Source organism: Ictalurus punctatus, chromosome 16 (assembly GCF_001660625.3).
Source record: "Ictalurus punctatus breed USDA103 chromosome 16, Coco_2.0, whole genome shotgun sequence".
Classification (NCBI taxonomy): Eukaryota; Metazoa; Chordata; class Actinopteri; order Siluriformes; family Ictaluridae; genus Ictalurus; species Ictalurus punctatus.
The window spans coordinates 24,117,947-24,187,897 of NC_030431.2; the positions used below are offsets into that span (position 1 = coordinate 24,117,947).

Consider the following 69,951-nt stretch of genomic DNA (forward strand, 5'->3'; position numbering starts at 1 on the left):
GGAATTTCAATAAGCTTCTTGTACATATATCACACACACACACACACACACACACACACACACACACACACACACACACACACACACACATGGAATTGTTTTCAGGACAGAGCTCTTTGCAAGTTTTGTTACATGAGACATTAAAGGGGAACTATTATGCAAAATTCACTTTTAAATGGTGTTTGAACATAACTCTGTGTCGGCAGAGTGTGTACACAACCACCCTACAATGGTAAAAATCCACCCACTCCTTTGATATATTCCCAATAAATCATAAACAGTGTCTCAAAATGAGTCGATTTCATTTGCTCCCTAACGTGATGTCATGTTGGAACAAGCCCCGCCCTATTACCATAGATCCTCCCCTGAGTGAGCTGCACACAATCCACCATGCTTTCCACACATGTCTCAGCTTCGTAAGCGTTGTAAGTGTTCTGTTGTTGGCTGTAAGATTGAACATAAGAGTCTTCATGTACTCCCGGCAATAGAGCCACTGAAGACGCAGTGGAGAAGTTGTATTTTTGAAGGAAATATGCCCCCAAAATACCTAAATTCATGTATGTTTGTGCACGTCGTTTTACACCAGACTGCTTTGTGAAACATCTGGTAAAAAGTCTCAAAATAGGTCTCCTTTAACAAAAATCAGTAAAAGGGGAAACACACGGTCACGTGTGGTTTGCACTGCAAGGACAATCGGCTGCCCTTCCTGTAGCATTGCCTTAGGCATCTTACATTACAAGACATTGCAGATTATTGATCTGGCCACATCTGCAGTCCTCAGGCCACCCTGCAGGATGCCTATGGCATGTTCACACAGGCGAGCAGGCACCCTAGGCATCTTTCTTCTGGTGTTTTTCAGAGTCAGTAGAAAGACCCCTTTAATGTCCCACGTTATTGTAACCGTGACCACCTATAAACAGTTAGTGTCCTAACGACTCTTCCACAAGAGCAGGTGCAATAATTGTTCATGGTTCATTGAACAAGCATGGAAGACATTGTTTACAGATCTTTTATTGGAAAGGGTTTCAAACTTATTTGGATTTTACTAAAATTCTTTAAAATACAGTCTCCTGCTAAAGGGACATTTCTTTTCACAGAGTTCACTGCAGTCATGCTAGGAGAATACAAACCTGAGAGTTTAGTCAAAGCATATTTCAAGAGCAAGAGCTATGAAAATTAACACAAAAGTTTCAAACCATTTTGGCCAGAATTGCATAAACAGTGTTGAAAACTAGCTACACTTTCTGCAAATACTTCACTGCTCAAAATCTGAGTGAGCCTTGAACAAAGACAAGGACTGACCAAAGGCAAGATACTGGCAAGTGTTCTATACGCACTGCTAATGAATTATTTATTACTTCATTATTCAAACCACTGAGGAAAGTGAGATTAGTCTGTGACCATAAAAAGGTTTTAGTGAAAATAAGCATGATCAAATGCTATAGATTGAAAAGACTCCAAATACAGACTAAATTCATTACCCATCAAGTGAGAATTTCATTTGAGGAAACACAGCCAAGTCAAAATGTGCATTCTCCTTTTATTGCAACAAAAATTCAGGCAAACAATAAAAAGCACCACAAATGAGCATATATTCAGTCAGCGATCAAAGCACTCAGTAGTTAATCTTACAGTTGAGATTGTCAGGAGGGCCTGGTGTTGTGAAATGGGGGGGGGGGGGGGGGGGAGCTGTAAGTGGCTGAGCTCACAATTTCAGGTGTATTGGAAAAGCTTTGTGGAACACAGAATGCTGATGAGGCACTGATTCCAGAAAGTGTCCCATGAATTCTTGGTTCACAGGTTGTGTGTCTGTACACTCTGGCTTCGAACAAATTTGTTGTTTGCAGCTCCTTGAGGAGAATTGCAGAAACCAAATGGAAAGTTACACACCGAGCTGTACTGGTCATGTACTGGCAATGTACCCTGGAAATCAATGCCTGCAAAATTCTGTGAGGTACCTGGAATGGGTACAGCAGCAAAAGAGCCTGTGCCTTGAGATGATGTGGCAACACGAGGAGAGGTTTGGCTGGATGCTATAGAGGCAATTGCACTCTCCACCATTGAGCATTGTGTCTGTCGGCAAGGCTTGGGTAGAGAGACTGGGGGAGTGGCAACAGTTTGTGGGACAGGTGAGAAGTGTGTAGATGTGTGAAATGCTGGGGTCTGTACATTATTCTGAGACATGGCAGAAGTCCCAGCACTTTGGTTCAGAAACGGCAAAATATTGTTGATTGTTCTTGTTTGGGGATCAGAGCTCAGAGATTGAGAAACCGACACGTTCCGTAGCAAATTATGGAATCTAGGAGGAGTTATCGTATGCCAATTTGGAGCCTGAAAGTTGCCGTGAGCCAAAGATGTAGAAGCAGACTGACCCACCAAAGCATTTGTTGTGGTGTCAGGCTGAAATGACTGGTCCTGCAATCCAGAGATTTTGTTTGTAGTGACCACAGAGTGGGAGGAGGATGGAATGCTCTGACCCAGTGAAGTCAGATACCTGCCAGAGCTAATCCCTTGATAGAATGTTGAGGCACCAGAGGACTGAGCCTGAGATGTAGAAGCAGACAGGCCTGTCTGAAGCAGTGTTGTGGTGCCAGGCTGGTATGATGACTGGGTCTGGGATCCAGATGTCTGGTTTGCAGTCACCACAGACTGGGTTGAGTATGGAAAGCCATGACCCAGAGAAGTCACATTCCTCCTAATTCCTTGATACAATGTTGATGCGCCAGAGGACTGAGCCTGAGATGTAGACGCAGACTGGCCTGTCTGAAGCAGTGTTGTAGTGCCAGGCTGGTATGATGACTGGATGTGGAACCCAGGTATTTCGGAAAGGGTTGCAGTCAATGGACGCTGTGCAATATTGTACACGCCAGAGGTTTGACTTGGATATGGAGCAGAAGCTCCCGAAGGCTGACTCTGAGGAAGAACAGGCTGGCCTGTCTGAAGCAGTGTTGTAGTGCTAGGCTGGTATGATGACTGGGTCTGGGATCCAGACGCTTGAGAAGATGGAATTGTCTGACCTTGTACAATGGTGTACCATTTAGCATGTCCTGAAGGTGCAGCTCCATGGCTGCCAAGAGCCTGAGATGTAGAAGCAGACTGGCCTGTCTGAAGCAGTGTTGTGGTGCCAGGCTGGTATGATGACTGGGTCTGGGATCCAGATGTCTGGTTTGCAGTCACCACAGACTGGGTTGAGTATGGAAAGCCATGACCCAGAGAAGTCACATTTCTCCTAATTCCTTGATACAATGTTGATGCACCAGAGGACTGAGCCTGAGATGTAGACGCAGACTGGCCTGTCTGAAGCAGTGTTGTAGTGCCAGGCTGGTATGATGACTGGGTCTGGGATCCAGATGTCTGGTTTGCAGTCACCACAGACTGGGTTGAGTATGGAAAGCCATGACCCAGAGAAGTCACATTCCTCCTAATTCCTTGATACAATGTTGATGCACCAGAGGACTGAGCCTGAGATGTAGACGCAGACTGGCCTGTCTGAAGCAGTGTTGTAGTGCCAGGCTGGTATGATGACTGGATGTGGAACCCAGGTATTTCGGAAAGGGTTGCAGTCAATGGACGCTGTGCAATATTGTACACGCCAGAGGTTTGACTTGGATATGGAGCAGAAGCTCCCGAAGGCTGACTCTGAGGAAGAACAGGCTGGCCTGTCTGAAGCAGTGTTGTAGTGCTAGGCTGGTATGATGACTGGGTCTGGGATCCAGACGCTTGAGAAGATGGAATTGTCTGACCTTGTACAATGGTGTACCATTTAGCATGTCCTGAAGGTGCAGCTCCATGGCTGCCAAGAGCCTGGGATGTAGAAGCAGACTGGCCTGTCTGAAGCAGTGTTGTGGTGCCAGGCTGGTATGATGACTGGGTCTGGGATCCAGATGTCTGGTTTGCAGTCACCACAGACTGGGTTGAGTATGGAAAGCCATGACCCAGAGAAGTCACATTCCTCCTAATTCCTTGATACAATGTTGATGCACCAGAGGACTGAGCCTGAGATGTAGACGCAGACTGGCCTGTCTGAAGCAGTGTTGTAGTGCCCGGCTGGTATGATGACTGGATGTGGAACCCAGGTATTTCGGAAAGGGTTGCTGTCAATGGACGCTGTGCAATATTGTACACGCCAGAGGTTTGACTTGGATATGAAGCAGAAGCTCCCGAAGGCTGACTCTGAGGAAGAACAGGCCTGCCTGTCTGAAGGAGTGTTGTAGTGCTAGGCTGGTATGATGACTGGGTCTGGGATCCAGATGTCTGGTTTGCGGTCACCACAGACTGGGTTGAGTATGGAAAGCCATGACCCAGAGAAGTCACATTCCTCCTAATTCCTTGATACAATGTTGATGCACCAGAGGACTGAGCCTGAGATGTAGGAGCAGACTGGCCTGTCTGAAGCAGTGTTGTGGTGCCAGGCTGGTATGATGACTGGGTCTGGGATCCAGATGTCTGGTTTGTAGTGACCACAGACTGGGAGGAGGATGGAATTATATGACCCAGTGAAGTCAGATACCTGCCAGAGCTAATCCCTTGATACAACGTTGACGCACCAGAGGACTGAGCCTGAGATGTAGACGCAGACTGGCCTGTCTGAACCTGTGTTGTGGTGCCAGGCTGGTATGATGACTGGATGTGGAACCCAGGTATTTCGGAAAGGGTTGCAGTCAATGGACGCTGTGCAATATTGTACACGCCAGAGGTTTGACTTGGATATGAAGCAGAAGCTCCCGAAGGCTGACTCTGAGGAAGAACAGGCCTGCCTGTCTGAAGGAGTGTTGTAGTGCTAGGCTGGTATGATGACTGGGTCTGGGATCCAGATGTCTGGTTTGCGGTCACCACAGACTGGGTTGAGTATGGAAAGCCATGACCCAGAGAAGTCACATTCCTCCTAATCCCTGGATACAATGTTGATGCACCAGAGGACTGAGCCTGAGATGTAGAAGCAGACTGGCCTGTCTGAACCTGTGTTGTGGTGCCAGGCTGGTATGATGACTGGGTCTGGGATCCAGAGGCTTGAGAAGATGGAATTGTCTGTCCTTGTACAATGGTGTACCATTTAGCATGTCCTGAAGGTGCAGCTCCATGGCTGCCAAGAGCCTGAGATGTAGAAGCAGACTGGCCTGTCTGAAGCAGTGTTGTGGTGCCAGGCTGGTATGATGACTGGGTCTGGGATCCAGATGTCTGGTTTGTAGTGACCACAGACTGGGAGGAGGATGGAATTATATGACCCAGTGAAGTCAGATACCTGCCAGAGCTAATCCCTTGATACAACGTTGACGCACCAGAGGACTGAGCCTGAGATGTAGACGCAGACTGGCCTGTCTGAACCTGTGTTGTGGTGCCAGGCTGGTATGATGACTGGATGTGGAACCCAGGTATTTCGGAAAGGGTTACAGTCAATGGACGCTGTGCAATATTGTACACGCCAGAGGTTTGACTTGGATATGGAGCAGAAGCTCCCGCAGGCTGACTCTGAGGAAGAACAGGCTGGCCTGTCTGAAGCAGTGTTGTAGTGCTAGGCTGGTATGATGACTGGGTCTGGGATCCAGACGCTTGAGAAGATGGAATTGTCTGACCTTGTACAATGGTGTACCATTTAGCATGTCCTGAAGGTGCAGCTCCATGGCTGCCAAGAGCCTGAGATGTAGAAGCAGACTGGCCTGTCTGAAGCAGTGTTGTGGTGCCAGGCTGGTATGATGACTGGGTCTGGGATCCAGATGTCTGGTTTGCAGTCACCACAGACTGGGTTGAGTATGGAAAGCCATGACCCAGAGAAGTCACATTCCTCCTAATTCCTTGATACAATGTTGATGCACCAGAGGACTGAGCCTGAGATGTAGGAGTAGACTGGCCTGTCTGAAGCAGTGTTGTAGTGCCAGGCTGGTATGATGACTGGGTCTGGGATCCAGATGTCTGGTTTGCAGTCACCACAGACTGGGTTGAGTATGGAAAGCCATGACCCAGAGAAGTCACATTCCTCCTAATTCCTTGATACAATGTTGATGCACCAGAGGACTGAGCCTGAGATGTAGACGCAGACTGGCCTGTCTGAAGCAGTGTTGTAGTGCCAGGCTGGTATGATGACTGGATGTGGAACCCAGGTATTTCGGAAAGGGTTGCAGTCAATGGACGCTGTGCAATATTGTACACGCCAGAGGTTTGACTTGGATATGAAGCAGAAGCTCCCGAAGGCTGACTCTGAGGAAGAACAGGCTGGCCTGTCTGAAGGAGCGTTGTAGTGCTAGGCTGGTATGATGACTGGGTCTGGGATCCAGACGCTTGAGAAGATGGAATTGTCTGACCTTGTACAATGGTGTACCATTTAGCATGTCCTGAAGGTGCAGCTCCATGGCTGCCAAGAGCCTGAGATGTAGAAGCAGACTGGCCTGTCTGAAGCAGTGTTGTGGTGCCAGGCTGGTATGATGACTGGGTCTGGGATCCAGATGTCTGGTTTGTAGTGACCACAGACTGGGAGGAGGATGGAATTATATGACCCAGTGAAGTCAGATACCTGCCAGAGCTAATCCCTTGATACAACGTTGACGCACCAGAGGACTGAGCCTGAGATGTAGACGCAGACTGGCCTGTCTGAACCTGTGTTGTGGTGCCAGGCTGGTATGATGACTGGATGTGGAACCCAGGCATTTGGGAAGAGGATGCAATCAGAGGACCCTGTACAACAGAGTACATGCCAGAGGTTTGACTTGGATATGAAGCTGAAGCTCCGAAAGACTCAGGCTGGGCAATAGACTCGCCTGTCTGAACCTGTGTTGTGGTGCTAGGCTGGTATGACGACTGGGTCTGGGATCCAGATGTCTGGTTTGCAGTGCCTCCAAACTGGAACCTGGAAGGTCTTTGGAATCCACCGTTATTCTGACCTTTTTGAGGCCAAGATTGAGAGAGCAAAGTGCCACAGTTTTCAGGCTTGAGAGATTCAAACCAATAGAGCCTTGAGGACTGAGTCATCATCAAGTTGTCCTGCGGTTGAACCATGGGAGTTGCTTGACCTTGAGCATTTAGTACAGGTTTACCTTGAGCAGCACCACCAGAAGACTGAACAAAACTAGAATCCTGTTGAGCAGTTTGGACTTCTGAAGTATAACTGAAACTACTAGAATTTCCTCCGTCAACATTTCCATTTGCACTTTTTCTGGACAGTAGCTCCAAAGCTTGAACAGGCGTAGCGAAGTGAAAATTTTGGTTCCATGTTGCATTAGAACGTCCAGCTTGCCAATCAACAACAGAGGTTGTATTCCACACTGTGAGGGATAAATCCAATTTTAGATTATAGATTTGCAACTATACATGCAAATATTTTAGATTTAAAAGTTCATTTTAAAAGCCTACCTCCGAATCCACTTGTATCTCTCCAAAGAACCAAAGCAATGAAAATTAGATGGAGCCTGTAAGAAAAAAAAAAAAAGTTACATACCTAAAATCATGGGGGAAAAAAACATGTAAAAAAAAAAAGAAAAAGAAAAAAGAAAAAAGAAAAAAAAAAGAAAAAAAAGGAGAACAAACACAGGATACATACCCCTTCATTGCCCATGACATATCTCAAAAGAAGATTACCAAAAGGAGGCCCCACTACTAACATAAAATCTACACTTTGCCCAAATACTATAGCCACCACCACCCTAAACATGCTACTTATATAATTAGTTTCACCTGGTCACATGTCACCTAACAGATTAAAAGTTAAGTCTCTCCAGGGTCCTAAACAAGCTTGGTTATCTTCAGTCTTGTCTTTTAGCCTCATGCGTTATCATTAGGTCCCCTATAGGTTATGGAGAGATCTTGACACCTTGCCTACAAGCAACACTGATTTGCGCAGCATGCACCGCTTGGTTTTTTACAATTCTACAGTTTGGTTCTATGCTCAGTGTTCATTTAAATTCAAGTTTGCCTATTTTATGCAACCAATATGATGAGCCATCATATGTGATGTAGCAAAGACATGACTCTATAGTTACAATGAAGAAGCAGCTAATTATTTGCAACTATTTTTGAATCTGAGCCTTCATCAATGAAGAGAGACATGAACATGTACAATTTTAAGATGTCTTTAATGCAAAGCAATACTGGGTATAAACCACAGAATTCATAAAACATGAGAAAATCAACAGCAGCAAAATAAAGGTGCACCTCTAAAGCATCAGTATACATATATACCAAGCATGACACAGATTCTGCTTAGGTGGAATTTCAATAAGCTTCTTGTACATATATCACACACACACACACACACACACACACACACACACACACACACACACACACACACATGGAATTGTTTTCAGGACAGAGCTCTTTGCAAGTTTTGTTACATGAGACATTAAAGGGGAACTATTATGCAAAATTCACTTTTAAATGGTGTTTGAACATAACTCTGTGTCGGCAGAGTGTGTACACAACCACCCTACAATGGTAAAAATCCACCCACTCCTTTGATATATTCCCAATAAATCATAAACAGTGTCTCAAAATGAGTCGATTTCATTTGCTCCCTAACGTGATGTCATGTTGGAACAAGCCCCGCCCTATTACCATAGATCCTCCCCTGAGTGAGCTGCACACAATCCACCATGCTTTCCACACATGTCTCAGCTTCGTAAGCGTTGTAAGTGTTCTGTTGTTGGCTGTAAGATTGAACATAAGAGTCTTCATGTACTCCCGGCAATAGAGCCACTGAAGACGCAGTGGAGAAGTTGTATTTTTGAAGGAAATATGCCCCCAAAATACCTAAATTCGTGTATGTTTGTGCACGTCGTTTTACACCAGACTGCTTTGTGAAACATCTGGTAAAAAGTCTCAAAATAGGTCTCCTTTAACAAAAATCAGTAAAAGGGGAAACACACGGTCACGTGTGGTTTGCACTGCAAGGACAATCGGCTGCCCTTCCTGTAGCATTGCCTTAGGCATCTTACATTACAAGACATTGCAGATTATTGATCTGGCCACATCTGCAGTCCTCAGGCCACCCTGCAGGATGCCTATGGCATGTTCACACAGGCGAGCAGGCACCCTAGGCATCTTTCTTCTGGTGTTTTTCAGAGTCAGTAGAAAGACCCCTTTAATGTCCCACGTTATTGTAACCGTGACCACCTATAAACAGTTAGTGTCCTAACGACTCTTCCACAAGAGCAGGTGCAATAATTGTTCATGGTTCATTGAACAAGCATGGAAGACATTGTTTACAGATCTTTTATTGGAAAGGGTTTCAAACTTATTTGGATTTTACTAAAATTCTTTAAAATACAGTCTCCTGCTAAAGGGACATTTCTTTTCACAGAGTTCACTGCAGTCATGCTAGGAGAATACAAACCTGAGAGTTTAGTCAAAGCATATTTCAAGAGCAAGAGCTATGAAAATTAACACAAAAGTTTCAAACCATTTTGGCCAGAATTGCATAAACAGTGTTGAAAACTAGCTACACTTTCTGCAAATACTTCACTGCTCAAAATCTGAGTGAGCCTTGAACAAAGACAAGGACTGACCAAAGGCAAGATACTGGCAAGTGTTCTATACGCACTGCTAATGAATTATTTATTACTTCATTATTCAAACCACTGAGGAAAGTGAGATTAGTCTGTGACCATAAAAAGGTTTTAGTGAAAATAAGCATGATCAAATGCTATAGATTGAAAAGACTCCAAATACAGACTAAATTCATTACCCATCAAGTGAGAATTTCATTTGAGGAAACACAGCCAAGTCAAAATGTGCATTCTCCTTTTATTGCAACAAAAATTCAGGCAAACAATAAAAAGCACCACAAATGAGCATATTCAGTCAGCGATCAAAGCACTCAGTAGTTAATCTTACAGTTGAGATTGTCAGGAGGGCCTGGTGTTGGGAAATGGGGGGGAGCTGTAAGTGGCTGAGCTCACAATTTCAGGTGTATTGGAAAAGCTTTGTGGAACACAGAATGCTGATGAGGCACTGATTCCAGAAAGTGTCCCATGAATTCTTGGTTCACAGGTTGTGTGTCTGTACACTCTGGCTTCGAACAAATTTGTTGTTTGCAGCTCCTTGAGGAGAATTGCAGAAACCAAATGGAAAGTTACACACCGAGCTGTACTGGTCATGTACTGGCAATGTACCCTGGAAATCAATGCCTGCAAAATTCTGTGAGGTACCTGGAATGGGTACAGCAGCAAAAGAGCCTGTGCCTTGAGATGATGTGGCAACACGAGGAGAGGTTTGGCTGGATGCTATAGAGGCAATTGCACTCTCCACCATTGAGCATTGTGTCTGTCGGCAAGGCTTGGGTAGAGAGACTGGGGGAGTGGCAACAGTTTGTGGGACAGGTGAGAAGTGTGTAGATGTGTGAAATGCTGGGGTCTGTACATTATTCTGAGACATGGCAGAAGTCCCAGCACTTTGGTTCAGAAACGGCAAAATATTGTTGATTGTTCTTGTTTGGGGATCAGAGCTCAGAGATTGAGAAACCGACACGTTCCGTAGCAAATTATGGAATCTAGGAGGAGTTATCGTATGCCAATTTGGAGCCTGAAAGTTGCCGTGAGCCAAAGATGTAGAAGCAGACTGACCCACCAAAGCATTTGTTGTGGTGTCAGGCTGAAATGACTGGTCCTGCAATCCAGAGATTTTGTTTGTAGTGACCACAGAGTGGGAGGAGGATGGAATGCTCTGACCCAGTGAAGTCAGATACCTGCCAGAGCTAATCCCTTGATAGAATGTTGAGGCACCAGAGGACTGAGCCTGAGATGTAGAAGCAGACAGGCCTGTCTGAAGCAGTGTTGTGGTGCCAGGCTGGTATGATGACTGGGTCTGGGATCCAGATGTCTGGTTTGCAGTCACCACAGACTGGGTTGAGTATGGAAAGCCATGACCCAGAGAAGTCACATTCCTCCTAATTCCTTGATACAATGTTGATGCGCCAGAGGACTGAGCCTGAGATGTAGACGCAGACTGGCCTGTCTGAAGCAGTGTTGTAGTGCCAGGCTGGTATGATGACTGGATGTGGAACCCAGGTATTTCGGAAAGGGTTGCAGTCAATGGACGCTGTGCAATATTGTACACGCCAGAGGTTTGACTTGGATATGGAGCAGAAGCTCCCGAAGGCTGACTCTGAGGAAGAACAGGCTGGCCCGTCTGAAGCAGTGTTGTAGTGCTAGGCTGGTATGATGACTGGGTCTGGGATCCAGACGCTTGAGAAGATGGAATTGTCTGACCTTGTACAATGGTGTACCATTTAGCATGTCCTGAAGGTGCAGCTCCATGGCTGCCAAGAGCCTGAGATGTAGAAGCAGACTGGCCTGTCTGAAGCAGTGTTGTGGTGCCAGGCTGGTATGATGACTGGGTCTGGGATCCAGATGTCTGGTTTGCAGTCACCACAGACTGGGTTGAGTATGGAAAGCCATGACCCAGAGAAGTCACATTCCTCCTAATTCCTTGATACAATGTTGATGCACCAGAGGACTGAGCCTGAGATGTAGGAGCAGACTGGCCTGTCTGAAGCAGTGTTGTAGTGCCAGGCTGGTATGATGACTGGGTCTGGGATCCAGATGTCTGGTTTGCAGTCACCACAGACTGGGTTGAGTATGGAAAGCCATGACCCAGAGAAGTCACATTCCTCCTAATTCCTTGATACAATGTTGATGCACCAGAGGACTGAGCCTGAGATGTAGACGCAGACTGGCCTGTCTGAAGCAGTGTTGTAGTGCCAGGCTGGTATGATGACTGGATGTGGAACCCAGGTATTTCGGAAAGGGTTGCAGTCAATGGACGCTGTGCAATATTGTACACGCCAGAGGTTTGACTTGGATATGGAGCAGAAGCTCCCGAAGGCTGACTCTGAGGAAGAACAGGCTGGCCTGTCTGAAGCAGTGTTGTAGTGCTAGGCTGGTATGATGACTGGGTCTGGGATCCAGACGCTTGAGAAGATGGAATTGTCTGACCTTGTACAATGGTGTACCATTTAGCATGTCCTGAAGGTGCAGCTCCATGGCTGCCAAGAGCCTGGGATGTAGAAGCAGACTGGCCTGTCTGAAGCAGTGTTGTGGTGCCAGGCTGGTATGATGACTGGGTCTGGGATCCAGATGTCTGGTTTGCAGTCACCACAGACTGGGTTGAGTATGGAAAGCCATGACCCAGAGAAGTCACATTCCTCCTAATTCCTTGATACAATGTTGATGCACCAGAGGACTGAGCCTGAGATGTAGACGCAGACTGGCCTGTCTGAAGCAGTGTTGTAGTGCCCGGCTGGTATGATGACTGGATGTGGAACCCAGGTATTTCGGAAAGGGTTGCTGTCAATGGACGCTGTGCAATATTGTACACGCCAGAGGTTTGACTTGGATATGAAGCAGAAGCTCCCGAAGGCTGACTCTGAGGAAGAACAGGCCTGCCTGTCTGAAGGAGTGTTGTAGTGCTAGGCTGGTATGATGACTGGGTCTGGGATCCAGATGTCTGGTTTGCGGTCACCACAGACTGGGTTGAGTATGGAAAGCCATGACCCAGAGAAGTCACATTCCTCCTAATTCCTTGATACAATGTTGATGCACCAGAGGACTGAGCCTGAGATGTAGGAGCAGACTGGCCTGTCTGAAGCAGTGTTGTGGTGCCAGGCTGGTATGATGACTGGGTCTGGGATCCAGATGTCTGGTTTGTAGTGACCACAGACTGGGAGGAGGATGGAATTATATGACCCAGTGAAGTCAGATACCTGCCAGAGCTAATCCCTTGATACAACGTTGACGCACCAGAGGACTGAGCCTGAGATGTAGACGCAGACTGGCCTGTCTGAACCTGTGTTGTGGTGCCAGGCTGGTATGATGACTGGATGTGGAACCCAGGTATTTCGGAAAGGGTTGCAGTCAATGGACGCTGTGCAATATTGTACACGCCAGAGGTTTGACTTGGATATGAAGCAGAAGCTCCCGAAGGCTGACTCTGAGGAAGAACAGGCCTGCCTGTCTGAAGGAGTGTTGTAGTGCTAGGCTGGTATGATGACTGGGTCTGGGATCCAGATGTCTGGTTTGCGGTCACCACAGACTGGGTTGAGTATGGAAAGCCATGACCCAGAGAAGTCACATTCCTCCTAATCCCTGGATACAATGTTGATGCACCAGAGGACTGAGCCTGAGATGTAGAAGCAGACTGGCCTGTCTGAACCTGTGTTGTGGTGCCAGGCTGGTATGATGACTGGGTCTGGGATCCAGAGGCTTGAGAAGATGGAATTGTCTGTCCTTGTACAATGGTGTACCATTTAGCATGTCCTGAAGGTGCAGCTCCATGGCTGCCAAGAGCCTGAGATGTAGAAGCAGACTGGCCTGTCTGAAGCAGTGTTGTGGTGCCAGGCTGGTATGATGACTGGGTCTGGGATCCAGATGTCTGGTTTGTAGTGACCACAGACTGGGAGGAGGATGGAATTATATGACCCAGTGAAGTCAGATACCTGCCAGAGCTAATCCCTTGATACAACGTTGACGCACCAGAGGACTGAGCCTGAGATGTAGACGCAGACTGGCCTGTCTGAACCTGTGTTGTGGTGCCAGGCTGGTATGATGACTGGATGTGGAACCCAGGTATTTCGGAAAGGGTTACAGTCAATGGACGCTGTGCAATATTGTACACGCCAGAGGTTTGACTTGGATATGGAGCAGAAGCTCCCGCAGGCTGACTCTGAGGAAGAACAGGCTGGCCTGTCTGAAGCAGTGTTGTAGTGCTAGGCTGGTATGATGACTGGGTCTGGGATCCAGACGCTTGAGAAGATGGAATTGTCTGACCTTGTACAATGGTGTACCATTTAGCATGTCCTGAAGGTGCAGCTCCATGGCTGCCAAGAGCCTGAGATGTAGAAGCAGACTGGCCTGTCTGAAGCAGTGTTGTGGTGCCAGGCTGGTATGATGACTGGGTCTGGGATCCAGATGTCTGGTTTGCAGTCACCACAGACTGGGTTGAGTATGGAAAGCCATGACCCAGAGAAGTCACATTCCTCCTAATTCCTTGATACAATGTTGATGCACCAGAGGACTGAGCCTGAGATGTAGACGCAGACTGGCCTGTCTGAAGCAGTGTTGTAGTGCCAGGCTGGTATGATGACTGGATGTGGAACCCAGGTATTTCGGAAAGGGTTGCAGTCAATGGACGCTGTGCAATATTGTACACGCCAGAGGTTTGACTTGGATATGAAGCAGAAGCTCCCGAAGGCTGACTCTGAGGAAGAACAGGCTGGCCTGTCTGAAGGAGCGTTGTAGTGCTAGGCTGGTATGATGACTGGGTCTGGGATCCAGATGTCTGGTTTGTAGTGACCACAGACTGGGAGGAGGATGGAATTATATGACCCAGTGAAGTCAGATACCTGCCAGAGCTAATCCCTTGATACAACGTTGACGCACCAGAGGACTGAGCCTGAGATGTAGACGCAGACTGGCCTGTCTGAACCTGTGTTGTGGTGCCAGGCTGGTATGATGACTGGATGTGGAACCCAGGCATTTGGGAAGAGGATGCAATCAGAGGACCCTGTACAACAGAGTACATGCCAGAGGTTTGACTTGGATATGAAGCTGAAGCTCCGAAAGACTCAGGCTGGGCAATAGACTCGCCTGTCTGAACCTGTGTTGTTGTGCTAGGCTGGTATGACGACTGGGTCTGGGATCCAGATGTCTGGTTTGCAGTGCCTCCAAACTGGAACCTGGAAGGTCTTTGGAATCCACCGTTATTCTGACCTTTTTGAGGCCAAGATTGAGAGAGCAAAGTGCCACAGTTTTCAGGCTTGAGAGATTCAAACCAATAGAGCCTTGAGGACTGAGTCATCATCAAGTTGTCCTGCGGTTGAACCATGGGAGTTGCTTGACCTTGAGCATTTAGTACAGGTTTACCTTGAGCAGCACCACCAGAAGACTGAACAAAACTAGAATCCTGTTGAGCAGTTTGGACTTCTGAAGTATAACTGAAACTACTAGAATTTCCTCCGTCAACATTTCCATTTGCACTTTTTCTGGACAGTAGCTCCAAAGCTTGAACAGGCGTAGCGAAGTGAAAATTTTGGTTCCATGTTGCATTAGAACGTCCAGCTTGCCAATCAACAACAGAGGTTGTATTCCACACTGTGAGGGATAAATCCAATTTTAGATTATAGATTTGCAACTATACATGCAAATATTTTAGATTTAAAAGTTCATTTTAAAAGCCTACCTCCGAATCCACTTGTATCTCTCCAAAGAACCAAAGCAATGAAAATTAGATGGAGCCTGTAAGAAAAAAAAAAAAAGTTACATACCTAAAATCATGGGGGAAAAAAACATGTAAAAAAAAAAAGAAAAAGAAAAAAGAAAAAAGAAAAAAAAAGAAAAAAAAGGAGAACAAACACAGGATACATACCCCTTCATTGCCCATGACATATCTCAAAAGAAGATTACCAAAAGGAGGCCCCACTACTAACATAAAATCTACACTTTGCCCAAATACTATAGCCACCACCACCCTAAACATGCTACTTATATAATTAGTTTCACCTGGTCACATGTCACCTAACAGATTAAAAGTTAAGTCTCTCCAGGGTCCTAAACAAGCTTGGTTATCTTCAGTCTTGTCTTTTAGCCTCATGCGTTATCATTAGGTCCCCTATAGGTTATGGAGAGATCTTGACACCTTGCCTACAAGCAACACTGATTTGCGCAGCATGCACCGCTTGGTTTTTTACAATTCTACAGTTTGGTTCTATGCTCAGTGTTCATTTAAATTCAAGTTTGCCTATTTTATGCAACCAATATGATGAGCCATCATATGTGATGTAGCAAAGACATGACTCTATAGTTACAATGAAGAAGCAGCTAATTATTTGCAACTATTTTTGAATCTGAGCCTTCATCAATGAAGAGAGACATGAACATGTACAATTTTAAGATGTCTTTAATGCAAAGCAATACTGGGTATAAACCACAGAATTCATAAAACATGAGAAAATCAACAGCAGCAAAATAAAGGTGCACCTCTAAAGCATCAGTATACATATATACCAAGCATGACACAGATTCTGCTTAGGTGGAATTTCAATAAGCTTCTTGTACATATATCACACACACACACACACACACACACACACACACACACACACACACACACACACATGGAATTGTTTTCAGGACAGAGCTCTTTGCAAGTTTTGTTACATGAGACATTAAAGGGGAACTATTATGCAAAATTCACTTTTAAATGGTGTTTGAACATAACTCTGTGTCGGCAGAGTGTGTACACAACCACCCTACAATGGTAAAAATCCACCCACTCCTTTGATATATTCCCAATAAATCATAAACAGTGTCTCAAAATGAGTCGATTTCATTTGCTCCCTAACGTGATGTCATGTTGGAACAAGCCCCGCCCTATTACCATAGATCCTCCCCTGAGTGAGCTGCACACAATCCACCATGCTTTCCACACATGTCTCAGCTTCGTAAGCGTTGTAAGTGTTCTGTTGTTGGCTGTAAGATTGAACATAAGAGTCTTCATGTACTCCCGGCAATAGAGCCACTGAAGACGCAGTGGAGAAGTTGTATTTTTGAAGGAAATATGCCCCCAAAATACCTAAATTCGTGTATGTTTGTGCACGTCGTTTTACACCAGACTGCTTTGTGAAACATCTGGTAAAAAGTCTCAAAATAGGTCTCCTTTAACAAAAATCAGTAAAAGGGGAAACACACGGTCACGTGTGGTTTGCACTGCAAGGACAATCGGCTGCCCTTCCTGTAGCATTGCCTTAGGCATCTTACATTACAAGACATTGCAGATTATTGATCTGGCCACATCTGCAGTCCTCAGGCCACCCTGCAGGATGCCTATGGCATGTTCACACAGGCGAGCAGGCACCCTAGGCATCTTTCTTCTGGTGTTTTTCAGAGTCAGTAGAAAGACCCCTTTAATGTCCCACGTTATTGTAACCGTGACCACCTATAAACAGTTAGTGTCCTAACGACTCTTCCACAAGAGCAGGTGCAATAATTGTTCATGGTTCATTGAACAAGCATGGAAGACATTGTTTACAGATCTTTTATTGGAAAGGGTTTCAAACTTATTTGGATTTTACTAAAATTCTTTAAAATACAGTCTCCTGCTAAAGGGACATTTCTTTTCACAGAGTTCACTGCAGTCATGCTAGGAGAATACAAACCTGAGAGTTTAGTCAAAGCATATTTCAAGAGCAAGAGCTATGAAAATTAACACAAAAGTTTCAAACCATTTTGGCCAGAATTGCATAAACAGTGTTGAAAACTAGCTACACTTTCTGCAAATACTTCACTGCTCAAAATCTGAGTGAGCCTTGAACAAAGACAAGGACTGACCAAAGGCAAGATACTGGCAAGTGTTCTATACGCACTGCTAATGAATTATTTATTACTTCATTATTCAAACCACTGAGGAAAGTGAGATTAGTCTGTGACCATAAAAAGGTTTTAGTGAAAATAAGCATGATCAAATGCTATAGATTGAAAAGACTCCAAATACAGACTAAATTCATTACCCATCAAGTGAGAATTTCATTTGAGGAAACACAGCCAAGTCAAAATGTGCATTCTCCTTTTATTGCAACAAAAATTCAGGCAAACAATAAAAAGCACCACAAATGAGCATATTCAGTCAGCGATCAAAGCACTCAGTAGTTAATCTTACAGTTGAGATTGTCAGGAGGGCCTGGTGTTGGGAAATGGGGGGGAGCTGTAAGTGGCTGAGCTCACAATTTCAGGTGTATTGGAAAAGCTTTGTGGAACACAGAATGCTGATGAGGCACTGATTCCAGAAAGTGTCCCATGAATTCTTGGTTCACAGGTTGTGTGTCTGTACACTCTGGCTTCGAACAAATTTGTTGTTTGCAGCTCCTTGAGGAGAATTGCAGAAACCAAATGGAAAGTTACACACCGAGCTGTACTGGTCATGTACTGGCAATGTACCCTGGAAATCAATGCCTGCAAAATTCTGTGAGGTACCTGGAATGGGTACAGCAGCAAAAGAGCCTGTGCCTTGAGATGATGTGGCAACACGAGGAGAGGTTTGGCTGGATGCTATAGAGGCAATTGCACTCTCCACCATTGAGCATTGTGTCTGTCGGCAAGGCTTGGGTAGAGAGACTGGGGGAGTGGCAACAGTTTGTGGGACAGGTGAGAAGTGTGTAGATGTGTGAAATGCTGGGGTCTGTACATTATTCTGAGACATGGCAGAAGTCCCAGCACTTTGGTTCAGAAACGGCAAAATATTGTTGATTGTTCTTGTTTGGGGATCAGAGCTCAGAGATTGAGAAACCAACACGTTCCGTAGCAAATTATGGAATCTAGGAGGAGTTATCGTATGCCAATTTGGAGCCTGAAAGTTGCCGTGAGCCAAAGATGTAGAAGCAGACTGACCCACCAAAGCATTTGTTGTGGTGTCAGGCTGAAATGACTGGTCCTGCAATCCAGAGATTTTGTTTGTAGTGACCACAGAGTGGGAGGAGGATGGAATGCTCTGACCCAGTGAAGTCAGATACCTGCCAGAGCTAATCCCTTGATAGAATGTTGAGGCACCAGAGGACTGAGCCTGAGATGTAGAAGCAGACAGGCCTGTCTGAAGCAGTGTTGTGGTGCCAGGCTGGTATGATGACTGGGTCTGGGATCCAGATGTCTGGTTTGCAGTCACCACAGACTGGGTTGAGTATGGAAAGCCATGACCCAGAGAAGTCACATTCCTCCTAATTCCTTGATACAATGTTGATGCGCCAGAGGACTGAGCCTGAGATGTAGACGCAGACTGGCCTGTCTGAAGCAGTGTTGTAGTGCCAGGCTGGTATGATGACTGGATGTGGAACCCAGGTATTTCGGAAAGGGTTGCAGTCAATGGACGCTGTGCAATATTGTACACGCCAGAGGTTTGACTTGGATATGGAGCAGAAGCTCCCGAAGGCTGACTCTGAGGAAGAACAGGCTGGCCCGTCTGAAGCAGTGTTGTAGTGCTAGGCTGGTATGATGACTGGGTCTGGGATCCAGACGCTTGAGAAGATGGAATTGTCTGACCTTGTACAATGGTGTACCATTTAGCATGTCCTGAAGGTGCAGCTCCATGGCTGCCAAGAGCCTGAGATGTAGAAGCAGACTGGCCTGTCTGAAGCAGTGTTGTGGTGCCAGGCTGGTATGATGACTGGGTCTGGGATCCAGATGTCTGGTTTGCAGTCACCACAGACTGGGTTGAGTATGGAAAGCCATGACCCAGAGAAGTCACATTCCTCCTAATTCCTTGATACAATGTTGATGCACCAGAGGACTGAGCCTGAGATGTAGGAGCAGACTGGCCTGTCTGAAGCAGTGTTGTAGTGCCAGGCTGGTATGATGACTGGGTCTGGGATCCAGATGTCTGGTTTGCAGTCACCACAGACTGGGTTGAGTATGGAAAGCCATGACCCAGAGAAGTCACATTCCTCCTAATTCCTTGATACAATGTTGATGCACCAGAGGACTGAGCCTGAGATGTAGGAGCAGACTGGCCTGTCTGAAGCAGTGTTGTAGTGCCAGGCTGGTATGATGACTGGGTCTGGGATCCAGATGTCTGGTTTGTAGTGACCACAGACTGGGAGGAGGATGGAATTATATGACCCAGTGAAGTCAGATACCTGCCAGAGCTAATCCCTTGATACAACGTTGACGCACCAGAGGACTGAGCCTGAGATGTAGACGCAGACTGGCCTGTCTGAACCTGTGTTGTGGTGCCAGGCTGGTATGATGACTGGATGTGGAACCCAGGTATTTCGGAAAGGGTTGCAGTCAATGGACGCTGTGCAATATTGTACACGCCAGAGGTTTGACTTGGATATGAAGCAGAAGCTCCCGAAGGCTGACTCTGAGGAAGAACAGGCCTGCCTGTCTGAAGGAGTGTTGTAGTGCTAGGCTGGTATGATGACTGGGTCTGGGATCCAGATGTCTGGTTTGCGGTCACCACAGACTGGGTTGAGTATGGAAAGCCATGACCCAGAGAAGTCACATTCCTCCTAATCCCTGGATACAATGTTGATGCACCAGAGGACTGAGCCTGAGATGTAGAAGCAGACTGGCCTGTCTGAACCTGTGTTGTGGTGCCAGGCTGGTATGATGACTGGGTCTGGGATCCAGAGGCTTGAGAAGATGGAATTGTCTGTCCTTGTACAATGGTGTACCATTTAGCATGTCCTGAAGGTGCAGCTCCATGGCTGCCAAGAGCCTGAGATGTAGAAGCAGACTGGCCTGTCTGAAGCAGTGTTGTGGTGCCAGGCTGGTATGATGACTGGGTCTGGGATCCAGATGTCTGGTTTGTAGTGACCACAGACTGGGAGGAGGATGGAATTATATGACCCAGTGAAGTCAGATACCTGCCAGAGCTAATCCCTTGATACAACGTTGACGCACCAGAGGACTGAGCCTGAGATGTAGACGCAGACTGGCCTGTCTGAACCTGTGTTGTGGTGCCAGGCTGGTATGATGACTGGATGTGGAACCCAGGTATTTCGGAAAGGGTTACAGTCAATGGACGCTGTGCAATATTGTACACGCCAGAGGTTTGACTTGGATATGGAGCAGAAGCTCCCGCAGGCTGACTCTGAGGAAGAACAGGCTGGCCTGTCTGAAGCAGTGTTGTAGTGCTAGGCTGGTATGATGACTGGGTCTGGGATCCAGACGCTTGAGAAGATGGAATTGTCTGACCTTGTACAATGGTGTACCATTTAGCATGTCCTGAAGGTGCAGCTCCATGGCTGCCAAGAGCCTGAGATGTAGAAGCAGACTGGCCTGTCTGAAGCAGTGTTGTGGTGCCAGGCTGGTATGATGACTGGGTCTGGGATCCAGATGTCTGGTTTGCAGTCACCACAGACTGGGTTGAGTATGGAAAGCCATGACCCAGAGAAGTCACATTCCTCCTAATTCCTTGATACAATGTTGATGCACCAGAGGACTGAGCCTGAGATGTAGGAGTAGACTGGCCTGTCTGAAGCAGTGTTGTAGTGCCAGGCTGGTATGATGACTGGGTCTGGGATCCAGATGTCTGGTTTGCAGTCACCACAGACTGGGTTGAGTATGGAAAGCCATGACCCAGAGAAGTCACATTCCTCCTAATTCCTTGATACAATGTTAATGCACCAGAGGACTGAGCCTGAGATGTAGACGCAGACTGGCCTGTCTGAAGCAGTGTTGTAGTGCCAGGCTGGTATGATGACTGGATGTGGAACCCAGGTATTTCGGAAAGGGTTGCAGTCAATGGACGCTGTGCAATATTGTACACGCCAGAGGTTTGACTTGGATATGAAGCAGAAGCTCCCGAAGGCTGACTCTGAGGAAGAACAGGCTGGCCTGTCTGAAGGAGCGTTGTAGTGCTAGGCTGGTATGATGACTGGGTCTGGGATCCAGACGCTTGAGAAGATGGAATTGTCTGACCTTGTACAATGGTGTACCATTTAGCATGTCCTGAAGGTGCAGCTCCATGGCTGCCAAGAGCCTGAGATGTAGAAGCAGACTGGCCTGTCTGAAGCAGTGTTGTGGTGCCAGGCTGGTATGATGACTGGGTCTGGGATCCAGATGTCTGGTTTGTAGTGACCACAGACTGGGAGGAGGATGGAATTATATGACCCAGTGAAGTCAGATACCTGCCAGAGCTAATCCCTTGATACAACGTTGACGCACCAGAGGACTGAGCCTGAGATGTAGACGCAGACTGGCCTGTCTGAACCTGTGTTGTGGTGCCAGGCTGGTATGATGACTGGATGTGGAACCCAGGCATTTGGGAAGAGGATGCAATCAGAGGACCCTGTACAACAGAGTACATGCCAGAGGTTTGACTTGGATATGAAGCTGAAGCTCCGAAAGACTCAGGCTGGGCAATAGACTCGCCTGTCTGAACCTGTGTTGTGGTGCTAGGCTGGTATGACGACTGGGTCTGGGATCCAGATGTCTGGTTTGCAGTGCCTCCAAACTGGAACCTGGAAGGTCTTTGGAATCCACCGTTATTCTGACCTTTTTGAGGCCAAGATTGAGAGAGCAAAGTGCCACAGTTTTCAGGCTTGAGAGATTCAAACCAATAGAGCCTTGAGGACTGAGTCATCATCAAGTTGTCCTGCGGTTGAACCATGGGAGTTGCTTGACCTTGAGCATTTAGTACAGGTTTACCTTGAGCAGCACCACCAGAAGACTGAACAAAACTAGAATCCTGTTGAGCAGTTTGGACTTCTGAAGTATAACTGAAACTACTAGAATTTCCTCCGTCAACATTTCCATTTGCACTTTTTCTGGACAGTAGCTCCAAAGCTTGAACAGGCGTAGCGAAGTGAAAATTTTGGTTCCATGTTGCATTAGAACGTCCAGCTTGCCAATCAACAACAGAGGTTGTATTCCACACTGTGAGGGATAAATCCAATTTTAGATTATAGATTTGCAACTATACATGCAAATATTTTAGATTTAAAAGTTCATTTTAAAAGCCTACCTCCGAATCCACTTGTATCTCTCCAAAGAACCAAAGCAATGAAAATTAGATGGAGCCTGTAATAAAAAAAAAAAAAGTTACATACCTAAAATCATGGGGGAAAAAAACATGTAAAAAAAAAAAGAAAAAGAAAAAAGAAAAAAGAAAAAAAAGGAGAACAAACACAGGATACATACCCCTTCATTGCCCATGACATATCTCAAAAGAAGATTACCAAAAGGAGGCCCCACTACTAACATAAAATCTACACTTTGCCCAAATACTATAGCCACCACCACCCTAAACATGCTACTTATATAATTAGTTTCACCTGGTCACATGTCACCTAACAGATTAAAAGTTAAGTCTCTCCAGGGTCCTAAACAAGCTTGGTTATCTTCAGTCTTGTCTTTTAGCCTCATGCGTTATCATTAGGTCCCCTATAGGTTATGGAGAGATCTTGACACCTTGCCTACAAGCAACACTGATTTGCGCAGCATGCACCGCTTGGTTTTTTACAATTCTACAGTTTGGTTCTATGCTCAGTGTTCATTTAAATTCAAGTTTGCCTATTTTATGCAACCAATATGATGAGCCATCATATGTGATGTAGCAAAGACATGACTCTATAGTTACAATGAAGAAGCAGCTAATTATTTGCAACTATTTTTGAATCTGAGCCTTCATCAATGAAGAGAGACATGAACATGTACAATTTTAAGATGTCTTTAATGCAAAGCAATACTGGGTATAAACCACAGAATTCATAAAACATGAGAAAATCAACAGCAGCAAAATAAAGGTGCACCTCTAAAGCATCAGTATACATATATACCAAGCATGACACAGATTCTGCTTAGGTGGAATTTCAATAAGCTTCTTGTACATATATCACACACACACACACACACACACACACACACACACACACACACACACACACACACATGGAATTGTTTTCAGGACAGAGCTCTTTGCAAGTTTTGTTACATGAGACATTAAAGGGGAACTATTATGCAAAATTCACTTTTAAATGGTGTTTGAACATAACTCTGTGTCGGCAGAGTGTGTACACAACCACCCTACAATGGTAAAAATCCACCCACTCCTTTGATATATTCCCAATAAATCATAAACAGTGTCTCAAAATGAGTCGATTTCATTTGCTCCCTAACGTGATGTCATGTTGGAACAAGCCCCGCCCTATTACCATAGATCCTCCCCTGAGTGAGCTGCACACAATCCACCATGCTTTCCACACATGTCTCAGCTTCGTAAGCGTTGTAAGTGTTCTGTTGTTGGCTGTAAGATTGAACATAAGAGTCTTCATGTACTCCCGGCAATAGAGCCACTGAAGACGCAGTGGAGAAGTTGTATTTTTGAAGGAAATATGCCCCCAAAATACCTAAATTCGTGTATGTTTGTGCACGTCGTTTTACACCAGACTGCTTTGTGAAACATCTGGTAAAAAGTCTCAAAATAGGTCTCCTTTAACAAAAATCAGTAAAAGGGGAAACACACGGTCACGTGTGGTTTGCACTGCAAGGACAATCGGCTGCCCTTCCTGTAGCATTGCCTTAGGCATCTTACATTACAAGACATTGCAGATTATTGATCTGGCCACATCTGCAGTCCTCAGGCCACCCTGCAGGATGCCTATGGCATGTTCACACAGGCGAGCAGGCACCCTAGGCATCTTTCTTCTGGTGTTTTTCAGAGTCAGTAGAAAGACCCCTTTAATGTCCCACGTTATTGTAACCGTGACCACCTATAAACAGTTAGTGTCCTAACGACTCTTCCACAAGAGCAGGTGCAATAATTGTTCATGGTTCATTGAACAAGCATGGAAGACATTGTTTACAGATCTTTTATTGGAAAGGGTTTCAAACTTATTTGGATTTTACTAAAATTCTTTAAAATACAGTCTCCTGCTAAAGGGACATTTCTTTTCACAGAGTTCACTGCAGTCATGCTAGGAGAATACAAACCTGAGAGTTTAGTCAAAGCATATTTCAAGAGCAAGAGCTATGAAAATTAACACAAAAGTTTCAAACCATTTTGGCCAGAATTGCATAAACAGTGTTGAAAACTAGCTACACTTTCTGCAAATACTTCACTGCTCAAAATCTGAGTGAGCCTTGAACAAAGACAAGGACTGACCAAAGGCAAGATACTGGCAAGTGTTCTATACGCACTGCTAATGAATTATTTATTACTTCATTATTCAAACCACTGAGGAAAGTGAGATTAGTCTGTGACCATAAAAAGGTTTTAGTGAAAATAAGCATGATCAAATGCTATAGATTGAAAAGACTCCAAATACAGACTAAATTCATTACCCATCAAGTGAGAATTTCATTTGAGGAAACACAGCCAAGTCAAAATGTGCATTCTCCTTTTATTGCAACAAAAATTCAGGCAAACAATAAAAAGCACCACAAATGAGCATATTCAGTCAGCGATCAAAGCACTCAGTAGTTAATCTTACAGTTGAGATTGTCAGGAGGGCCTGGTGTTGGGAAATGGGGGGGAGCTGTAAGTGGCTGAGCTCACAATTTCAGGTGTATTGGAAAAGCTTTGTGGAACACAGAATGCTGATGAGGCACTGATTCCAGAAAGTGTCCCATGAATTCTTGGTTCACAGGTTGTGTGTCTGTACACTCTGGCTTCGAACAAATTTGTTGTTTGCAGCTCCTTGAGGAGAATTGCAGAAACCAAATGGAAAGTTACACACCGAGCTGTACTGGTCATGTACTGGCAATGTACCCTGGAAATCAATGCCTGCAAAATTCTGTGAGGTACCTGGAATGGGTACAGCAGCAAAAGAGCCTGTGCCTTGAGATGATGTGGCAACACGAGGAGAGGTTTGGCTGGATGCTATAGAGGCAATTGCACTCTCCACCATTGAGCATTGTGTCTGTCGGCAAGGCTTGGGTAGAGAGACTGGGGGAGTGGCAACAGTTTGTGGGACAGGTGAGAAGTGTGTAGATGTGTGAAATGCTGGGGTCTGTACATTATTCTGAGACATGGCAGAAGTCCCAGCACTTTGGTTCAGAAACGGCAAAATATTGTTGATTGTTCTTGTTTGGGGATCAGAGCTCAGAGATTGAGAAACCGACACGTTCCGTAGCAAATTATGGAATCTAGGAGGAGTTATCGTATGCCAATTTGGAGCCTGAAAGTTGCCGTGAGCCAAAGATGTAGAAGCAGACTGACCCACCAAAGCATTTGTTGTGGTGTCAGGCTGAAATGACTGGTCCTGCAATCCAGAGATTTTGTTTGTAGTGACCACAGAGTGGGAGGAGGATGGAATGCTCTGACCCAGTGAAGTCAGATACCTGCCAGAGCTAATCCCTTGATAGAATGTTGAGGCACCAGAGGACTGAGCCTGAGATGTAGAAGCAGACAGGCCTGTCTGAAGCAGTGTTGTGGTGCCAGGCTGGTATGATGACTGGGTCTGGGATCCAGATGTCTGGTTTGCAGTCACCACAGACTGGGTTGAGTATGGAAAGCCATGACCCAGAGAAGTCACATTCCTCCTAATTCCTTGATACAATGTTGATGCGCCAGAGGACTGAGCCTGAGATGTAGACGCAGACTGGCCTGTCTGAAGCAGTGTTGTAGTGCCAGGCTGGTATGATGACTGGATGTGGAACCCAGGTATTTCGGAAAGGGTTGCAGTCAATGGACGCTGTGCAATATTGTACACGCCAGAGGTTTGACTTGGATATGGAGCAGAAGCTCCCGAAGGCTGACTCTGAGGAAGAACAGGCTGGCCTGTCTGAAGCAGTGTTGTAGTGCTAGGCTGGTATGATGACTGGGTCTGGGATCCAGACGCTTGAGAAGATGGAATTGTCTGACCTTGTACAATGGTGTACCATTTAGCATGTCCTGAAGGTGCAGCTCCATGGCTGCCAAGAGCCTGAGATGTAGAAGCAGACTGGCCTGTCTGAAGCAGTGTTGTGGTGCCAGGCTGGTATGATGACTGGGTCTGGGATCCAGATGTCTGGTTTGAAGTCACCACAGACTGGGTTGAGTATGGAAAGCCATGACCCAGAGAAGTCACATTCCTCCTAATTCCTTGATACAATGTTGATGCACCAGAGGACTGAGCCTGAGATGTAGAAGCAGACTGGCCTGTCTGAAGCAGTGTTGTAGTGCCAGGCTGGTATGATGACTGGGTCTGGGATCCAGATGTCTGGTTTGTAGTGACCACAGACTGGGAGGAGGAAGGAATTATATGACCCAGTGACGTCAGATACCTGCCAGAGCTAATCCCTTGATACAACGTTGATGCGCCAGAGGACTGAGCCTGAGATGTAGACGCAGACTGGCCTGTCTGAACCTGTGTTGTGGTGCCAGGCTGGTATGATGACTGGATGTGGAACCCAGGTATTTCGGAAAGGGTTACAGTCAATGGACGCTGTGCAATATTGTACACGCCAGAGGTTTGACTTGGATATGGAGCAGAAGCTCCCGAAGGCTGACTCTGAGGAAGAACAGGCTGGCCTGTCTGAAGCAGTGTTGTAGTGCTAGGCTGGTATGATGACTGGGTCTGGGATTCAGACGCTTGAGAAGATGGAATTGTCTGACCTTGTACAATGGTGTACCATTTAGCATGTCCTGAAGGTGCAGCTCCAGGGCTGCCAAGAGCCTGAGATGTAGAAGCAGACTGGCCTGTCTGAAGCAGTGTTGTGGTGCCAGGCTGGTATGATGACTGGGTCTGGGATCCAGATGTCTGGTTTGCAGTCACCACAGACTGGGTTGAGTATGGAAAGCCATGACCCAGAGAAGTCACATTCCTCCTAATTCCTTGATACAATGTTGATGCACCAGAGGACTGAGCCTGAGATGTAGAAGCAGACTGGCCTGTCTGAAGCAGTGTTGTAGTGCCAGGCTGGTATGATGACTGGGTCTGGGATCCAGATGTCTGGTTTGTAGTGACCACAGACTGGGAGGAGGAAGGAATTATATGACCCAGTGACGTCAGATACCTGCCAGAGCTAATCCCTTGATACAACGTTGATGCGCCAGAGGACTGAGCCTGAGATGTAGACGCAGACTGGCCTGTCTGAACCTGTGTTGTGGTGCCAGGCTGGTATGATGACTGGATGTGGAACCCAGGTATTTCGGAAAGGGTTACAGTCAATGGACGCTGTGCAATATTGTACACGCCAGAGGTTTGACTTGGATATGGAGCAGAAGCTCCCGAAGGCTGACTCTGAGGAAGAACAGGCTGGCCTGTCTGAAGCAGTGTTGTAGTGCTAGGCTGGTATGATGACTGGGTCTGGGATTCAGACGCTTGAGAAGATGGAATTGTCTGACCTTGTACAATGGTGTACCATTTAGCATGTCCTGAAGGTGCAGCTCCAGGGCTGCCAAGAGCCTGAGATGTAGAAGCAGACTGGCCTGTCTGAAGCAGTGTTGTGGTGCCAGGCTGGTATGATGACTGGGTCTGGGATCCAGATGTCTGGTTTGCAGTCACCACAGACTGGGTTGAGTATGGAAAGCCATGACCCAGAGAAGTCACATTTCTCCTAATTCCTTGATACAATGTTGATGCACCAGAGGACTGAGCCTGAGATGTAGGAGCAGACTGGCCTGTCTGAAGCAGTGTTGTAGTGCCAGGCTGGTATGATGACTGGGTCTGGGATCCAGATGTCTGGTTTGCAGTCACCACAGACTGGGTTGAGTATGGAAAGCCATGACCCAGAGAAGTCACATTCCTCCTAATTCCTTGATACAATGTTGATGCACCAGAGGACTGAGCCTGAGATGTAGACGCAGACTGGCCTGTCTGAAGCAGTGTTGTAGTGCCAGGCTGGTATGATGACTGGATGTGGAACCCAGGTATTTCGGAAAGGGTTGCAGTCAATGGACGCTGTGCAATATTGTACACGCCAGAGGTTTGACTTGGATATGAAGCAGAAGCTCCCGAAGGCTGACTCTGAGGAAGAACAGGCTGGCCTGTCTGAAGGAGCGTTGTAGTGCTAGGCTGGTATGATGACTGGGTCTGGGATCCAGATGTCTGGTTTGTAGTGACCACAGACTGGGAGGAGGATGGAATTATATGACCCAGTGAAGTCAGATACCTGCCAGAGCTAATCCCTTGATACAACGTTGACGCACCAGAGGACTGAGCCTGAGATGTAGACGCAGACTGGCCTGTCTGAACCTGTGTTGTGGTGCCAGGCTGGTATGATGACTGGATGTGGAACCCAGGCATTTGGGAAGAGGATGCAATCAGAGGACCCTGTACAACAGAGTACATGCCAGAGGTTTGACTTGGATATGAAGCTGAAGCTCCGAAAGACTCAGGCTGGGCAATAGACTCGCCTGTCTGAACCTGTGTTGTGGTGCTAGGCTGGTATGACGACTGGGTCTGGGATCCAGATGTCTGGTTTGCAGTGCCTCCAAACTGGAACCTGGATGGTCTTTGGAATCCACCGTTATTCTGACCTTTTTGAGGCCAAGATTGAGAGAGCAAAGTGCCACAGTTTTCAGGCTTGAGAGATTCAAACCAATAGAGCCTTGAGGACTGAGTCATCAAGTTGTCCTGCGGTTGAACCATGGGAGTTGCTTGACCTTGAGCATTTAGTACAGGTTTACCTTGAGCAGCACCACCAGAAGACTGAACAAAACTAGAATCCTGTTGAGCAGTTTGGACTTCTGAAGTATAACTGAAACTACTAGAATTTCCTCCGTCAACATTTCCATTTGCACTTTTTCTGGACAGTAGCTCCAAAGCTTGAACAGGCGTAGCGAAGTGAAAATTTTGGTTCCATGTTGCATTAGAGCGTCCAGCTTGCCAATCAACAACAGAGGTTGTATTCCACACTGTGAGGGATAAATCCAATTTTAGATTATAGATTTGCAACTATACATGCAAATATTTTAGATTTAAAAGTTCATTTTAAAAGCCTACCTCCGAATCCACTTGTATCTCTCCAAAGAACCAAAGCAATGAAAATTAGATGGAGCCTGTAATAAAAAAAAAAAAAAGTTACATACCTAAAATCATGGGGGAAAAAAACATGTAAAAAAAAAAGAAAAAGAAAAAAGAAAAAAAAAGAAAAAAAAGGAGAACAAACACAGGATACATACCCCTTCATTGCCCATGACATATCTCAAAAGAAGATTACCAAAAGGAGGCCCCACTACTAACATAAAATCTACACTTTGCCCAAATACTATAGCCACCACCACCCTAAACATGCTACTTATATAATTAGTTTCACCTGGTCACATGTCACCTAACAGATTAAAAGTTAAGTCTCTCCAGGGTCCTAAACAAGCTTGGTTATCTTCAGTCTTGTCTTTTAGCCTCATGCGTTATCATTAGGTCCCCTATAGGTTATGGAGAGATCTTGACACCTTGCCTACAAGCAACACTGACTTGCGCAGCATGCACCGCTTGGTTTTTTACAATTCTACAGTTTGGTTCTATGCTCAGTGTTCATTTAAATTCAAGTTTGCCTATTTTATGCAACCAATATGATGAGCCATCATATGTGATGTAGCAAAGACATGACTCTATAGTTACAATGAAGAAGCAGCTAATTATTTGCAACTATTTTTGAATCTGAGCCTTCATCAATGAAGAGAGACATGAACATGTACAATTTTAAGATGTCTTTAATGCAAAGCAATACTGGGTATAAACCACAGAATTCATAAAACATGAGAAAATCAACAGCAGCAAAATAAAGGTGCACCTCTAAAGCATCAGTATACATATATACCAAGCATGACACAGATTCTGCTTAGGTGGAATTTCAATAAGCTTCTTGTACATATATCACACACACACACACACACACACACACACACACACATGGAATTGTTTTCAGGACAGAGCTCTTTGCAAGTTTTGTTACATGAGACATTAAAGGGGAACTATTATGCAAAATTCACTTTTAAATGGTGTTTGAACATAACTCTGTGTCGGCAGAGTGTGTACACAACCACCCTACAATGGTAAAAATCCACCCACTCCTTTGATATATTCCCAATAAATCATAAACAGTGTCTCAAAATGAGTCGATTTCATTTGCTCCCTAACGTGATGTCATGTTGGAACAAGCCCCGCCCTATTACCATAGATCCTCCCCTGAGTGAGCTGCACACAATCCACCATGCTTTCCACACACGTCTCAGCTTCGTAAGCGTTGTAAGTGTTCTGTTGTTGGCTGTAAGATTGAACATAAGAGTCTTCATGTACTCCCGGCAATAGAGCCACTGAAGACGCAGTGGAGAAGTTGTATTTTTGAAGGAAATATGCCCCCAAAATACCTAAATTCGTGTATGTTTGTGCACGTCGTTTTACACCAGACTGCTTTGTGAAACATCTGGTAAAAAGTCTCAAAATAGGTCTCCTTTAACAAAAATCAGTAAAAGGGGAAACACACGGTCACGTGTGGTTTGCACTGCAAGGACAATCGGCTGCCCTTCCTGTAGCATTGCCTTAGGCATCTTACATTACAAGACATTGCAGATTATTGATCTGGCCACATCTGCAGTCCTCAGGCCACCCTGCAGGATGCCTATGGCATGTTCACACAGGCGAGCAGGCACCCTAGGCATCTTTCTTCTGGTGTTTTTCAGAGTCAGTAGAAAGACCCCTTTAATGTCCCACGTTATTGTAACCGTGACCACCTATAAACAGTTAGTGTCCTAATGACTCTTCCACAAGAGCAGGTGCAATAATTGTTCATGGTTCATTGAACAAGCATGGAAGACATTGTTTACAGATCTTTTATTGGAAAGGGTTTCAAACTTATTTGGATTTTACTAAAATTCTTTAAAATACAGTCTCCTGCTAAAGGGACATTTCTTTTCACAGAGTTCACTGCAGTCATGCTAGGAGAATACAAACCTGAGAGTTTAGTCAAAGCATATTTCAAGAGCAAGAGCTATGAAAATTAACACAAAAATTTCAAACCATTTTGGCCAGAATTGCATAAACAGTGTTGAAAACTAGCTACACTTTCTGCAAATACTTCACTGCTCAAAATCTGAGTGAGCCTTGAACAAAGACAAGGACTGACCAAAGGCAAGATACTGGCAAGTGTTCTATACGCACTGCTAATGAATTATTTATTACTTCATTATTCAAACCACTGAGGAAAGTGAGATTAGTCTGTGACCATAAAAAGGTTTTAGTGAAAATAAGCATGATCAAATGCTATAGATTGAAAAGACTCCAAATACAGACTAAATTCATTACCCATCAAGTGAGAATTTCATTTGAGGAAACACAGCCAAGTCAAAATGTGCATTCTCCTTTTATTGCAACAAAAATTCAGGCAAACAATAAAAAGCACCACAAATGAGCATATTCAGTCAGCGATCAAAGCACTCAGTAGTTAATCTTACAGTTGAGATTGTCAGGAGGGCCTGGTGTTGGGAAATGGGGGGGAGCTGTAAGTGGCTGAGCTCACAATTTCAGGTGTATTGGAAAAGCTTTGTGGAACACAGAATGCTGATGAGGCACTGATTCCAGAAAGTGTCCCATGAATTCTTGGTTCACAGGTTGTGTGTCTGTACACTCTGGCTTCGAACAAATTTGTTGTTTGCAGCTCCTTGAGGAGAATTGCAGAAACCAAATGGAAAGTTACACACCGAGCTGTACTGGTCATGTACTGGCAATGTACCCTGGAAATCAATGCCTGCAAAATTCTGTGAGGTACCTGGAATGGGTACAGCAGCAAAAGAGCCTGTGCCTTGAGATGATGTGGCAACACGAGGAGAGGTTTGGCTGGATGCTATAGAGGCAATTGCACTCTCCACCATTGAGCATTGTGTCTGTCGGCAAGGCTTGGGTAGAGAGACTGGGGGAGTGGCAACAGTTTGTGGGACAGGTGAGAAGTGTGAAGATGTGTGAAATGCTGGGGTCTGTACATTATTCTGAGACATGGCAGAAGTCCCAGCACTTTGGTTCAGAAACGGCAAAATATTGTTGATTGTTCTTGTTTGGGGATCAGAGCTCAGAGATTGAGAAACCGACACGTTCCGTAGCAAATTATGGAATCTAGGAGGAGTTATCGTATGCCAATTTGGAGCCTGAAAGTTGCCGTGAGCCAAAGATGTAGAAGCAGACTGACCCACCAAAGCATTTGTTGTGGTGTCAGGCTGAAATGACTGGTCCTGCAATCCAGAGATTTTGTTTGTAGTGACCACAGAGTGGGAGGAGGATGGAATGCTCTGACCCAGTGAAGTCAGATACCTGCCAGAGCTAATCCCTTGATAGAATGTTGAGGCACCAGAGGACTGAGCCTGAGATGTAGAAGCAGACAGGCCTGTCTGAAGCAGTGTTGTAGTGCTAGGCTGGTATGATGACGGGGTCTGGGATCCAGAGGCTTGAGAAGATGGAATTGTCTGACCTTGTACAATGGTGTACCATTTAGCATGTCCTGAAGGTGCAGCTCCATGGCTGCCAAGAGCCTGAGATGTAGAAGCAGACTGGCCTGTCTGAAGCAGTGTTGTGGTGCCAGGCTGGTATGATGACTGGGTCTGGGATCCAGATGTCTGGTTTGCAGTCACCACAGACTGGGTTGAGTATGGAAAGCCATGACCCAGAGAAGTCACATTCCTCCTAATTCCTTGATACAATGTTGATGCGCCAGAGGACTGAGCCTGAGATGTAGACGCAGACTGGCCTGTCTGAAGCAGTGTTGTAGTGCCAGGCTGGTATGATGACTGGATGTGGAACCCAGGTATTTCGGAAAGGGTTGCAGTCAATGGACGCTGTGCAATATTGTACACGCCAGAGGTTTGACTTGGATATGGAGCAGAAGCTCCCGAAGGCTGACTCTGAGGAAGAACAGGCTGGCCTGTCTGAAGCAGTGTTGTAGTGCTAGGCTGGTATGATGACTGGGTCTGGGATCCAGAGGCTTGAGAAGATGGAATTGTCTGACCTTGTACAATGGTGTACCATTTAGCATGTCCTGAAGGTGCAGCTCCATGGCTGCCAAGAGCCTGAGATGTAGAAGCAGACTGGCCTGTCTGAAGCAGTGTTGTGGTGCCAGGCTGGTATGATGACTGGGTCTGGGCTCCAGATGTCTGGTTTGCAGTCACCACAGACTGGGTTGAGTATGGAAAGCCATGACCCAGAGAAGTCACATTCCTCCTAATTCCTTGATACAATGTTGATGCACCAGAGGACTGAGCCTGAGATGTAGGAGCAGACTGGGCTGTCTGAAGCAGTGTTGTGGTGCCAGGCTGGTATGATGACTGGGTCTGGGATCCAGATGTCTGGTTTGTAGTGACCACAGACTGGGAGGAGGAAGGAATTATATGACCCAGTGACGTCAGATACCTGCCAGAGCTAATCCCTTGATACAACGTTGATGCTCCAGAGGACTGAGCCTGAGATGTAGACGCAGACTGGCCTGTCTGAAGCAGTGTTGTAGTGCCAGGCTGGTATGATGACTGGATGTGGAACCCAGGTATTTCGGAAAGGGTTGCAGTCAATGGACGCTGTGCAATATTGTACACGCCAGAGGTTTGACTTGGATATGGAGCAGAAGCTCCCGAAGGCTGACTCTGAGGAAGAACAGGCTGGCCTGTCTGAAGCAGTGTTGTAGTGCTAGGCTGGTATGATGACTGGGTCTGGGATCCAGATGTCTGGTTTGCGGTCACCACAGACTGGGTTGAGTATGGAAAGCCATGACCCAGAGAAGTCACATTCCTCCTAATCCCTGGATACAATGTTGATGCACCAGAGGACTGAGCCCGAGATGTAGAAGCAGACTGGCCTGTCTGAACCTGTGTTGTGGTGCCAGGCTGGTATGATGACTGGGTCTGGGATCCAGAGGCTTGAGAAGATGGAATTGTCTGACCTTGTACAATGGTGTACCATTTAGCATGTCCTGAAGGTGCAGCTCCATGGCTGCCAAGAGCCTGAGATGTAGAAGCAGACTGGCCTGTCTGAAGCAGTGTTGTAGTGCCAGGCTGGTATGATGACTGGGTCTGGGATCCAGATGTCTGGTTTGTAGTGACCACAGACTGGGAGGAGGATGGAATTATATGACCCAGTGAAGTCAGATACCTGCCAGAGCTAATCCCTTGATACAACGTTGATGCACCAGAGGACTGAGCCTGAGATGTAGACGCAGACTGGCCTGTCTGAAGCAGTGTTGTAGTGCCAGGCTGGTATGATGACTGGATGTGGAACCCAGGTATTTCGGAAAGGGTTGCAGTCAATGGACGCTGTGCAATATTGTACACGCCAGAGGTTTGACTTGGATATGAAGCAGAAGCTCCCGAAGGCTGACTCTGAGGAAGAACAGGCTGGCCTGTCTGAAGGAGCGTTGTAGTGCTAGGCTGGTATGATGACTGGGTCTGGGATCCAGATGTCTGGTTTGTAGTGACCACAGACTGGGAGGAGGATGGAATTATATGACCCAGTGAAGTCAGATACCTGCCAGAGCTAATCCCTTGATACAACGTTGACGCACCAGAGGACTGAGCCTGAGATGTAGACGCAGACTGGCCTGTCTGAACCTGTGTTGTGGTGCCAGGCTGGTATGATGACTGGATGTGGAACCCAGGCATTTGGGAAGAGGATGCAATCAGAGGACCCTGTACAACAGAGTACATGCCAGAGGTTTGACTTGGATATGAAGCTGAAGCTCCGAACGACTCAGGCTGGGCAATAGACTCGCCTGTCTGAACCTGTGTTGTGGTGCTAGGCTGGTATGACGACTGGGTCTGGGATCCAGATGTCTGGTTTGCAGTGCCTCCAAACTGGAACCTGGATGGTCTTTGGAATCCACCGTTATTCTGACCTTTTTGAGGCCAAGATTGAGAGAGCAAAGTGCCACAGTTTTCAGGCTTGAGAGATTCAAACCAATAGAGCCTTGAGGACTGAGTCATCAAGTTGTCCTGCGGTTGAACCATGGGAGTTGCTTGACCTTGAGCATTTAGTACAGGTTTACCTTGAGCAGCACCACCAGAAGACTGAACAAAACTAGAATCCTGTTGAGCAGTTTGGACTTCTGAAGTATAACTGAAACTACTAGAATTTCCTCCGTCAACATTTCCGTTTGCACTTTTTCTGGACAGTAGCTCCAAAGCTTGAACAGGCGTAGCGAAGTGAAAATTTTGGTTCCATGTTGCATTAGAACGTCCAGCTTGCCAATCAACAACAGAGGTTGTATTCCACACTGTGAGGGATGAATCCAATTTTAGATTATAGATTTGCAACTATACATGCAAATATTTTAGATTTAAAAGTTCATTTTAAAAGCCTACCTCCGAATCCACTTGTATCTCTCCAAAGAACCAAAGCAATGAAAATTAGATGGAGCCTGTAAGAAAAAAAAAAAAAAAAAAGTTACATACCTAAAATCATGGGGGGAAAAAAAACATGTAAAAAAAAAAAAAAAAAGAAAAAAGAAAAAAAAAAGAAAAAAAAGGAGAACAAACACAGGATACATACCCCTTCATTGCCCATGACATATCTCAAAAGAAGATTACCAAAAGGAGGCCCCACTACTAACATAAAATCTACACTTTGCCCAAATACTATAGCCACCACCACCCTAAACATGCTACTTATATAATTAGTTTCACCTGGTCACATGTCACCTAACAGATTAAAAGTTAAGTCTCTCCAGGGTCCTAAACAAGCTTGGTTATCTTCAGTCTTGTCTTTTAGCCTCATGCGTTATCATTAGGTCCCCTATAGGTTATGGAGATGGAACTGGTCTATGGAGATGGACTGGCCTGTCTGAACCTGTGTTGTGGTGCCAGGCTGGTATGATGACTGGGTCTGGAATCCAGAGGCTTGAGAAGATGATGGAACTGTCTGACCTTGTACAATGGTGTACCATTTAGCATGTCCTGAAGGTGCAGCTCCATGGCTGCCAAGAGCCTGAGATGTAGAAGCAGACTGGCCTGTCTGAAGCAGTGTTGTGGTGCCAGGCTGGTATGATGACTGGATGTGGAACCCAGGCATTTGGGAAGAGGATGCAGTCAATGGACGCTATGCAATATTGTACACGCCAGAGGTTTGACTTGGATATGAAGCTGAAGCTCCCAAAGGCTGACTCTGAGGAAGAACAGGCTGGCCTGTCTGAAGCAGTGTTGTAGTGCTAGGCTGGTATGATGACTGGGTCTGGGATCCAGATGTCTGGTTTGCGGTGACCACAGACTGGGTTGAGTATGGAATGCCATGACCCAGCGAAGTCACATTCCTCCTAATCCCTTGATACAATGTTGACGCACCAGAGGACTGAGCCTGAGATGTAGAAGCAGACTGGCCTGTCTGAACCCGTGTTGTGGTGTTGTATGCCCCCAAAATAACTAAACTCGTGTATGTTTGTGCAAATGTTTTTACGCCAGACTGCTTTGTGAATGAGGGTCAATACAAAGCATCATTTGCAGAAAAGTTTATTCTCAAGCATGGATCAGTACCAACTGTTCGTGATCCAGCTTCATCTCCAGAAAACGTAAGTATCGCACTTTATGTTTTGTGTATGTTTCCAAATCACCTTTCCGGATGAGCTTATGAACAGATTCCAGGTCTAATGTGGGTAGTTACCATTGTCTCTGATTGTATTCAAAGACCAGAGCCATGTCGTCATTTTTATTTTTAACTTGAAGATGCTTACTGTATGTATAACTCATAACTGCACCTTTATTATGCACAATACATTTGACACCAGACTGCTTTGTGAAACATCTTGTAAAAAGTATCAAAATCAAAAGTTGCTTTAACAAAGATCAGTAAAGAGATTTTGTAAGTTGGAAAATAACCCTCTACTTTTGTGCTACTCTCTTTCTTTGCCTGCTCAAAACCATGACATAGGCCTCTCACATGCAAGTATTGCACATTTCCAAATTGTCCTATCGACAAGAGCATGTTAAAAAGTGTACTAAAATGGAAGAAGCCATGTTAAAATTACTGAATAGATTTTTAACACCATGACACTAGATATACATCAAGATCAGTTTTAATGATGTGATGAATTGGTTTAGTTTTTCCATGACCTTTTTCTTTTTCTTCTTGATTTTATGTCTATAATTTTAATCTTGGTCAATTTGCTACCAGCAGGTAGCTCTCCCATATCATATGATAGCCTTCTCCCTCCTGGGTTGGTAGCAAACATGTGCTATCTATGGGACATATGATGCCACCTATCGCATCTTTTCAAACTGTTGCATAACAAACTCAGTGGAATGTACTATCAGCCCCCTTTCGCATGCATGAGCTCACAGAGACCCATGATTGGCTTGTGTGGCTGTGATTGATAGGGGGGAGTGTGTATGCCGTCCCTTCCACTCAGAAAGCATGGCCAATTTTGTTCTCTTGGACTCCCAGTATTACGGTCTGATGAGAACAAGGTCAATGTTTTTTGGGCATAATTCTAAAAGATACACCAAATGTCCAAAAGTATGTAGACACCTAACCATCACAGCCATCATGTGCCTGCTCAACATCCATGCTGTGATGTTTAGGTTCCCACATATTTTTGACCACATAGCGTATGTTTGGCTCATAAAGACAGCTTATCACCCAAATAACACCAGCACCACAGTGAAGCATGCTGGTGGCAGCATAAGGCTATAGAGATGCTTCTCTTCAACTGGGGCCAGTCAGATTGCAGTATTAAATCCCACCAAAAACATATGGAATGACTTGAAGAGGGCTGTGCACAAGCAATTCCTTTCATAATTTGTTACAACTGGAGCATTTTGCTAGGAAGAATGGAATAAAATTAAGAAATCAAGATGTGCTAAGTTGGCAAATTACACAAAAAGAATGGGTGTTGGGGCACTGTTGAGAGGGCAATGGAGTAGGTCGGTTTTAGTTTGGGCTCCCGTCGAACTTCTGTTTTTTTTAAGTTAATAAGTGTTTTTCGTAGTTAAATGCTAGCAAACCCTGTTTCTAACATATTTTCTTAAGTTAAATGTACATATATTTATGTGAAGATGGCGGCAAATTTGCGGAAATATAAATATAAATTTACTGAGTCAACCAAATCTAGGCCCACACCGCCTCGTACGTGAGTTCTGCTGCCCCTCCGGTCTTGGAGCCCCCGCCCCGGCAGAACAGCCAAGAGATGGACGCTGAAACCTTGAAGACGGATATCCTGCTTTCACTAAGGGTTGACATTGCTGTGGTGATAAAAACTGAGCTGAAAAGTGCACTTGCTGAAGGTTTCGACTTTCTTAAGAATGAGTTGCAAGCAGTGAAAGCGGAAATAAAGACCAATACGGCTGCAATTCACTCCGAAATCGACTAGATGAAAGCTAAAATTAAAGAGGTGGAAGGTGGGCATCTGTGTTGTGGCCCATCTGCGGTCATTCTAGGTTCCCTGCAGGGCTCAGATATCTGACCCTTTTTTTTCTCTCATTATGACTGACTTCAGTATTCCCATCCGAGGGTCGGATGGTAGTATGGTTAATTTCGTGAGCTGGAATGTTAAGGCACGTAATCATCCTTTAAAGCGAAAGAAGGTATTTACATATCTGAAACAGCTTAATATAAATATTGCATTTCTTCAGGAGACACATCTATGGTCATCAGACCATTCTAGACTGGGACGGGAGTGGTCAGGACAGATATTTCATTCAAATTTCCATTCGAAGGCTAGGGGGGCAGCTATATTAATTGATAGAAATACACCATTTATGATGACAAGTGTGGAAGCTGACCCCGCTGGGTTATTGTTATTGGTGTAGGGCAAATTTACACTTTTCCGGTCATTTTGGCCAATGTTTATGCACCAAACTGGGATGACTCAGTGTTCTTCACAAATGTTCTCCTCAGTTCATAACACATATTCCTGAATAGACTATTTCTTTTTGGACAAAAGAATGCTTCCCCTCATAGCCAGATGTGATTATGGACCCATAGTTATTTCAGATCACTGCCCCTTGTCCATGAGAATGCGCATCCCGGATACGCAATCCAATTACCGCCCTTGGAGACTCAATCCTCTGCTTTTGTTGGATGATGTTTTTACTAGTTTTACTGCATCTGAAATTTCATTTCTTTGCATATTAATCAAACACCTGGAATGTCCTCCTTGACAATTTGGGAGTCGCTGAAGGCATATTTACGAGGTCAGGTCATCTCATACTGTGTTAACCAGAGGAGAGTGAGCACTGCTCGACTTAAAGAACTGGTGGAAGAGATTCTTGAACTGGATAGGGCACATAGCCAACTACCTTCTGCAGATTCTATGAAGAGGCTTTTGTCACTGCAGACAGAGTTTGACCTTTTATCGACGAAACAGGCTGAGTATCTTATCTCCAAATCACGATACGGATTTTATGAGCATGGGGAGAAGGCTGGACGGGTTTTCACTCACCAGCTAAGATAGAGAACTGATAATCTGACTATCTCTGAAATATATATGAGCAGGGCAGAAAATGTACAGATAGTCATAAAATTAACTCCAGTTTTCAAGCTTTTTATGTCACTATACAGCTCCGGCCCATCTGTAGATCCTTCTGTATGGAAGACTTTTTTAAAACCCTGCATGTTCCGTCCTTAGGGGAGGCCGCGGGGTTGGAGGAGGACCTCTCAGTTGGGGAGATATCATCAGCGATTGGCTCTGTGCAAAGTGCAGTCCCCAGGACCGGATGGTTATCCAACCAATTTCTATAAAAAGTTTTCAAGGCAACTCTCCCCTTTGTTATTGATGGTTTTCAAGGAGTCGTTCTCCTTGAGAGCCCTGCCATCTACAATGCGTGAAGCAGTTATCGCCTTACTCTTTAAGAAAGACAAGAGCCCTCTTGAGTGCAGCGCTTACCGTCCAATTTCTTTACTAAATACTGATGTTAAAATCCTTGCTAAAACTTTGGCATGTCGCTTGGAGGGGGTTCTTCCATCCATTATATCGCCGGATCAAGCAGGTTTTATTAGGAATCGTTACTCTTTTTTCAACATCAGACGTCTTTTCAATATCCTCTATAGCCCCTCTCCACCTGGTACCCCGGAAGTAGTGTTTTCACTTGTCGCTGACAAGGCATTTGACCAGGTGGAGTGGGGCTATCTTTTCAGCGCACTGGAGGGTCAGACTTCTATATACGTCTCCGAGGACTGCTGTTCATACTAATAATAATTTGTCCACCTACTTCAAGCTCCAGCGGGGTACAAGACAGGGATGTCCTCTGTCGCCACTTCTATTTGCCATTGTAATGGAGCCACTTGCTGTGGCGCTAAGACAAAATACTGACATTAGGGGGATCTGGCGTGCGGGGATAGATCATAAAGTTTCTTTGTATGCGGACGACATGCTATTATTCATTTCACAGCCCCTTGAGAGTCTCCCTAAACTAATGGTCCTACTCAAGCCTTTTGGCAGAATATCATAAGGAGTGAGGCAGAGTGAATCTTTTCACCTAACACCATGATGATCCTCTGCTCTGTGCTCCTGATGGTACTTGGCATCAAGTCTGGCAAGTGCAACTAAACTTCATTTTAAATAGTTTTAACACAGCAATAATGCACATAATTTGTAAAAAAAAAAAAAAAAAAGAGAGAAAAAAAGATGTAATGGTCTCATGATAAACATTGTGCCATGCAATGGATGGGCACCCCATCCAGGGTGTCCCCCGCCTTGTGCCCTATGCTCCTTGTGATAGGCTCCAGGTTCCCTGTGACACAGCAAGGATAAGCGGTAGAGAAAATGGATGGATGGATCAAAGACATTGACAGAGGAAAAAGCAAAATTTGTGAGTGTCTGATAGTTTTGGTTTTAGGATCTGATAATTTTTTTTCTGGTTTCAAGATTCAGAACAACCAAAGACTTTAAAGACCTAATATTAAAAAAAGAAACAAACAATGAATTCATTGTTGCAGGTAATACAGCCAAGAGGAGGGCTGAACCTGAGCAGATGCAGTTGATACATGAGAATTATTGCCTTGTTCAAAGTATCATGCTTGCTAGCAAGCATGAAACATCATGCTTGCTTGGGTTAGAAAGCAGTATTTGGATTTACTTGATTCTTAAATTCATGTTTTCAATGAGCAATAGTGTCCAGAAATAGACACTAATGGACAATTATCTTGTTGGCAAACTGACACTTTTTGAAGCATTAGTGTAGTTACTAAATAGAACATTTTACGATTTTGTACTTCACTGTGATGACAATTTTATGTTGAAGGTTGATTAGTATTTGACTTGTGCTTAAGGGGGACTGAATTATCCCAGTGAGGGTGCATGCTGGTTTAGAAACGCTTTTATCAGAAGTGGTTTGTATATGATGGAACTACATGCTGTTTTTGAAAGTGCATATGCAGGAATAATTAAGACACATCTTCTGAGTTGTATTCAAAGGTAGCAGAGGTGCCAGTAATTTTGAAGTAATTTTGTAATCAGCAAATTTGATCATGTGATCAGAACTGAACTTTGCAGCACAGTCATGAGTCAGCAGGGTAAACAGTAGTGGACTGAGTGCACAGCCCTGAGGGTCACCAGAGTTCAGGGTGGTGGAGTTGGCGATCCTGTTGGACTGGGATCTCAGAGTCAGAAAGTCCAGGATCCAGTTGCAGAGGGAGGTGTTTAAACCCAGCAGGCTCATCTTCTTGTCAGTTGTCATGGGATGATTGTTTTGAATTCTGAACAGCATATTACATAATTGTCCTTTTTGTCTAGGTGGGTCAGAGACAGATGGATGATATGGTGTCCTCTTTTGAATGGTTAATGTACTAATGTGTTTTAGATAATGTATACTCTGAGGAAATTAACAGTTTTATAATATTAAATACCACATTTAATTCATAGTCACTCGTATTTTAATAACAGTATGTATATATTAGTCAAACTGAGTACCACATTTTGTTCCAATGCTTCTGGAAATGGAGGCTAGCTGATTGTTCATAATAATAATAATAATAATAATAATAATAGCAACATAATAGTAGATGTAGCTCTTCACAAATACCTTCCTAAATATGTTTGCTCACATTTTATGTAGCCTACAGATGTGGGTGATCATACATCTGGACTGCCACACTTTGCTGTAGTAAAGTGCCTGAACTGAATCACACACAAACACCTGTGTGTATTCTAGACCACTGACACACCATACTAATCTTAGGAGCTTCATTCGTATAGCCAAAAAAAGAAAGAAAAAAAAAAAAGAAAAGAAACTTCTTCACATTCAACCGCTTTTAATTTCCAACAAATTTCTTAACATGTGTAAATATCGTATTAAATATTCAACAACTGAACAAGTTTCACAGACATTTGATAAACAGAAATGGAATAATGAATCTGTGATCCAAGGGACAAGGATGGAGAGCATCGATATCAAAAGTAACAGTCAGTATCTGGTGTGGCCACCAGCTACTTTAAGAACTACAGTGCATCTCATCCTCATGGACTGCACCAGATTTGTCAGTTCTTCCTGGGAGATGTTACCCCACTCCTCCACTAAGGCTTTTGCAAGTTCTTGATCATGCCAGAAGGGGAAACATGGTTACGTGTGGTTTGCACTGCAAGGACAATCAGCTGCCCTTCCTGTAGCACGGTTTTAGGCAGCTTACATTACAGACATTGCAGATTATTGATCTGGCCACATGTGCAGTCCTCATGCCTCCCTGCAGCATGCCTATGGCATGTTCACACAAGTGAACAGGCATCTTTCTTCTGGTGTTTTTCCAGAGTCAGTAGAAAGACCTCTCTAGTGTCCCAAGTTATTATAACTGACCATAATTGCCTACCACCTGTAAACAATTAGTGTCCTAAGGACTCTTCCACAAGAGCATGTGCAATAATTGTTCATTGAACAAGCATGGAAAACATTGTTTACAGATATCTTACTAGAAAGGGTTTAAAACTTAATTTTAGTAAAATTTAAATATCTTTAAAATACATTATCCTTTAAATTTCCAGCCATGCTTTGAGAATACAAACCTAAGCTAGTTTAGTCAAAGTATATTTCAAAAGCAAGAGTTATGGCAATTATTTAAACACAAATACATTTCAAACCATATTAGCCAACAATTGAATAAACGGTGTTAAACTAGCTACACTTTCTGCAAATACTTCTGTGCAAAACCTGTATGAGCCTTGAACAAAAAGACAACGACTGACCAAAAGGCAACATGCTAACAAATGTTCTACATGCACTGCTAAGGAATTATTTGTTACTTCATTATTCAAAACACTGAGGAAAGTGAGATTAATCTGAGACCATATGAACATTTTAGTGAAAATAAGCATGATCATATGCTACAGATTGAAATGACTCCAAATGCAAACAAAACCCATTACCCATCAAGTGAGATCTTCAGTTGAATAAACAAATCCAAGTCAAAGTGTACATTCTCCATTTATTACAACAAATATTCAGACAACAAATAAAAGGACCTCAGATGAGCAAATATTCAGTCAGTCATCAGCCATAGAAGCACTCAATATTGTGTTGCAGAATAAGTTTACATTTTATGGATTTGGGGGGGGGGGGGGGGGGGGGGTGTCGTCAAGCTGTTACTAGTTGAGCTCACCATATCAGATATTGGAAAAAGCTTTGTAGAACACTGAATGCAGATGAGGCACTGATTTGCCTTCAAAAAAAGCGCTCCACGATTTCTTGGTTTATAGGTTGTGCGTCTGTACACTCTGGCTTTGAACAAATTTGTTGTTTGCAGCTCCTTGAGGAGAATTGCAGAAACCAAATGGAAAGTTACATACTGAGCTGTACTGGTCATGGTGTCCTACCTGGGGCAATGTACCCTGGAAATCAATGCCTGCAGAGTTCTGTTTGGTACCTTGAAAGGGTACAGCAGCACAAAAGTCTGCATCTTGAGATGATGTCGCAACATGATGGGAGGTTTGGCTGGTTGCTATAGAGGCAATTCCACTCCGCAGCTGTTGGGAAGGCATGGGTAGAGATACTGGGGGACTGGTAACAGTTTATGGGACAGGTGAGAATTGTGTAGATGTGAAATGCTGGGGACTGCAAATTCTGGGACATGGCACAAGTCATAGCACTTTGGTTCAGAAAAAGTAAAATATTGTTGATTCTTGTTTTGCATCAGAGCTCAGAAACTCATTCTGTAGCAAAGTATGGAAACTAGAAGGAGAAAGATGCCAATGATGTAGAAACAGACTGACCCACCAAAGCATTTGTTGTGGTGTCAGCATGAAGTGTCTGGTCCCACAATCCAGAGATTTGGTTTGTGGTGACTGCAAACTGGGAAGAGAATGGAATGTTCTGACCTTGTGAAGTCAGATAGATGCCAGAGGTTAGACCTTGATACATCATTGAATCATCCAATAAATTACTTGGAGAGGTAGGAGACTGGCCTACAACAACCTGTGTTGCAGAGCTAGGGTGGTATGATGACTGGGTCTGGATTTCAGAGGCTTGAGAAGGAGGGAATGGTCTGATCTTGTCAAATGCTTAACCATTCAGCTGGTCCTGAAGGTCCAGCCTCATAGCTGCCCTGAGCCTGAGATGTATAAGCAGACTGGCCTGTGGAAACCCATTCTGTAGTGCTAGGATGGTATAATGACTGGGTCTGGAATCCAGGCATTAGGGAAGAGGATGGATTCTTCAGACCCTGTGAAATGGTGTACTTGCCAGAGGTTTGGCTTGGATAAGCTGAAGTCTGAGCAATAATAGACTGGCCTGCAAATGCCCGTGATGGGGTGCTAGGCTGGTATGATGACTGGGTCTGGAGTCCAGCAGCTTGAGAAGAGGTGGGAATGGTCTGATCTTGTAAAATGCTGTACCATTTAGCTTGTCCTGAAGGTCCAGCTCCATAGCTGTCCTGAGCCTGTGACGTAGAATCAGGCTGGCCTGTGGAAACCTGTGTTGTGATACTAGGCTGGTATGGCAACTGGGTCTGGGTTCCAGATAGCTTGTTTGTAGGGAACACAGACTGAACAGAGGATGTAATGCTTTGGTCCTGTGAAATGTTGTACATGCTGGACACTTGCCCTTGATAAAATGTTGAAGCAGCCATGGAATGAGCTGGAGAGGTAGAAGGAGACTGGGTTGTGTAGCTAGGCTGGTATGATGACTGGGTCTGTATTCCAGAAACTTGAGAAGAGGAGGGAATATTCTGATCTTGTAAAATGCTGTACCATTTAGCTTGTCCTGAAGGTCTAGTTCCATAGCTATCCTGGGCCTGGGATGTAGAAGCAGGCTGGCCTGTCTGAACCTGTGTTGTGGTGATAGGCTGGTATGATGACTGGGTGTGGAATCCAGATATCTGGTTTAAGGGGGGTCCAGACTGGGAGGTGTATGGAATCCTCAGATAATGGGAAGTCAGATACCTGCCAGAGGTAATCCCTTGATGCAATGGTGAAGCACCAGAAGACTGAGCCTGAGATGTAAAAGCAGACTGGCTGGTCTGAACCTGTGTTGTGGTGATGGGCTGGTATGATGACTTGGTCTGTATTTCAGAAGAGGAGGGAATGGTCTGATCTTGTAAAATGCTGTACCACTTAGATTGTCCTGAAGGTCCCACTACATAGCTGTTCTGAGCCTGGGATGTAGAAGCAAACTGACCAGCATGTGGTGCAGAGCTAGGCTGGTATGATTGGGTCTGAAATCCCAAGACTTGAGGAAAGGATGGAGTTGTCTGACCCTGTACAATGCTGTACCATTTAGCTTGTGCTGAAGGTCCAGCACCATAGCTGCCCTGAGCCTGAGCTGTAGAAGCAGACTGGCCTGTCTGAACCCGTGTTGTGGTGCTAGGCTGGTATGATGACTGGGTCTGGATTCCAGAAGCTTGAGAAAAGGAGGGAGTGGTCTGACCCTGTACAATGCTGTACCATTTAGCTTGTGCTGAAGGTCCAGCACCATAGCTACCCTGAACCTGAGATGAGGAAGCAAACTGGCCTGCAAGAACCTGTGTTGTGGTGCTAGGCTGGTATGATGACTGGGTCTGGATTCCAGGAACTTGAGAAAAGGAGGGAGTGGTCTGACCCTGTACAATGCTGTACCATTTAGCTTGTGCTGAAGGTCCAGCACCATAGCTACCCTGAACCTGAGATGAGGAAGCAAACTGGCCTGCAAGAACCTGTGTTGTGGTGCTAGGCTGGTATGATGACTGGGTCTGGATTCCAGGAACTTGAGAAAAGGAGGGAGTGGTCTGACCCGGTACAATGCTGTACCATTTAGCTTGTGCTGAAGGTCCAGCACCATAGCTGCCCTGAGCCTGAGATGAGGAACCAGACTGGCCTGCAAGAACCTGTGTGGTGGTGCTAGGCTGGTATGATGACTGGGTCTGGAATCCTGATGGCTGATTTATAGCACCTTCAAGCTGGAAAGAGGATGGTCTTTGGAATCCAGGGTTGTTCCGACCTTTTTGTGGCCAAGATTGAGAGACCCAAGAGCCACAACATTTAGGCTTGAGAAATTCAAACCAATCGAGCCTTGAGGACTGGGATGTCAAATTGTCCTGGGGTTGAACCATGGGAGCTGCTTGACCTTGAGCATTTAGTACAGGTTTACCTTGAGCAGCACCACCAGAAGACTGAACAAAACTAGAATCCTGGGGAGCAGTTTGGACTGCCAAAGTATAACTGAAACTACTAGAATTTCTTCCGCCTTCATCTCCATTTGCACCTTTCCTGGACAGTAGCTCCAAAGATTGAACAGGTGTAGCCAAGTGAAAATTTTGGTTCCATGTTGCATTAAAATGTCCAGCTTGCAAGTCAACAACAGAGGTTCTATTCCACACTATGAGGGATAAATCCAATTTTAGATTTGCAACTACATATGCAAATATTTTACATTTAAAAGCTCATTTTAAAAGCTTACCTCCAAATCCATTTGTATCTCTCCAAAGAACCAAAGCAATGAAAATTAGATGGAGCCTGTAAGAAAAAACACAAGTTACATACATAAAGTCATGTGAGGGAAAAAAAAAAAAAACATGAAAAAGGAGAACAAACACTGGACACATACCTCTTCATTGCCCATAACATATCTTAAAAGAGGATTAACAAAAGGAGACCCCAATACTAACATAAAGTCTACACTGTGCTCAAATACTATAGTCACCAGCAACCTAAACATGCTACTTATATAATTAGTTTCACCTGGTCACATGTCACCTAACAGATAAAAGTTAAGTCTCTCCAGGGTCCTAAACAAGCTTGGTTATCTTCAGTCTTGTCTTTTAGCCTCATGCGTTATCATTAGGTCCCCTATAGGTTATGGAGGGCTGCATGCGCTGCTTGGATTTTTACAATTCTACAGTTTTACAATTCCACTTTACCAGCAGCACTACCACCAGCAGCAGCACAGACATGCTGCAGAACTGTCAGCCGATGGACGGTAGGCCATGTGAGTGTATTCTTCTGCTTTCTGATTCACTTTCTTTTGTAGGTATTAATTTTGTAGAACATTTTTCCTCACTCCCCTTATCACAGTGTTCTCTTGTGGCACTGCCAGGCTGTTAGACTTTATGAGGGGCCCCCCAGTAATCATCAGAACCAGGAAGGGCCAACAGTGATTTCCACTCATCCATCTTACTGGAATTTGTGTAGGTTAGGAATAAGACTAAGGATGGAGCTGTATAGTTTTGTGTATCATTTTTAGTGTGTATCATTTTTAATTATTGTTAACTTCTTTATTATAGACATTGATATAATGTTTAGGTAATAAAGGACTGTGCCTGACATGTAGAATCAAACTGGTTAGCAGAAATCTGCATTGTGGAGCTGGACTGGAATGATTACTGGGTTTGAAATCCAGTGATCTGGTTTGTGGTGATTGTAGGCTGGGAGAAGGATGAAATGCTCTCATTTTGTGGTCAGATACCTGCCTACCGGTTTAGAGGTTTTATTTATTTATAATCCCACTATTACCCACAAGAGCAAGAGTTCTCTTTTGCATCTGTTCAATTCTATTATTGTGATTCATTGTCATAAACCTATTGAGGCATTTGTGTTAAGGGCTGCATAAAGTAAGGATAAAAATGAAACAGCAAATTACTAATAGATCAAAAATTATTTGAGTGCCTGTCTGAATGCTGCATGTTGTGGGTGTAGACTTATAGTACTTGGATATGATTACGGAAATATTAAGACATATAGTAAATGGTGATTATTTTACATGCAGCAATCAGACAAAAAGCTACTGCTACAGAAGAAAAACAGTGGATGGTGCTGTAGCACAGGAGATCACATTCATCATATGGTAGATTTTTTTGCACATCACGTGCTGGAAAAGCAAATTAAATGACAAGGTAGGAGAAATGTACAAGTCTTTATATGATTATTCTATGAAATCATAATCAACCTGGTTTTACGAACAAAAAGTTTGTTTATTGAAGGGTTGCCCTATTTTAGATCAATAAATGGAAATTACAATTATGTCACTTTGTAATTACTAAATGTCTCATAAATAAATAATTTTTTTAAATGGCCTCTGCCCTGAGATGGATAGGCACCCTGTCCAGGGTGTATCCCACCTTGTGCCCAATGCTTCCTGGGATAGGCTTCAGGTCCCCCGCAACCCTGAAGGATAAGTGGTATAGAAAATGGATGGCTGGATGGATAATATGGCCTCTATCTATGTCTTTTTATGTAATATTTATTCTGCTGGATTCATTTGCTGATTTATTTGTAACTGATCCCAGTCACTAGATTCATGATAAATACATGTAAATAAAGTATTAATATCAATACTATTATCTTAATTCACAACCTGTTTACAATCTGCTTTCCTTCGGAATTGAGTAAAATCATTGCCTGGCAATGATAGGGTAGATTACCCAAATCTTATCACCCAACCCTAGTATAACTCAGTTTTCTTATCTTTTTCCACTACTGTTGGTTGCATGACTATTGTTTTTATTTTCAACAGTGTACCAGTAATTATAGAATGTAATCGACTCCTTGTATTTTACATATTTAAAGCAAAAAAAAAAAAGATTCAGGACATTGATATTCTAAGCTGTTATACTTATTAGTATAGTCAAATGCTGAGAAACAATAGTAAATAATGTGCCACCATACACGGGCTATAAATTACATTTCCAGCTTCAATGCTTTTTAGGCTACACTGTTAGAAATTAAAATAAATAATTGCCCCATTTAAGGACGTACCGATCCTTAAAATGGACTTGTGTGGATGACCTGGTACACTATATGGTCAAATGTTTATGGACACTTGACCATCACACCCATACAGTATGTGCTTCTTGAACATCCCCTTCCAGATTTATTCCCCCTTTGCTATTATAATAACCTCCACTCTTCTGGGAAAGCTTTCCATTAGATTTTGGAGCGTGGATGTGAGGTTCAGTAAGGTTGAGGTCAGGGCTTTGTGTAGGTCACTCAAGTTCCTCCACTCCAACCTTGGCAAACCATGTCTTCCTGGACCTCAGTTTGCGCACAGGGGCATTGTCTTCACATCTTCATAGCTCAATAGCCTTCCTTGAATGGAGGATGTGATGTATGCAGACAAACAATAAAATAGGAAAAAAGCTGTGCACACTTACTGTATAGGCTTCATATGCAGTGATATAGTGATATAGAAATGCCCCATTAAGCCTAAATGTAAAAAATAAAGACTTTTCCCAGCATACAAATATTTTGAGACTATCAAAAGTTCATTTTATCTGCTTTCTTTACCATCTGTATCAATGTTTTTTTTTTTTTTTTTTTTTTTTTTTTAGCACTGCCCGTTTTATTTTATATTTATTAAATAAAAACCTGGTGTTCTATGGCTATTATGGCATATGTAAAGCATTGATAACCAGCTCAATGATAATTCTCCATTTTAAATTTTCTGTCCAAATATGGTGATTGCCAAGGCCTGACAACTATGCACAATACATTAAAGAAGTATTAAAACAATCCACTGAAGCCAAGTCATCAAACCAAGCACAGACTTGCATGCAGAATATCCCTTAGATAACAGTGACTTCCTGTACCCTGTGAACTTATCAGCTGTTTAATCAGTGAGTCTCATGTTGCTGGTTTCTGCTTGGCTCATAAAGTGCTCATTACCTATCTTATATTTTCAAATAATTTTCTACAGTATATAAAAGGGGGGGGGGGGGGGGGGGGGGGAGTGTTCTTGGTACAGGCACTGGATCCACCATGACCCTGACCAGGATAAAGGGCTTATTTAAAGTGAGTGACTTACAGTGTAGTGTAAAATTACAGTTACACTACAGTGAGCAGATGATATGTTATCTGAGACAGAGTTAAAATGAACTCTTAAACACCTTACATTTTATTGTGTACATGTAATTTTATTAAGTTCCACTAAAACAAAATATCCCATTGAGTGAATTGAAGATGCCACAAAAAAGGTGAGCAGCAGCTAGATTACAGAATCCATTAAAACCTAGTATTACAGTTTACACATTTCATTATCCAAAAAAGCCTTGTTGTGCAGCAGCAAAACAAAATTGGAATGCAAAACTGGCAATCGATAAGCCAACTTCAGACTCATGAAATAATCATTAATAGATGGATTTGTTCAAGTCATTAACACTTCTGCTTTAAAAAGCTGCTTCAGTGGTTACTTCAATATAAAGCCAAACCAGTATGGACGACATTTTTAAATAAATAACTACTTAATTAAATTAATTAAATTAATAATAATGTAATTGCTCTGCTTAAAGTTTGCTTCATTGGGAAAAATATTTTTTTTTTGGCTACAATAGAAGAAAAAAGGTAGTAAAATAGTAGTAAAAAGAAAACAAACACACTTTCAAACAAAATCAGGCACCCATGGTGACACCATTTAAAAAAAAAAAAAAAAAACCTTTAATGTGTACCTTTCACCTGGGATATACATGTACATGTTGGATGCATGTGCAAGGTTTACTGAAATACTGCAGGCACAGGTGATGTGATTACAAAGAGCCTAGATGAGAGAGGTACAGAATTAAATACCAAACAGAGCAGAGAAAAATCCGGGATAATAATAATAATAATAATAATAATAATAATAATAATAATAATACACAGCAGAAGCAGGCCTTTGGATGTCATTACAAAACACTAGGAGTAAGACTTTATTTCTGGGTGTATTTCTATTTATGGGTGTGTGTGTAATGTGCCACAGGTAAGGCTGGGCACAAGTCCAGTGATTGTGAACGCCATTATGGCCCATGTGATGTGATTTGTAGCCCGCTGTAGTGCTGAGAATTATGGGAAGTGGAGTTTCTAGCTGAAGATGGGACATGATCATGCCCAAAGTTCCCAACATAAATCAAATTAAGTTAAATAAATAAGTTAAACAAAGTTGTATTCCTTCCTTATGCCCAGTGTTCCTGTGATAGTCTCTGGATCCACTGTGACTCTGAGTAGGATTAAGGAGTTCCGAAATTACGGCAATATGACTCACTGTCTGAACTGAGAGCAGAAGTCATTCACTTTGCAAACGCTCCAGGAGTAACTAATCTTATCTACATATTTTAATGTACTACAGCATCACATTTCTTACACTGTATTTGACAACATATTTAAAGTACATGAATAATGATATGTTAGTAAATATATTGCATAGTACAGTATCTCTGTTGCGTAAGTGAACTTTTCTTAAACTATGCTTCATTGCAAACAATGGTTTGCCCCATAAGGCATGGATTTTTTTTAACAAGAGAAATAAGACTAAACAAACATGCAAGAATATTTTTGGCTAAGGTTTTCATCCTGATAAAACCTGCAGAAATCAGTCTGTGAGAATGGAATGTTCTGTCTCCCTGCCTACCACAAGATTTCATCAACACATGACACTCCCGATACAAACAGTCCTGAGTCACGCTGCCAAGGTACTGTTTGTCTGTGTGTTACACCATGTGAACTTGCATGCCACGCCTCCTGTGTGTGTGACAGAAAATGCTCATAGTAGTATTCCTTTTGGGTGCAACCATCACTGTGCCATTAATAATACTTGGTTAGATTGTTGGGTTATTTTATTTAATTTTTTTTTGCTTCTGTTACACTTTGCAAAGGACACAGACAGGGATCACTGGGAAATCATTTTTTTCCCCACAGCATATTTGAGTTAGATCCCAGAGACAATCTGTGAGACAATCTGTGATCCAAACACCTTAACCCCCATTGTGTATAAGCACTGTGCTTATAAAAGCATGCCGAAATGAATTAAACATGTAAATATTCCTGTATGACTAGGTTGTAAAATTTAAATAACTGAAGGTGTATCACAGTAAGGCAGTGTTCAGGTTTAATCCAGCACCAATACATATTTCAACACATCAGTAGCCAGAACCAGTATGTTAAACTTATATCTCCTCAGAAAGGTTAACATCTAGCTGTAAGCTGTAGCATTAGCAAATTTTGACTCCTTTGCTACAGTGATATGGGAGATATCGGAAAATTAAAGGCTTTTCTACGTTCTCAGCTAAATTAGCAGTCAGACGTAGTGCAAATGAAATTCACCTGGTGGCAAAGCCACTTTACTGAAGGATGAGTTATTTCTTATAGAGTTTAAGTGGCATAGCAAACGTTCTGTAAGTACACTGACACTACATTAATGATCGGTTTCATGTTTTCTTGAAACATAATAAACAACAAAAAAAGGCCACTTATCTTAACTGGGTCAGTATGATGTAAGGAAAAAAAAAAAAAAAAAAAAAAACATCTCCATTGAATTGACCTGGAATCAATCCTGAAAGAGAAAATTGGAAAGATACTTCAAATTACATCATGTTTTAACAATTTGCAGGAATAAATGTATATAAAAAGTTAAAGGAATGGCATATGTTTTTAGGAAAGGTTCAACCTGAACTCACAGGAGGGTTGGACAGGGCTAGGCATGCCTTGTATGAGAAATGAGTCATAATACACCAGTTGTATTACTAAATTAAATAGATGAACCAACTGGATTTTTCTAAGGTTGCAGAGATAACGTCATCTAACTCTTTATAATTTTGGTGCCCAACCCTCGTTCCCTTAAAGGCTCTTTTTAGAAACCTATAACAGAGGGTATCCATGTAGAACCACTTTAGAAAGCTAACTGTCACAATTCGAGGTTGAGCCAGAAGCAAGTGCAGATAATGACATTTATTGAAGGAAACGTACTACGAAACGAATACACTATGACAACTTGGAAAACTACTGTGGCATGAAACAAACACTGAGACATAAACAACATGAATCTAAGACTACTTGGCAGAATACTGTGGCAAAACTAAACATAAACTAACAAGATCAAGAAACATGGAACACAGGGGTCTAAGACAACAAAAGACAAGCTAATGGTGCAGACAAGGACTATATATACACGAGTGCTCATTACCCAAAACATGAATCAGGTGCAGGTGGTCATGTGACAACTAGAGCAGTGCAGTGGCTGATAGGAAGTGGAGTCCAGAGTTTCCCGATACGTGACACTAACGTCCTTACCCATCAAGCCATTTAAGCATGCATTTCAAATAATTCCTTATCCGAGTATACCAAAGTCACATATGTTGTTACAGCCTTGCAAAAAACTACAAGGTCTAGAACCATTTATGGTTTCTTGATTCATATAACAGGTCTATGTAGAATTCTACAAGTGTTTCCAGATCCAAGAGTCATCCAAATAGACCTCATTGAAAAAGCTAAAACATATCGTTGTTTAAATTGGGGAGATGTTTAAACTGAGGAAACGTACCATTTAAAGGAAAAAAATAAGGTAATTTTGAATTTGATGGCCACAACATGTCTCAATAAAGTTGGGATGGGGCAACAAAAGGCTGGAAAAGTAAGTGTTACTAACAAGAAACAGCATAAGGTTAATTGGCAACAGATCAGTAACATGATTGGGTGTAAAAAGAGTGTCTTAGAGAGTCTTTCAGAAGTAAAGATGGGCAGAGGTTCACCCATCTGCAAAAAACTGCATCTACACTTTGTGGAACAATTTCAGAATAATGTTCCTCAACATAAAATTGTGAAGACTTTGAATCCAGAAGTTGAATTTTTTTCCAGGAACAGCACACTATTTCTCTTTATACCACAGAAATACGACAATGGTTACAATTTTTATTTAACAAACAATGACACATCATATTGTATCCATTTATAGTTATGTTTAATGTTTTGAAACATGACGTTAGATCCCATCACTTAGAACTTTTTCCTTGCTCTTTTCATTTTACTGAGAAACCTGAAAGTACAAAAGCCTCTGATGTTTTGACTTTAGCTCAGACTGTGTGGAATGTAGAACCAAATCCAATTAAACAGTAAATTAACCACAAATATAAATTCCAGAGACCCCTGTAGCACATATTTATTTAATGAAGATAATCCAGATATTTAACTATTAGGCTCACTATTAAAATGTGTATAATAATATTCTGATTATTTATTGGTGCCATAGAATGTAACACATTTAACATGCAATTTTGGTTTCCTGAACTTTCCACTCACAGAAGAGATTAGGTTCAAGTTAACATTATTTATAGCTCTATTTGTTTTTAAGTTATTGAGGTTTGGATTTATTTTGACTTGGCTGGACGTGTGCAATATATGTTGCAATGACCTTGTTTTCTAATTGGAAAGACATTTGAACAGTGATTATGTTCAGCCATCCTTGAGTATCATATGTGATTTAAACCCCATGCATGTAATAAACACCACATTGAGTGTGTAGATTATTATTATTATTATTATTATTATTATTATTATTATTATTATTATTATTATTAGGGACCAAGCTCCGGAGGTGCATTGGCACCTATTGTATCCGTTAGTTTACTTCTCTTCTTCTTCTTATTAAACTGCTTCTTCTTCCCCAATGGGAGTCTATGGCAGCCCTATGAAAAATTATTAAATTTTGCAGACTATTAGATATGACAATGAATTGTAACTGGACCAATTATGGGCTTTCTATGCCTAACTCAACAGCACCACCACTAGTTTAAAAATTCACTTTTCAAATTGTTATAATCGCTGAACACTTTGAACACTCTGATATTCATATTTGTTTAAAAGTTATGATCCAGTAAAATATTTCAAATGGTTAGAATTGTTGAACACTTTGTCCTAGAGAAAAGAAATTTAGCTCATCAGATTACTCTCCTCATGTTGATCACAATCCATATCTCACATTAAGACTCCACCCATTACAGTAGTCACCTTTTTGAAATGTACTGTATTCAGTTTTTTCGCTACTACTCATTCAAAATTGTCCAATTCTTACCAACATTGTCTCAGATGATCAGTGGACAAAGCCGAACAAAAATGACTGAACAGAATTTTGATATTCATATTTGTTCAGCATTGCAGTAACCTTTCTACCTCTTGGCATACAAATAAATGCCTCTGTTCCATTAATTTCCTGTTCAATCTTATTCTCAGCCGTGCTTTTATTCATTCATGTACATTCTATGTCTCCTCTTTGTGCCCTTCAGGCTCCGCATTGCGCTTGCTGTGCCTTTGGTGCTTGGCCCCTTGCAGCTATATTTATTATTTTTATTATTATTAGGGCTGCAACAACTAATCGATAAAATTGATAATAATTTATCATTAAAATAATCAAAAACTAATTTTATTATCGAATAGTTGGGTCTGTGACGTCACAGGGTCTGTGGGTTATCCACAATGTCGTCACAGACCCAACTAATTGATAATGAAATTCATCACTTCACAATGGTGAAAAACACATTTCTATGACTAAAACACATCTGTTAAACAGCGGAGGTCACAGAGTGAGCTGCTGTGGGAAAAGTGCTCAATCCAGGTTGTGCAAAACATGAGAATGTTTTATATTAAGAGCTTCAAATAAACTCATAAGTGTATTAACATGGCTTGTCATGCCAGATGCTGTGTTATGCTTTTGTTTTTGTTTTTTATAGCATTTTTAATATAGTGATTTAACTTCTGCATTAAATCTTGGACAATCAGTTGTTTTTTTGTTTTCAAAAGATAATGCTTAATATATATATATTTTTTGAAATCCTGCACAATGTATAGCATAGCCCACAGAGATATATTTAATACCTTTTTCATAGCCTTAAATTTGCACAATGTTTGAAGGACAACACTGGGCAATGTAAAATGTTTTTTTTTTTTTTCTAAAAAAAAAAAAAAAAAACAGAAAATAAAAATTGGCCATTTAATCTAACTAATCGATTAATCAAAGAAATAATTGACAAATTAATTGATTATCAAAATTATCATTAGTTTCAGCCCTAATTATTATTATTATTATTATAATTATTATTATCATCATCATCATTATTATTATTATTATTATTATTATTATTATTATTATTATTATTATTGTTGTTGTTGTTGTTGTTGTTATTATCCATTTAATGAAGCTTTATAAACTGACTTACCACCCATGGCTAATTACCATAACCTATTTTTTGAGGGTTGGCTTTTTAGGCATTAGCACAAAACATTCAGCAGCAGAGTTAAAATATTTAGCGATGTAAAGCTATAAAAACAGGATATTAAGAACCTGCATTAACAGTGATCTAAAACTATGTTAAGGTGATGTCTTTCCAATTAGCTAATGAGCGGCATACAGTGTCACTGACATGTGAGTGTGTGTGTATATGTGTGTTAGTGAAAAACTTCTTGGCTTGTATCTGACAAAATAGTAGTAAAATGTGGTAGGGTGCAGGTTATTAGGAATCCAAAAGACAAAGAACACAATCATTAAATAGCAGAAAGGCAAACCACTGAAACTTTGCACTGAGATGTAAACAACCATCAGACAGGTAGCAACACATTTCTCATCATTGTTTTAAAGCTACACCCATATACTGGAAAAGATAAGTGTTTATATTTCAGAGTGGAAAACATGCACACACTGGTCAGGACTAGTAGGAAAAAAAAAGAAAAAAAAAAGCCTGGAAAGAAAAGCGACACAGCTTATGAATGAACTGCTTTTAGATAGTTGAGGACATATGCTGTGATGTTTGACTTGTTTGCAGGTTCAAATGTCTGTGAGCTCCATTAATATAATTCAACTTTATTTGAATTTTGTCACAAATCAGCTTTTTACAGAAATCTGGATGTAGATTTAGATCTCTAATGAAAGCACCAGAGATGACAATGATAAGAGAAAACTCCCTCAGACCAAACAAGGAAGAAATCTTGAGAGGAACCAGAGTCAAAAAGGGAATTTTTAATGGGTTTTCCCCAGGAAGACAAACAAACAAATCCGTAACAGTGCTTGATTTAATCTCATTTTCTGAAAAGGAAATGACTGACTGTAATCTACAAACATGAGCAAAACGTTATACCATCCGCCATAGCTTATCAGTGTTATGGAAGTCATCATCTTGATATGTATTTACCTTAGCAGAGTTTGCTGTCATGACAAAAATTCTTGGTGATCTAGTTTAAAAAAAAAAAAGACCTGTTCTCCTCTAGAGTCAGAAAGTAAGTAGAAAAAAAAAATCATCATCAAGCCCTTGTACCCAGGCCATCACATTGGGCAGTTGTAGCTCAGTGGTTAAGGCATTGGACTAATGATCAGAAGGTTGTGCTGGCCAGTCTCATTTGTATAAATGAGATAAATATACTAAAGATAAATATAAGTCCCTCTGGATAAGGGTGTCTGTCAGATGCTATAAATGTGAACTCATTCCCTGCAGCAGGTCAATATGCATCAAAACCATACACTGGAAAAGCTTCTTTCCATCTGCAGCCATACTTACACATACTTAATTATGTAAGAAACATGATGACTGTGTCACGGACATCATTGTGTTTCTTGTTTTAGATGTGGAATAACGTTGTGTGCAGTATCTATTTCTCCTCTCAGCAGTACTTACAGTGTAAAAGTTGTATATCATACCCACTTCTGTTTATATCAAACTCGCTTTATTTTACCTTTACCTATGACTATTGTCCCAGCATGTTATTGTGTAAGGTCTATAAGCACAGTGAAACAACTTAGTTAAATTCCTTGACTAATCAAACACAAATAAAACATTTGCAAATCAAACATGATTCTGATTATTGTAATTTCACAAAATGACCCCTCCTCCAAAAGATAGTAGGAATGTATTAGAATGCGGATAGTTCATGCGGATGATAATCCAGTTCCATTAGGCCTATATTGAGGTGAAATTTAAAAATATAAACTTTTTATATTTTATGGTAATATATTATTACCATCTTCAAAAAACAGCTAAAGACCCTCCTCTTCCATGAACACCTAACCAACTCATAAAAAAAAACAAAAACAAAAACATGCACTTACACCTCTACTCTGCACTTTGCTTCTTCTGGAATTCAATTAATAGATCTTGTATGGTAACACTACTTGTATTGTTCTCTGCTTGATATATCGCTTTGCTTGTATCTTTCTCATTTGTAAGTCGCTTTGGATAAAAGCGTCTGCTAAGTGAATAAATGTAAATGTAAATTATACTTATTAAACTCATACATTACTTGTACATAATAATCCCCATAGTGCCTATTTTGGAAGTTGTTTTTATCATGAAAGAAAATAAAATCAATGGGCCTCATTCATGAAAATTTCGTAAATATATGAGTAAATTCTGAGTAATTTCCGTGCAAAATGGACCTTCCAGAAAACTCTCCTCAGGATTCACAAACACTTTGTAAACCTCACATTTGATAGTTAAATGTGTGCATGTGAATTCCAATCATTCGTAAATAGGGAGCACGTGCATGCTCATTCACATTTAGCATAATCCCCACACATGAATTTCAACTGATAACCACGAGGATGTTAACACATACAGTGAGGGAAAAAAGTATTTGATCCCCTGCTGATTTTGTACGTTTGCCCACTGACAAAGAAATGATCATTCTATAATTTTAATGGTAGATTTATTTGAACAGTGAGAGACAGAATAACAACAAAAAAATCCAGAAAAACGCATGTAAAAAATGTTATAAATTGATTTGCATTTTAATGAGGGAAATAAGTATTGGACCCCCTCTCAATCAGAAAGATTTCTGGCTCCCAGGTATCTTTTATACAGGTAACTCTTAACTCTTAACTCTTAAAGGGAGTGCTCCTAATCTCAGCTTGTTACCTGTATAAAAGACACCTGTCCACAGAAGCAATCAATCAATCAGATTCCAAACTCTCCACCATGGCCAAGACCAAAGAGCTCTCCAAGGATGTCAGGGACAATATTGTAGACCTACACAAGTCTGGAATGGGCTACAAGACCATTGCCAAGCAGCTTGGTGAGAAGGTGACAACAGTTGGTGCGATTATTCGCAAATGGAAGAAACACAAAAGAACTGTCAATCTCCCTCAGCCTGGGGCTCCATGCAAGATCTCACCTCGTACAGTTGCAATGATCATGAGAACAGTGAGGAATCAGCCCAGAACTACATGGGAGGATCTTGTCAATGATCTCAAGGCAGCTGGGACCACAGTCACCAAGAAAACAATTGGTAACACACTACGCCGTGAAGGACTGAAATCCTGCAGCGCCCGCAAGGTCCCCCTGCTCAAGAAAGCACATATACATGCCCGTCTGAAGTTTGCCAATGAACATCTGAATGATTCAGAGGACAACTGGGTGAAAGTGTTGTGGTCAGATGAGACCAAAATGGAGCTCTTTGGCATCAACTCAACTCGCCGTGTTTGGAGGAGGAGGAATGCTGCCTATGGCCGCAAGAACACCATCCCCACCGTCAAACATGGAGGGGGAAACATTATGCTTTGGGGGTGTTTTTCTGCTAAGGGGACAGGACAACTTCACCGCATCAAAGGTACGATGGACGGGGCCATGTACCGTCAAATCTTGTGTGAGAACCTCCTTCCCTCAGCCAGGGCACTGAAAATGGGTCGTGGATGGATATTCCAGCATGACAATGACCCAAAACACACGGCCAAGGCAACAAAGGAGTGGCTCAAGAAGAAGCACATTAAGGTCCTGGAGTGGCCTAGCCAGTCTCCAGACCTTAATCCCATAGAAAATCTGTGGAGGGAGCTGAAGGTTCGAGTTGCCAAACGTCAGCCTCAAAACCTTAATGACTTGGAGAAGATCTGCAAAGAGGAGTGGGACAAAATCCCTCCTGAGATGTGTGCAAACCTGGTGGCCAACTACAAGAAACGTCTGACCTCTGTGATTACCAACAAGGGTTTTGCCACCAAGTACTAAGTCATGTTTTGCAGAGGGGCCAAATACTTATTTCCCTCATTAAAATGCAAATCAATTTATAACATTTTTGATAGGCGTTTTTCTGGATTTTCTTGTTATTCTGTCTCTCACTGTTCAAATAAATCTACCATTAAAATTATAGACTGATCATTTCTTTGTCAGTGGGCAAACGTACAAAATCAGCAGGGGATCAAATATTTTTTTCCCTCACTGTAGGTGAGAATGTGGATTTCAACATGTGGACACAAAATAGATTAGAGAAGAATTTTTTTTTGGATGCAGAAATAGATGTTTTATTGGCTGAAGATTTTATTTTCAAGTGTACACAATGGCATATCTGGTATGTCATGGTATATCAAATATACATATAAAACATTCAAATATTTATATTACAGGTCATTCCACACCTGTAGCTGCATTAATGATCTGTCTCAGTACAACTGCCTCACAGGAAGTGACAGTTTGAAATGGACTGACATTAATGAGCAAGTGATGATTATCATAACAGATGGTCGTCTGATATACAGGTGCACAATGCTCGAGAGAGACATATCTGTCTCACTCTCTCACCACTTACTCACCACTGACTCACACAAGCATGTTGAAGCAGCAAGAACTAGCACAAACATGAGTGTCTGTCTGTTTTTTCTATCCCTTGATGCCTATTTAAGCCAAGTTCGTCGAACACGGATATGAAAAATTAAATGGACCAATATACAAAAAAACCCCCACCACTCATCCTAGTTTTATTTGTGAGCACTGTTAGAATAAGGGGGTGAATTACTTTTTGCAATGATGTTCTCTTGCTTATTCAAGGTTTTGATCATATCTCATGTGGAATGATTGAGCTACAGCTTTTCACTTATACAGTACAATGCTGGACCCTTTCTCACAGGGTAATGATTGTGAGATTAGAAAGTCCTATATTTATGGATTTTAGGCAACATAGACTTTTTTAGCTACATTAGCCTTACATTATCTCCAGTGGGAAGCTAAAGAAGGAAATTTGGAGTAGGTGGAAAATTGAGTTCTTGATTTATATTCACTCTCCAGCAGATGAGTGACCTTCTTCAGCTGGTTACTTTAGCATCTCCAGCCTTTTATACCAATGTTAAAGGCAACTTTTACAAAATTACTTGTAATATTTCTTGTTGTCTGTGGAAGAATGCCAACATCAAAACAAAGATGTATTCTCACAAAGTCAGGTTTGTATCTGAATATATGTTTATTTAACATTTTAAACATTTTTCATCACTGTACATACAGTTGCAATCAACATTTTTCAACCCCCATTGCAAAGCAGGTTTATTGTCAAAATTTAAAGACTCTCAGCTGTTTGCAATGAACAAATCAAACAAAAGCAACTACTTCCCCAAATTGAACTGAAAAGGCAACTTATAATGATTTCTCCAGTTTCAAAATTATTCACCCCCCTGAATAGAATCCCTCACAACAGCACAAATATGCAAAACAGGTGTTGTCTCAAGCACACCTGATGCTAAACTAATCAAAGCCTTCATTAATTGCACCAGGTGTGCTTGAGCTGGAGCACATGAAATACCTGAATTGGCTAGGGATAGAAAATTCAAGAAATACCTGAACTGGCTAGGGGTAGAAAATCATGAAATACCTGGACGGTGCAGTAAAAGGAAGCTATCAATGGCTGAAACCAGATTTCTGAGAAGGCAGGTTGTGAAAAACCCTCGAGTGACTGCAAAAGACCTGCAGCAAGATTCGGTGGCAACAGGCACTGAGATTTCAGTGAGCACAGCAAGGTGTGTACTAAATGCAGAAGGTTTCCATGCCAGTACTCCAACACGTACACCACTACTGACCCAAAATCACAAGAAAAGTCGCCTCAAAGTCATACAAATTAGCTACAGAAGTTTTGGGATTCTGTTCTGTGGAGCGATGAAACAACACTCTCGAACTTTGCATCCTCTGGCACTGGAAACCTGCAGTGTGTGGAAGGCAAGATGGATTTATTGAAGTATCAGGAAATCCTAGGAGAAAATGAAGAAACTGAAGCTTGGGTGTCAGTGGACCTTCCAACTGGACAATGATCCCAAGCATACCACAAATTCCACCAAGGCTTGGTTGCAGAAGAAGTCTTGGAAGATTCTACAGGGCCATCACAGTCATCTGACTTCAATCCCATAGAAAATCTCTGGTGGGATTTGAAGAAGGCGGTTGCAGCACGCAAACCCAAGAATATTACTGAACTGGAGGCCATTGCTCATGAGGAATGGGATAAGATTCCTCAGGAACACTACCAGAAGCACTGCATCTCGTTTACAGCAGGTCATAACAGCAAAAGGATCTCTACTAAGTACTAAAGATGCTTGCCATGAAGGGGCTGAATAATTTTGAAACTGGAGAAATCATTATAAGTTGCATTTTCAGTTGAATTTGCGGAAACCACTTGAAGCTGGTTGTGTTGAACTATTTCAATTGCTTTTGTTTGATTTGTTCATTGCAAACAGCTGAAAGTCTTTAAATTTCGACAATAAACCTGACAATAAAACTGTACATATAAAACTTTCAAACAGTTATATTACATATTAAATTTCAGTCATTTCACAGCTTTAGTTGCACTCATTATCTGTATCAGTACAATGACCTCACAGGAAGTGAAAGACCCTCATAGCTTGCAATAGGCTGACCTTGATAAAGTGCTGATGTTCATTATCATAACAAATACTCATTGGTATACAGGTGCACAGTCCTTGAAACAGACAATGCTGTCTCGCTATCTCACCACTGACTCACTACTGACTCACACAGGTATATTGGAGTGGAGAGAACTAGCACAAGCATGGCTGTCTGTCTGACTTTTCTCCCACTTAATTCCTTTTCAGGCAAAAATCATCAAACACAGATGATGATGAAAATTAGAAGGGTCCAACATGCAAACACCCCACCACCCATGCTAGTTTAATTTGTTAGCACTGTTAGAATTAGGAAATAAATTGCTTTTCAGAATACTGTTTTCTTGCCTACTCAAAGTTTTGCTCATATTCTCAGAGGAAGTATGCGAGCTAAGACTTCCTGGACCCTTTCTCAGGGGCAATGATTGGGGACTTTGAAAGTTCTGGGGCCTCAAGGGTTTTTTCTCAACTGAGTATGTGTCTTCTGAGTTCAAGTCCTTCACAAGGATTCGATAGTTTTGTCCACCATTGCTGTCCCACAGAAGCATGTTGCCAGATCCAGGCCGGAAGGACACGCAGAACTCCAGATGATCCTGAAAATTAGGGCAGGAAGGGACTGGAATGTTAAAGACAAACAGCTCTGTCTCAGAGCGTCCATTCTTCTGATGGATAGGGGTACATGGAACATCCTGGTGGCTCTTCCATGAGTCATACGTGATGCGAACATGCACAGCTTTCTTGGGACTTATATTGCAGACCCTCACCTTTCCGAACAATGATCTATAGATCAAGCTGCAGCTCTCCAGACGCACCAGAGATTTAGCCAGACTTTCAAAGAATGATGGTAAATCAGCAGAAGGCTGATTGAACCCCAACCGGAGATGAGGCTTCTTACTTTGCACAGACAAATCAGTCTTTATCTTGGCAGGTGGAGAAAGCAACTCTTCATAGGATACGGGGGGATCTGAATTGAATATCCGCACCGCAGTAAGGGCCAGTCCTTTAGCGTCTGCAAATACCACTCGTTTTTTCTTCTTGAGTGTCCCACAAGGGTTCATGCAGCTTACGGCACTCACTGGAGAGGCAGGAATCTGTGAGGCTCTAGCAGCTCTGGATTGCAGAGAATCACATGTGCTAGGTCGAGTAAGGGCATGGTGGGATCTGAGTGTGGACATTCTCAAAAGTTCTCTAACTGGAGGACGGCGATTCATGGACATATGCATGGCCAGGTCCACTGGCATGACTCTGATTAGGGAAGAAAACAAAGATATTAGACCAACCAATTCATTTATTGTTTCACATATTGTTCTCAATCATCAAAAGAAAGCAAATACTCAAACAAATGTTGATGGAATAGTATTGATATATCTGTTTTAACCCTCATAAACAGCTTTCTTTAACTTGGAGCTGAAATCCAGGAGGCTTATATAAAAATGGAACTATTCTCAGTTGATTTTGTGTATATTCTTGAAATTATTCATACCATTTCCTTCTTTTCTACCTATAAACCATTACTGAGTATCTTTTGCATTCAACTTTATGTGAGTTATAACAGGTAAACTGTCCTAGTTGCCAAGCGCCTGAGGGTAACAGCTACGTAGATAGTGTTTCCCTTGTTACATGTCTGATAAGAAGTATAAAGCGCTATTGATGAGTTAAATCAGGAATGTCAGAGCAGGGAAGCAAAACAGTGCTCTTGTTCAGCATGCAGAATGAACAGAAATGAATAATTATGATAATAATAATTCCTTACATTTATATAGTGCGTTTCTAGACACTCAAAGAACTTTACATTGTATGAAGGGGAAATTGGTATAATATTTCATAAAACTGATGGACTTACTTGGCAGCGTTCATTACTGCGTCAGCAAAGTCAGTGTGCTTTCAATGAAGAGTATACTGAAAAGAAAATTCAAGTAAATCTCACTGTGCTGCAGGAACACTGAAAAGTCAAAAATACATTGCAGTGTTGCTCTACATAAAACATTAACCAAAGCCAATAAGATAATCACAAATAAAAAGAAAGTGTAAACAACTCACCCAAAATACCTTGCTGTTGAACAGCAGCTTTGCTTTGTTCGCAACAAGGTCTTCTGAATTGGATATGTGTCTTTACCCTGTAAATCCTATAAAAACGCTACCACATGAGCCCTCTAGCGCACTGCTTTGTATTGTCTGAAAGAGTCACTGACTGTGCCACATAATTATAGGTGTTTCTCAATGAGCTGCAATGTTTACAGAGAGGAACGGCATTGTAACTCCACCCTTTAAAAGAGTTTAGATCATGCTGTCATGCTGAAATGTTGCGAAATATATCTGCCAATATACACATATTTTATCCCTTACAACCTATGACTTAAAAGATTGAAATATAATTTAACTGTGCTTAGTGACAATGTAGTCAATTAAAATTCATGCATTCATGAATTAAAAAAAAATATATAGTCCTCAATCTGCAGCAACATGAAAATGGTAAATGATCTACACTTATATAGTGCCTTTTAACCTTAGCAGTTCTACCAAGTACTTTACACTGTTTTTCATTCACACACACACACACACACCCCAATGGCAGCTACCATTCAAGGTCCTTGCCTGCCATCAGGAGCAACTTTGGGTTCAGTGTCTTGCCCAAGGCATGTTGAGGCCAAGGATTGAACCATCAATCATGTGATTAGCGGACAACCCGCTCTACCACCTGAGCCACAGCCACCCCAGATTAGTGTAGATTATGTGATCATACTAAATAATGAATGTACATTTTTTATAATGTGTTTTATATATAAAGGATCTATAGGACAGCATAAAATAGACACAATTACTATGTGTTTATATATGTGACAATTTCTATACTGCATGTTGCACCAAAATATAATGCATTCCATGTAGTAAACTCTTAGAAAAAGAGTTCATCAAAAGATTTTGGAGTAGAACTTTGGATACGTACAGGTTCTTATCTTCTTAAAAGGGTTCTGGTTTGGAACCGTTTCTAATAAGAAAACAATATTATTCGATTTTTACATAGAACATGTAAGGGGATTCCCTAAAGGGACAATTTAGGAATCTTAGGGTGGGTTGCACCAATAAGGATTAATCTTAAATCTAGATTAAATCAAGGCCTATCTGTTGCACCAAATTTTAATCCTTGTATAAAAATAAGCAGGCTCACATTTAAACCATCACTTTAATCCTGGATTTAATTTCACAATAAACCTGGATTAACCATAATCTTGTTGATCCATCACTTTAAACTCAGAGTTTAATTTTTTTTTTTTATTTAAATTTTTTCATTTTCTCAACCTGTATCGGTTATGCGAATGAGCAGTTAATAAGGGCAGTTGAATTTTTTTTAAATTCAAAGTTTAAAGTTAACGATCCCTTTGTAGTCACTCCAGTGGAAGTGAAAGAGTTACACTGTTGCTGTTTAGTTACACTGGAGAATTCATATATTTCCACGTTTATGAAATCCGCATGCACTGCCACAATGTTGTCAATGGCGAATCCATCATGATGGAGAAAATGAATCGTAAATGGAGGTTTTAATCACAGGTTAGAATTATTATCCCCGATTTGTTAATCTGTGTTTAACATTCAGTGGTGCAACACAACTCGATTTAAAATAAAACCCAGATCAACAAATCCTAGATTAGCTCTAAACTGTGCTTAATTTAATCCTTATTGGTGCAACCCACCCTTAATCTTCTTTTATTTTCATTTGTAGTATGAAATATTATAGTATATCATTGTGTAGTAGAGTATAGTTTAATATTGTATAGTATAGTACAATGGTAATGGTTAAAGACATTCATTCCTGTAATGTAGACAGTACGCATATCTGTGGAGAATGTGGTATAGGGGCCTTTAAGAGTCACTGGGTGATGTCATTGCACTTTCGAGTGATGTAATGCATGCTAGAGTGATTAGGAAGCCACGAAGGGGACATGCTCTCTGTGTAGTGGCTTCCAGGTGAATAATCAGACATCATCCATTGACAAATAAATGTAAAACTTGAATTTCCTGTTCATATATGTATTGCGTCAGACGTTGATCTATCTGTAGTGATTTGGATGCTGATGCAGGATTTCGTGGCTGTGTGAGTGTTAGCACAGTGAGCCAAGCTATCTTATCAGGTCAGTTTGACTAACAAGTACATTAAATCTAAATGCCTCAGTTGTGTTATTTGTCAACTGTTCATGGATTTTTTTTTTTTTTTTGTGTGCATGTATTTCTTTTCATTTGTTCATGCCAAAATGAGGCCGTGTAAAATGAGTTCAGTGATCATAATATCAGGTTATTCCTGTAACACATGCGAGTGAGGCATGTTCTCATGGTGTGACAAGTCTACCAGGATGTGTAGAGTTTAACACACTCTTCAGTAGTGAGTGGAACTGCACTATGACATTTTTAAAGTATATTTTATTTTAAATGGTATTCCAGTCTTATTGTTTGTGGAATTTTATTGGCATTGTTTAGTGTACTCTTTATTGGCTTTTAATTGGTTTCAGCTATCTTCTGTTTATTTTTGCCACTTTTACCCTTTTGTTTATTAAACTCCTGCACCTGGGTTCAGTAATCCCCTTGTCAGTCTTTGGTCTTTTCCCTACCTGACAGTAAGAAAATTTCATCTTTAAAATGAAATTACAGATGATGCTATGGTGTAGTGTAATCATCTGAATTCAACATTTCTTATAGACAGCATATAAATTATTATAAATTATGCCAATCTAGTTCCATTTCATGTTAGTTTATTTGAAAACCACACCAGCTTTGCAAAATTCTCCATTCAAGCTTTCATTAATTGTATGAATTAAATGCTTTTGGAGGAATTTCGAGCATATCTTCGGTCGGATTCCACTTGCCATCCAGAGTTTTGAAAACAGTTTTATGTTTGTTGGTAATTTCCCCTGAAAGATTTTAGCCAGTTATAACAATGACCATTTACATTAAAGTCTTAAAGGCAAATGGCCCAAAAACAGAGTGTTTCAGTCATACGGTCTGAAGCAGGGTGGGATATGTCCATGTGTTATTCAATTTAGACAGGTTCACTTGGTAAATAAATTCGTCAATCAGAGTCTCTAGTTAGTTAATACTAGTTACTAGAATGTTAATATTAAGTTACTCATTTCTTCCTGTGTTGTCATTCATTAATGACAGATTCTATTCGGCATTCTAAAGTGTTACCTGAGAAGCTAAAGGATGAAATTTGGAGTAGGTGGAAAACTGAGTAAAGTTTATTTTTATTCACAGTCCAGCAGATGACTGGGTGATCTTCTTGAGTTGGTAACTTTTGCATCTCCAGCATTTTAAACCAGCAATAAAGGCAACTTTACAAATTTTATCATCACATGTTTTATTGTCTGTGGACGAATGCTAGCACCAAATGAATATTTCTTCTCAGAAAGTTATGTTTGTATCAGAATACAGGTTTAATTGAGCTTTTAATATTCATCAGTCATAAATAAATAGACAAAGATTACACAACTTTCAAACAGTTATATTACATGAGTCATTTCACAGCTGCAGCTGCATTAATTATCTGTCTCAGTACAACAATCTCACAGGAAGTGAAAGACCCTCAGAACAGACACTCATCTGATATACAGGTGCACAATGCTTGAGAGAGACATCTGTCTCGCTATCTCACCACTGACTCACACAGGCAAGTCGGAATGGAGAAAACTAACACAAACATGACTGTCTATCTGTTTTTCTTCTATCTCGATATCTGTTTAAGGGAAAATTCACCCAACGTGGAAGATGATGATGAAAATCATAAGGGACCAATATTCACAAAACCCACCACTCATGCTAGAATTGTTTGTCAACATTGTTAGAATCATGGGGTGAATCACTTTTTGGGATACTGTTCTCTTGCCTACTCAAGGTCTTCATTATATTCTCAAAGTAAGTGAGTGAGCTAAGACTTGCTGGCTTACACAAAGCTGGACCATTTCTCAAGGGGCAATGACTGGGGGCTTTGAGAGTTCTGGGCCATTTTTTTCTCAACCGCGGATGCTTCTTCTGAGTTCATGTCCTCCACAAGGATTCAATAGTTTCATCCGCTGTTACTGTCAGAGTGAAGCGTGTTGTAAGATCAAGAACGGAATGTCACACAGAACTCCAGACGATCCTGTACATTAGGACAGGACGTGACAAGAACGTTAAAGACAGACCTGTCTCTGCACTCCCTTTCAGGCACATATACATGATCAGGTCCACTGCCATCACTCTGATTAGGAAAACATAAAAAGATATTAGAACAATCTCACACTGAAGGGTAAAGCGGCTATAATTATTTGGGTTAAAATAAACCATTCTTTGGTTTACAATTCCATCCATCCATCTTCTATACCGCTTATCCTTTTCAGAGTCACAGGGAACCTGGAGCCTATCCCAGGGAGCATCGGGCACAAGGCGGGGTACAGCCTGGACAGGCTGCCAATCAATCGCAGGGCATACACATTCACACACCCATTACTATGGACACTTTGGACATGCCAATCAGCCTACCATGCATGTGTTTGGATTGGGGGAGGAAACCGGACTACCCGCAGCACAGAGAGAACATGCAAACTCCACACGCACAGGGTTACGGTGGGAATCGAACCCCCGACCCTGGAGGTGTGAGGTGAATGTGCTAATCACTAAGCCACCATGCTTATTTTTAACCAACACAGGGACATGGTGGTTTAGTGGTTAGCACGTCTGCCTCACACCTCTAGGGCTGGGAGTCCAAATCCCACCTCTGACCTGTGTGTGCAGAGTTTGCATGTTCTCCATGTGCTTCAGGGGTTTCCTCCCCCAGTCCAAAGACATATATTGTAGGCTGATTGGCATTTCCAAATTGGCTTTAGTGTGTGCACTTGTGCCCTGCAATGGGTCGGCACC

At 42.5% G+C, this 69,951-nt stretch overlaps 7 protein-coding genes across 7 annotated transcripts; all 7 read right to left on the reverse strand.

The window, feature by feature from the left end:
• Positions 1-1,526: 1,526 nt before the first annotated feature.
• LOC128635223 (mucin-5AC-like) lies at positions 1,527-7,682 on the reverse strand. Its single transcript, XM_053687034.1, has 3 exons — positions 7,532-7,682; positions 7,345-7,400; positions 1,527-7,256 (listed from the first exon to the last, which is right to left on the reverse strand). Exons 1-3 carry the CDS (start codon positions 7,549-7,551, stop codon positions 1,795-1,797), a joined length of 5,538 nt encoding a protein of 1,845 aa, XP_053543009.1. The 5' UTR covers positions 7,552-7,682; the 3' UTR covers positions 1,527-1,794.
• Positions 7,683-8,808: 1,126 nt separating this feature from the next.
• Positions 8,809-15,545, reverse strand: LOC128635241 (uncharacterized). Its single transcript, XM_053687069.1, has 4 exons — positions 15,349-15,545; positions 15,163-15,218; positions 11,091-15,074; positions 8,809-8,822 (listed from the first exon to the last, which is right to left on the reverse strand). The coding sequence occupies exons 1-4, from the start codon at positions 15,366-15,368 to the stop codon at positions 8,809-8,811; spliced, it is 4,074 nt and encodes a 1,357-aa protein (XP_053543044.1). The 5' UTR covers positions 15,369-15,545.
• A 1,982-nt stretch (positions 15,546-17,527) lies between these two features.
• Positions 17,528-22,765, reverse strand: LOC128635222 (mucin-5AC-like). Its single transcript, XM_053687032.1, has 3 exons — positions 22,614-22,765; positions 22,438-22,493; positions 17,528-22,349 (listed from the first exon to the last, which is right to left on the reverse strand). Exons 1-3 carry the CDS (start codon positions 22,631-22,633, stop codon positions 17,788-17,790), a joined length of 4,638 nt encoding a protein of 1,545 aa, XP_053543007.1. The 5' UTR covers positions 22,634-22,765; the 3' UTR covers positions 17,528-17,787.
• Positions 22,766-24,794: 2,029 nt separating this feature from the next.
• Positions 24,795-29,662, reverse strand: LOC128635244 (mucin-5AC). Its single transcript, XM_053687074.1, has 3 exons — positions 29,521-29,662; positions 29,342-29,397; positions 24,795-29,253 (listed from the first exon to the last, which is right to left on the reverse strand). Exons 1-3 carry the CDS (start codon positions 29,538-29,540, stop codon positions 25,055-25,057), a joined length of 4,275 nt encoding a protein of 1,424 aa, XP_053543049.1. The 5' UTR covers positions 29,541-29,662; the 3' UTR covers positions 24,795-25,054.
• A 2,019-nt stretch (positions 29,663-31,681) lies between these two features.
• On the reverse strand, positions 31,682-35,997 carry LOC128635246 (mucin-5AC-like). The gene is made up of 3 exons (XM_053687085.1): positions 35,858-35,997; positions 35,671-35,726; positions 31,682-35,582 (listed from the first exon to the last, which is right to left on the reverse strand). Exons 1-3 carry the CDS (start codon positions 35,875-35,877, stop codon positions 31,942-31,944), a joined length of 3,717 nt encoding a protein of 1,238 aa, XP_053543060.1. The 5' UTR covers positions 35,878-35,997; the 3' UTR covers positions 31,682-31,941.
• Positions 35,998-43,697: 7,700 nt separating this feature from the next.
• LOC108276528 (uncharacterized) lies at positions 43,698-47,429 on the reverse strand. The gene is made up of 3 exons (XM_017488274.3): positions 47,302-47,429; positions 47,155-47,210; positions 43,698-47,073 (listed from the first exon to the last, which is right to left on the reverse strand). The coding sequence occupies exons 1-3, from the start codon at positions 47,319-47,321 to the stop codon at positions 44,777-44,779; spliced, it is 2,373 nt and encodes a 790-aa protein (XP_017343763.2). The 5' UTR covers positions 47,322-47,429; the 3' UTR covers positions 43,698-44,776.
• A 14,192-nt stretch (positions 47,430-61,621) lies between these two features.
• LOC108276525 (protein phosphatase 1 regulatory subunit 3C) lies at positions 61,622-65,266 on the reverse strand. Its single transcript, XM_017488271.3, has 3 exons — positions 65,104-65,266; positions 64,907-64,962; positions 61,622-64,308 (listed from the first exon to the last, which is right to left on the reverse strand). The coding sequence occupies exons 2-3, from the start codon at positions 64,918-64,920 to the stop codon at positions 63,345-63,347; spliced, it is 978 nt and encodes a 325-aa protein (XP_017343760.1). The 5' UTR covers positions 64,921-64,962; positions 65,104-65,266; the 3' UTR covers positions 61,622-63,344.
• Between the last annotated feature and the right edge of the window lie 4,685 nt (positions 65,267-69,951).

What these genes read in the sequence shown, in the direction of transcription:
- LOC128635223 (XM_053687034.1), bottom strand. Translation starts at nt 7,551, where the DNA reads ATGTCATGGGCAATGAAGGG. An exon ending in ATGTCATGGGCAATGAAGGG is followed by an intron (nt 7,401 to 7,531) that starts GTATGTATCCTG and finishes TTTTTCTTACAG; the next exon opens with GCTCCATCTAATTTTCATTG. An exon ending in AGATACAAGTGGATTCGGAG is followed by an intron (nt 7,257 to 7,344) that starts GTAGGCTTTTAA and finishes TATCCCTCACAG; the next exon opens with TGTGGAATACAACCTCTGTT.
- LOC128635241 (XM_053687069.1), bottom strand. Translation starts at nt 15,368, where the DNA reads ATGTCATGGGCAATGAAGGG. An exon ending in ATGTCATGGGCAATGAAGGG is followed by an intron (nt 15,219 to 15,348) that starts GTATGTATCCTG and finishes TTTTTCTTACAG; the next exon opens with GCTCCATCTAATTTTCATTG. An exon ending in AGATACAAGTGGATTCGGAG is followed by an intron (nt 15,075 to 15,162) that starts GTAGGCTTTTAA and finishes TATCCCTCACAG; the next exon opens with TGTGGAATACAACCTCTGTT.
- LOC128635222 (XM_053687032.1), bottom strand. Translation starts at nt 22,633, where the DNA reads ATGTCATGGGCAATGAAGGG. An exon ending in ATGTCATGGGCAATGAAGGG is followed by an intron (nt 22,494 to 22,613) that starts GTATGTATCCTG and finishes TTTTTATTACAG; the next exon opens with GCTCCATCTAATTTTCATTG. An exon ending in AGATACAAGTGGATTCGGAG is followed by an intron (nt 22,350 to 22,437) that starts GTAGGCTTTTAA and finishes TATCCCTCACAG; the next exon opens with TGTGGAATACAACCTCTGTT.
- LOC128635244 (XM_053687074.1), bottom strand. Translation starts at nt 29,540, where the DNA reads ATGTCATGGGCAATGAAGGG. An exon ending in ATGTCATGGGCAATGAAGGG is followed by an intron (nt 29,398 to 29,520) that starts GTATGTATCCTG and finishes TTTTTATTACAG; the next exon opens with GCTCCATCTAATTTTCATTG. An exon ending in AGATACAAGTGGATTCGGAG is followed by an intron (nt 29,254 to 29,341) that starts GTAGGCTTTTAA and finishes TATCCCTCACAG; the next exon opens with TGTGGAATACAACCTCTGTT.
- LOC128635246 (XM_053687085.1), bottom strand. Translation starts at nt 35,877, where the DNA reads ATGTCATGGGCAATGAAGGG. An exon ending in ATGTCATGGGCAATGAAGGG is followed by an intron (nt 35,727 to 35,857) that starts GTATGTATCCTG and finishes TTTTTCTTACAG; the next exon opens with GCTCCATCTAATTTTCATTG. An exon ending in AGATACAAGTGGATTCGGAG is followed by an intron (nt 35,583 to 35,670) that starts GTAGGCTTTTAA and finishes CATCCCTCACAG; the next exon opens with TGTGGAATACAACCTCTGTT.
- LOC108276528 (XM_017488274.3), bottom strand. Translation starts at nt 47,321, where the DNA reads ATGTTATGGGCAATGAAGAG. An exon ending in ATGTTATGGGCAATGAAGAG is followed by an intron (nt 47,211 to 47,301) that starts GTATGTGTCCAG and finishes TTTTTCTTACAG; the next exon opens with GCTCCATCTAATTTTCATTG. An exon ending in AGATACAAATGGATTTGGAG is followed by an intron (nt 47,074 to 47,154) that starts GTAAGCTTTTAA and finishes TATCCCTCATAG; the next exon opens with TGTGGAATAGAACCTCTGTT.